Source organism: Magnolia sinica, chromosome 13 (assembly GCF_029962835.1).
Source record: "Magnolia sinica isolate HGM2019 chromosome 13, MsV1, whole genome shotgun sequence".
Taxonomy (NCBI): Eukaryota; Viridiplantae; Streptophyta; class Magnoliopsida; order Magnoliales; family Magnoliaceae; genus Magnolia; species Magnolia sinica.
Genome location: NC_080585.1, coordinates 38,435,934 through 38,508,022, shown reverse-complemented (window position 1 = coordinate 38,508,022; position 72,089 = coordinate 38,435,934). Strand labels below are relative to the sequence as shown.

The 72,089-nt window shown below is 40.6% G+C and overlaps 1 protein-coding gene across 2 annotated transcripts; it reads right to left on the bottom strand.

Annotated features, from left to right (window-relative positions):
• Nucleotides 1–33,360: 33,360 nt before the first annotated feature.
• LOC131223619 (xylan O-acetyltransferase 1) lies at nt 33,361–38,680 on the bottom strand. 2 transcript variants are annotated; one of them, XM_058219068.1, is made up of 6 exons: nt 38,605–38,680; nt 37,784–38,409; nt 37,523–37,694; nt 37,133–37,332; nt 36,880–37,038; nt 33,361–33,794 (listed from the first exon to the last, which is right to left on the bottom strand). In XM_058219068.1, the coding sequence occupies exons 2-6, from the start codon at nt 38,362–38,364 to the stop codon at nt 33,443–33,445; spliced, it is 1,464 nt and encodes a 487-aa protein (XP_058075051.1). In that variant the 5' UTR covers nt 38,365–38,409; nt 38,605–38,680; the 3' UTR covers nt 33,361–33,442. The 2 variants fall into 2 exon arrangements, with proteins under 2 accessions (XP_058075051.1, XP_058075050.1); XM_058219067.1 differs by lacking the exon at nt 38,605–38,680 and having other exon boundaries at nt 37,784–38,467.
• Nucleotides 38,681–72,089: the final 33,409 nt, after the last annotated feature.

Below are 72,089 nucleotides of genomic sequence, written 5' to 3'. Positions count from 1 at the left end.
AACAACGCATCTGTAACGTCTCGAAAAAATTCGTACAAAAACCCAAGTACCAACTCAAGCAGAAATCTATAAGGACCAAATCCTTTAGACATTAAACAAGAATTATCTAGTACTAAACTAAGTTACCTGTGAAATTAGCACTAATCACTTTAAATACAAACTGCAGGACCTAAATCGTGTAGAATAATTGGTGCTACATTACCCTGAAACTTAGAATCAATCTCAAAACCCAATTGCTCTCGGGAACACCAGTAAACTTCGTATCGGACCTGGACCATGCATTGAAAGTCCGAATACTATGAAACCATGCGGTTATGACCGGCTTGCTGGACTTGACAACCATCTCGGAAATCAAGTCCTAATAGTGTCTAGAAATGCACAACTTAAGCCTGGAGCGAAGTGTATGAGAAATGCGAATATCTTAAGGAGATGAACACAAACTTAAGTGAATTGAGTCGTTCACTTGCAGGCCGAATCTAAGGATTCAGACAGTCAGAATTTGAGCCAATTACACCCTTGGATCAGGAAAAATTTTCAACACATGTCAGTGAACTTGTGGCCCTGATCGAGTGCCGGTGACCATGGAACTGAAACTGGTCCTCCGCGGTCGATCTGTAAATCCGATTGGACCGAAAAATTAGCTTGACCCAGATCTAATATCAGGAAGCTTAAGTTCGACCGCACGCAGGAAAGGGGCTTCCAGAACAGCTCCGTTGGACCGAAACAACCAACTTTTGGCTATAACCTAAGTATACAATGGCCCTAGGGCCATTCCCATCAGTTCTGAGCCTATATAAGTACCTTAAACCCTCTCTCTCTCTCTCATTTCATACGAATTTACAACCCTAGGAAAGAGAAGATAGAGAAAAGAGAAGAAGAAAGTGAGGAGAAAGTGAGAGAGTGTTGGAGTTTGTTCCTGGAATTCTTCCCTGCCACTCCACACACTTAACCATCGCTACCGTGTTGCTATACCGGTGATCCTGATTCCGTTCTCGGGTAAGAAATCATAACCCTAACCTATTTTGGGATTTCAAATAGAGTAAAGGATGAAATAGCTAATCTATGTCATACTGTAGGTTGCAGTTGTGTCGTAGATGACGAGTTAGAGAACGAACTGAGTTCGTTATGAGTCTACCAGCGTAAGGTGCAGACTATAAACGTTTAGGTTATGATTTTGTAACATCTTAGAAAAATCCGTACAAGTACCCGAGTACCACCTCAGGTAGAAATCACCCAGGACCAAAACCTTTAGAAATTATGTTAATATTAGTAAGTGCTAAATTAGAATACTTGTGAAATTAGCACTAATCACTTTAAATATGATCTGCAAGATTCAAAACGTGTAGGATCATTGACGCTACATTACCCTGAAATCTAAAATCCATCTCTAAACCCGGTTGCTCTCGGGAGCACGCCGAAACTCTGTATTGGACCTGGACCGCACGTCGAAAGTCCGATTACCCCGAAACTATACGGATATGACTGCATTACTAGACTTGACAACCCCCTCGAAAATCAAGTCCTAATTATGTTTAGAAATGTACAACTTGAGCCCGGAGCGAAGTGTGTGAGAAAAGTAAAAATATTTAGATATAAAATCTGAATTTAAGTAATCTGAGTCGTGTTGCTTGCGGGTTAAATATAAGGATTCAGACCATCAGAATCTGACCTAAATACACCCTCAGATTAGGAGAAATGTCCCACACATGTCGGTGTACTTGTGATCCTGATCGAGTGACCGTGACCGTTGAATTAAAACTGGTCCGCCACGGCTGATCTACAAACCCAATCGTAACGAAAACTCAGCTTGACCTAGATCCATGGTCAGGGAGCTTAAGTCCGACCGTACGTGAAAAATGGGCCACCAGAAGTGCTCCGTTGGACTAGAACAGTCCGTATTTGGATATAACCTAAGTATACCTTGGCCTTGGGGCCATTCCCACCAAACCTGAGCCTATATAAGGACCTTAAACCCTCTCCCTCTCACCTCATACGAATTTGAGAAACCCTAGGAGAGAGAGAGAAGAGAAAAGAGAAGGGAAAAGAGAGAAAGTGAGAGTGAGAGTAGGAGATTCTTCGTGAGATCTGATCCCACTACTCCACAACTCAACCGTCATTCCTATATCGCTATACAGGCGATTCCAACTCCGTAATTAGGTAAGAAAACCTAACCCTAACTTGTCTTAGGGTTTTCGACTAGCGTAATAGATGAATTAGCTAACGTATTCCCTTTTATAAGTTATTGTGGTGCTGAAGATAAGACTTAACTTTTAAAACTGAGTTCGCTACGAGTCTACCGGCGAAAGGTGCAGACTATAAATATTTAAGTTATGGTTTTCAAGGCTTTCAATGTCAGTTAATGATTTATGACTGACTTGAATTGTTATCACATGCTTAGATACATTGTTCCCGCACTTTACATGTATATATGAACTATGTTGAATATTGTGTATTCTTGTGTTTGTTGAAATGTTTGTATATGTATGGATTCTGGATATGGATTTGCCATGATTAATTGTTGTAGACATATGGTTGAAGTATATGTGACAATTCCTTAGTGAAAGGATTTGCCCTAATACGTGTTATCACCAACATACGTCATATATGTTGAAATATGTAGTCTAAGTGTTTGTAGAAATGTCAGAATGAACAAGTGTGTAATAAATTGTACGTTATATGGGTGTTGAGAAGAGATTCTCAACTATCTTAATGATGTGTATGATTTCCTCCATGTAACTTACATTCTTTGTCTGTTTTACTTAGGGACTACATATGTGTAAATTCATGTTTAAGTTGAAATCCATCAAATGCTCATATGCTAGTATGATTGGAATTGTTGATCCATTACTGTTCTGATTATCTTGTATGATTATCTGTTATAATTGAATGTGTTTGGGACTACGGAATAGTCCAGGCAATCGGTAACAGGCACTGAATGGGTGGCTGAGGTTGTTTCGCCACATAGAACGTGATCGATGAATTCGAGTCGCACTTGGGATGTCGGCAGTGGTTAGGCCACACGGAATGCTTACGCACTTCATGTCGATCAACTCAACATGCGCTCATACTAGTCAAGCTCGTCAAGTAACCCGATTGACCCGATATATGTTCACCATGTATGGACGCTACTGATTGAATCTAAGGTACCAAAGTCACTAGTGAAAATCCTTTTAAACCTTGGTACCTTGATCCGCTAAGACTCATGAGTCAGGCATGGTAACATGGGACACCGTGGTCGAGCTGTCGGCTTACGCTGGGGTGACGAGCCTCCCCATAGTGACCAGTGAGCAACCCAGACTCGTGAGCCGAATACAGTGGTATGAGACACTGTATTCAAGCTGTCGGCCTACACTGATAAGGTGACGAACCCTTTGTAGTGACCTCGAGCGTACGCTAAGACTACATAGAGGCGACAAGCCCTTACGTAGCAATAGGAGTAAACTAGGCCTGCACTGATAAGGTGACGAGCCCTTTGCAGCGACCTAGAACCGTATCATCGTATGAGATTTACTAGGATTGACGACCCTAGATTATATCATTGTTTGGGAATTGATATAAGGGAGGTACCTTAGCTTTCCAATCCTACTGTATGAAAAGGACTAGTAAGAACTTAGTAATCACGTTCATGCACCGCACTGCATGTGCCATTTGGCGTTGGGCAGAGCACTGAGGAAGTGACTGACATGCGCGACCGTTAGATGAAGATCGCAGAGGGAGTGCAGGCGAGGGCATGCATCATTTATTCATACCATTCTTGCATTAATCAGAGTACTTAGGAATGTTTGATTGTATTATTTATCATTACTGCTTGACTGAATTGAGAACATGTTAACCTTTGCTTTATTGTTCCACTGAGTTCATCACTCACTCCCACATTTTAGGACGATGTTATACACACCAACCAGACTCTGTCTTAGCTGCAGATGGAGACCCGACTAATGAGGTGGAGGCGGACTTCGTAGACGATGAGGATGCCTTCTCATATATGCAGTATTTAGGCGGGTTTGCATAAATCGTTCTGATCGGTGGGGCTTTAGGTTTATACTTGTAGTGGACTATTACATTTTGATATTTTGTAATTTGAAACAATGCATGTAATTATTGACCTGGCAATGCATATATACTTTGGGGACCTATACTAAGTTATAACGCTATACATATTTGAGTAAGTCTTCCGCTTGCGTATTACAACTGTCCCTGGATTATGTATTGCTGATTTGGCTTAATCTTATTCATGTTTTATGCACTAATACAGACAACATTTAATCATCATTAAATATGTTGCATAAGTGATGCGTTGGAACTCAGGAATTGGACTTCTACTTGACCCCCAATTTTCAGGGCGTTATAGGTTTTCAAGGCTTTCAATGTCAGTCAATGATTTATGACTGACTTGAGTGCTATCACATATGCGTAGTTAGGATGTTTCAACATATTACACATATATGTAGCCTAGGCTATTTCGAATGCATTCTAAGTGTTTGTTAAAATGTTTGAATGAATATAGAATTGTGATTTGTGCTTGCTATGATTACTGATTGCTAACACATGATCGTTGTGTGTGTGGAAACTCCTATGTAGGAGGATTTGCTATAACATGTGTTTTAACTGGTTTATTACATGTATGTAATATGTGTAGACTAAGTGTTTGATAAAATACCTGAATGAGAAAATGTTAATTTAAATGCATGTAATGAGTATGTTGAGATAAGATTCTCAATCCCCTTAACTATGGTTATAGTATCCTTTATATAACTTATCTTACTACTATATGCTGTATGGATGAAATGTCTGTGTATGGTAATATGTGTAGTATGTGTTTGTTAAATTGTGCAAGTAGGATTTATATCTGATTTCAGTTGTCACATGCTGTTTTGGATTACTATATGTAAATGCTATTGTTTGGAACGTGACTGGAGCTACGATGTAGCCAAGGCAATCGGTAATTGTATGTGAATGGTGGTTAAACTGCTTAACCACGACAGAAACGCCTGATGAATTCGAGTCGTACGCTGCTTGTCGGCAGTGGTTAGGCCACGCGGAGTGCTTGTGCGCTCCCTGTCGATTAGCTCGATGTATGCTCGTACCAGTCAAGCTTGTCAAGCAACCTGGTTGACCCGATATATGTTCACCATGTATGGACGCTACTGTTTGAATCTAAGGTACTGACTTACCAATGTAAAACCTCATTTAACCTTTGGCGAGGAAGTGCATAGAGGAAGGGAAAGTGCATAGAGGAAGGGGTGCATGTCACGATCGTAAGATGTTGTCGCAAGAGGGAGTGCAGGTGAGGGCATGCATCATTACTACATACCATCCTTGCATTAATCAGAGTACTTAGGAGTATTTGTTTCATTGCTTTATCATTACTGCTTGACTAAATTGATAACATGTTAACCTTTGCTTTATAGCTCCACTGAGTTGATTACTCACTCCCACGTTCTGGGACGATGTTTTAAACACCAACTAGATGCTGTCTTAGATGTGAATTTTGACACGACGTATGAGGCCGAGCCAGACTTCTACGATGATGAGGAGGAGTTCTCATACATGCAGTTATCAGGCAGGTTTGTGTAGGCCTCTCTGACCGACGGGATTATAGGGATATATGATTAGTTGGACATTCACATTTTATTATTTGGTACTCTTTTGAATCAGATATGTATTTATTCAGTTCAGTAATGCTATCATACTCAGGAGGTTGGAAAACGCATCTATATGCTTTTTATATCTATCAGTCTTCTACTTGCAAAGTTTAACTGTCTCTGGAGTATGATTTGCTATTTGGTATAATCTCACTCATGTTTAAGGCGCTAATATAGACAACATTTAATCATCATATTCTATATTGCATAAGTGTTGTGTTAGAACTCGGGAGTTGGGCTCCAGCTCGACCCCCGATTTTCAAGGCATTACAAGTTGGTATCAGAGCATGATTTGGATTAAACTAGACCTGGGTTATAGTCACATGATGCACACTGACGTACTTTGACTTAGGAGGGAGCGTTGAAACGTAGAAACTAGCATAGGATTCCCAATTTTTCCAATTAGCGAAACCGACCGAGATTGACCATTAGATTCGGGCCCATAGGCCTCTATGATCATGTGTGAGGGCATCCATTCGTTCTTAGACCATCAATTGATAGATTTAGACCCTGAGTCAACCTATTCCACACTTAGTTAAACCGAAAAGTGAGACAGTAAGCGAAATGGAACCCGAAACAACTCAAATGGAGTTGGGGGCCTACACAGTGCAATACAGAGGGGACCCCGCACTTCTCCAGCACCCGGGGGGGGGGGAGGGGGGGCATCGCCCCTGGGGTGACCCATTGCTGGAAGGTCCAGGGACCGGCGATGGGATTGCCGGAATGGCGAGGCCTCTCCAATTGGGCGGACCGGGCCTGTCGGGCCGACGCAGGCCGGGTAGGCTGGCACGTGTGAGCTACTGTGTGGCCCCCCAAATTGAGTGGAAATATTTTTATTCATTCCATTTGTTTTCCCTCTTCATTTCCCACCCCTTCAAGTTTCCTTTCTCTTAAAAATCCCAAATTTTCCCTCTCAAATCACCCCTCCAGGCTCATTTTTTCCTTTTTTCTTGCACCGTCTGCACCATTCTCTCAAACCCATCTTCTACAGCTATTTATTTTCCTCATTTTTTTTCATTTGAGTGCACTAACCTTCTCTTGTGTCTCTAGAATCTCAAGTTCAACAACCCATTCTCTCCCTCCACAATATTTCACTCCCATGGCTCTTTTTGAGCTTGTAACGGCTATTTTCTCCATCTCCATGCTTCTTTCTCTCATGGGAAAGAAGAGGGCTCCTACGGATGAGGCCGGGCCTAGTCGCCCTACTCGTTCAAGGAGACCGAGAGGCGCCACCGCTAGTGCAAGCGTCGATCGAGAGATGAGGACAAAGCGGGACCTCAATCCCCAGGCTTCCCTCGAGAGAGCTTTACTAGCGGATCTGTCCCATGGAAGATTCCAGGGCCATAGGGTTCTTTTTGAAGCAAATGTGGACGAGAAGATCTTTGGGGAATATCTGTTGATGGACCGCCTGGTCGAGGCCGGGTGGGGTCCCATATTTGAGGGCAAGTCTCGTGCGAATGTGAAGACTGTCCGAGCCTTCTACGCCCACATTCGAGAGCCAACGCTGGAGCCTTTGCAGTTCAAAATTTCCATGGGAAGGTGAGATCTCACAATCAATACTGGCTTGATAGCCTAAGTTATGGGAATGCAGCTTGGCGAGGTCAATGCAAGTGAGAAGAATCTTCAAAGAGCACGTGAAAGGGATCACCGCACGTAATTCCTTTGTGGCCAACTGACCCACTGGAATCCAAACAATAGCCTCCTAGCATCCAATATGACTGATGACTTCCTCATACTCCATTATATCTTCACATACAACGTCTATCCTAGGTGGAGCAATTACAGCGAGTGCACACGCCTGATGGTAGACTTTTTATACCAAGCTGGGCAGGGAGAGAAGCTGTGCGTCCCTACGTATATGTTGCTACAAATAGTGTAGACTGCGCGCTCTTCCAGGATGTCCATTTAACTCCCATTCGGCTGACTTATATGCAAGCTTGCACGATAGTTCACCTGTAGACTTAGCGCAGAAGTCCCTGTGCCGATCCATTTCATCAACGACACCACTCTCAACAACATGGAGATTGGGCTACAACAACGTCAACCCTGACTCGACGCAAGTGAGGATGAAACGGAAAGTGAAGAGGAAGAGAGTGATGAAGAAGGTAGAGATGAAATAGAAGGAGAGCAGGGAGAGGAAGAAGAGGAGGCCCAAGACACTGATGAGGGCTCTTCTCCTGCTGCACAGAGCCGCGATAGCGATCGAGTGGCTATACAAGCCCGCTTGGCTCTACTTGAGGAGGGTCAGGCTGCCCTGCTACAAGAGGTCACTGTGACTTGAGCCAAGGTCGAAGAGACTCAAGCCTTCATGAGGCGAAAATTTAGCAAGGTGTTTCATGCTTTGAGGGCTATCCTATGCTGTGTACAGGATAAGAATGCACCTCTACCATCGCCAGATTCTAACAACTAATCATGCATGTAATCGTCTTTTATTTTGCTTTATTTGCTTGTTTCTATGTGTAGCCTCGATAGGCATAGTGGTGTGGTAGTTTGGTAGTATGTTTTAGTGTTTGAAGCCTTGGTTATATTAGCTCACATGCATCTTCTGTCATGATTCATGTAACGCTGTATCTCATGTATTGTGACAATTTTGGTAAATGAAATGCATGAAGTTTCTTTAAGCCGTGTGTTAATGCTGTGTAGTTGAGTTTGTGAGTATGCTGAATCTGACCTAGGTTACACCCTATGTTGTATATAGGGAATGCCACCTAAAGCCACAAGGAGTACGACACGTCTCACTCTTGACGATTCGATTGACGAGGCACCTCCCTTGAGCGATAGTCATTCAGACCCCATTTCAGGCTCGACTCACGATACTATGCAGGATTCTTAGCCGGCCACTGGCCCCACTAATGGGCCTACACTTGTTGCACCACTAGTTCCTGAGTGGAACCGTGCGTCCTCTTCGACGCGCATGTACCTCAGTCAGCTCCGCCTCTTGATAGGTTGTAGCAAATGATGCTGTTGATGCAGTAGCAGTAGGTAAAGCAACAACAGCAGTTTCTGGCTACTATGGTGGGGTCTTTGCATAGAGTATGGGTGTGGCTCCACCTGCATCACCTATGCACCCTGCTGGGAACGCGAGTGCCAGCGGCACCTTCGAGCGCTTCCAGTGCTTGCTGCCTCCCACTTTCACGGGTACTCACCCACCCGAGGAGGCTGAGATTGGCTTAATCGCATCTCTAAGATGCTGAAGCCGCTGCACTACACTGAGGCAGAGCAGGTGGAGTTTGTCACCTTTATGTTTGAGAAGGAGGCCAGCTTATGATGAGACAGCGTCCTCAGGACCATTGTTGTCGGATTTGTGTGGACGTGGGAGGCTTTTGAGATGCACTTCCACGAGAAATATTTCCCTCTTATGTACCAGCATGAGAAGGAGAGTGAGTTTCTTCACCTCCGACAGGGAGGGATGACAATGGCGGAATATGAGAATAGGTTTATGGAGTTGGCCAGGTATGTTCCGTTAATTTTAGCTAATGGGTCGATGTAGATGCGGTAGTTTTCTTAGGGCTTGTGGCCCGAAATACGCTCAAAGATGTGTTGCGCTAGCATACCTACTTATGCTGAGCTAGTGAACATGTATTTGCAGCGGAGCAGGATGAGGAAAGATTATCCCGCACTCGTGAGCCTATGGTTCCTAGGCCACGACCTGAGTTGCTGAGCAGGCCATTCCTCGGTAAGAGGCCCCGCACAGACTCGCCTCCCTGAATCGTGGTTCCACCATCCCCTATGAGGCGACCAGACTTGTGGTGCACGTATTGCAAGCATGCGGGCCATGCAGATGCTTATTACTTTATTAAGATGAGGGACAACAGCTTCTCGCCACCTCAGAGGATTAATCGCCAACCCCCACATGTTATCATAGCTTCACCTCTACGAATGGCGCCAGCTCACCCCTCCTTTCGACCGTCGGCACCTCGTTTTAGGCCGCCTCAACGGCCCATAGTACCTCAACCCAACCGTTCTCAACAGACTCGGGTACACATGCTTACAGCTGAAGCGCCTGAGGCAGACATGACATCGATGGCTTTTGAAGTCACGGCACAGATCCAAGGTACTCCAGTTTTCTTATTGGTAGACACTGGATCCACTATCTCTATCATTTCATGCACGGTAGTCAAGCGACTAGTGTTGGATACTACTCCTACGAAGGGAGTGAGAATCACTTCTGCTACAAGGACCTTTTCAGATGTTACCCAGATTTGTGAGGCTTACTCAGTAGATTTAGGTAGCAGGATGGTGCTCATTGACCTGATCGTCGCCCCACTATGGCACTACGACATTATCCTCGGTATGGATTGGCTCACCGAGATGAAGGCGGAGATTGATTGCGATACCCGAGTAGTGACAGCTTACGGACCTAAGGGCACAGTTTTTACTTTTTCAGTTCAGGTCAGTTGGCCCTGCCGTGTTGGTTGTTATGCTACCTTGTTAGAGCAGGTTGATGGCCTTACGTTATGAGATACGCCAGTAGTCCAGGAGTTTGAGGACATGATTAGGACGATTCCTGGACTGCCTCCTCAGCGCGAGATCGATTTTACGATTGATATTGTGCCTGGTGCGACACCCATCTCGTTACCTACGTATCGCATGCCTCCATGTGAGATGGAGGAATTGAGGAGACAGGTTGATAGCTTATTGAATGCGGGATTCATACGATTGAGTGTATCTCCTTGGGGAGCACCTGTGTTGTTTGTGAAGAAGAAAGACGGTTCACTGCGATTGTGTATTGATTATCGCAAGTTGAACCAAGTGACGGTGAAGAATAAGTATTCATTGCCCGGGATAGATGATTTGTTTAATCAGTTGAAGGGGGCATAGTATTTCTCAAAGATTGACTTACAGTCGGGGTATCATCAGTTGCATGTCAGGGAGGAAGACGTGTAGAAGACAACATTCAGGACCAACTTTGGGCACTATGAGTTCCTTGTGATGTCATTTGGACTTACAAACGTACCGACCGTATTCATGGACTTGATGAACAGGGTGTTTCAGCCGTATTTATTCTGATTCATTATCGTGTTTATAGATGACATCCTGATATATTCCAAGAGTCGGGGAGATCACGAGGAGCATTTACGAGTAGTCCTTGATACTCTCAGAAAGAACTAGTTGTTCGCTCAGTGCAAGAAGTGTGACTTTTGGAAGGAGGCAGTCAAGTTCCTGGGACACGTGGTGTCCAAGGAAGGGATATCTGTGGACCTCGCTAAGGTAGCCACAGTTCAGGACTGGGAGCAGCCCGGTTCGGTTACTAAGGTGAGGAGTTTTCTTGGTCTAACAGGTTATTATCGACAATTCATTCGGGACTTCTCCAAGATAGCCAGGCCTTTGTCTCAACTCACTAGGAAAGATCTCAAGTTCGAGTGGAATGAGAAGGCGGAAGCAGCTTTTCAAGAGCTGAAGGATAGGTTGACGTCCGCCCCTGTGCTAGTATTGTTAGAGAATGGGTCAAGTATACTATATACACCGACGCGTCTCGCGTTGGTCTGGGTTGTGTCCTTATGCAGAAGGACAGGGTGATTGCGTACGCCTCGAGACAGCTGAGGAAACACGACGAGAACTACCCTATACACGACCTGGAGTTAGTGGCTGTCATCTTTGTACTGAAGCTCTAGAGACATTACCTCTACGGAGATGATTTCGAGCTCTTTTACGACCACAAGAGCCTTAGGTACATATTCACTCAGAGGGACTTGAATATGAGGCAGTAACGATGGATGGAGACCTTGAAGGACTTCAAGTTTGAGGTCTCTTACCATCTGGAAAAGGCCAACCTTGTGGCAGATGCATTAAGCTGCAAGAAGGCGTTAGTATTTGCGGCTCCGCTGATGATGGCAGAGTAGGATATGGTAGAGTTTGTGTGAGATTTTGAGTAGAAATTCACGATGGAGGAGCCGTTTGAGAGCATCGCACATATTCGGGTACAACCACTCATTGATGACAGGATTATTGCGACTCAGGTAGACGACGAGCTATTGGCGAAGATGAGGGAGCATGTTAGTACAGATGATGGCTAAGAATGGAGAGTTGGCATGGATGGGGGTTTACGTTATCGTGGCCGCCTATGCGTCCCAAATCTTCCTGACTTAAGGAAGGAAGTTCTCGAAGCTGCTCACAATTCGAGGATGGCAATGCATCCTGGCAGTATGAAGATGTACTGCGACATGAAATGCTCATACTGGTGGGACAATATGAAGGCCCATATAGCAGAGTATGTATCACGTTATCTCACATGCCAGCAGGTCAAGGCCGAACATCGCCGACCTCCTGGATTACTTCAGCCCATGCCCATAGCTGAATGGAAATGAGATTTCATCTATAGATTTTATATCAGGGCTGTCGAAGATGAGGAAGGGACATGACTCCATCTGGGTGATCGTGGACCGGTTGACGAAATCGGCTCATTTTCTCCCTATCAAAGTTTTGAACTCAGCAGACAAGTTAGACAGGTTGTACATCAAGGAGATTGTACACCTACACAGAGTTCCTCTGGAGATCGTGTCAGACCGAGACACGCGATTCACATCTATCTTCTGGACTCGTATTCAGGAAGCAATGGGTGTGAAGTTGAGGATCAGTACCGCGTTCCACCCACAGACTGACGGGCGGACGGAACGGGTAAACCAGGTGTTGGAAGATATGCTGCAAGCTTATGTACTTGATTTCAAGGACAGTTGGGACGATTATCTTCCTTATGCAGAGTTCGCATATAATAATAATTTTCATGCGAGTATTGGCATAGCTCCCTATGAGGCCTTGTATGGACGTCCCTGTCGGGCACCACATTACTAGACAGAGGTTGGCGAGAAGAGCTTGATTGACCCAGAGTTAGTTCAGGCGACCTCAGAGAAGATTGACATTATTAGGCGTTGACTTCTGGTAGCATAGAGCAGACAGAAAAGTTACGCCGATACGAGGTGGCGACCGCTAGAGTTCGAGGTCAGGGACCACGTATTTTTAAAAGTTTTCCCGATGAAGGGAGTGCTTCGGTTTGGCAAGAAGGGGAAGCTCACACCTAGATTTATTGGTCCATTTCAGATCTTAGACCGAGTGGGCATGGTGGCCTACCGCCTTACTTTGCCCACACCACTTGTAAGCATGCACAACGTATTTCATGTATCCATGCTGAAGAAATATGTTCCTGATCCTTCCCACATTATCAAGTGGGAGCAGGTACAGTTAAGCGAGGACGCTATTTATATATTACGACCGATGTGTATCTTAGACAGGAAGGAGCAGGTGTTGCGCAGTAAGGTTATTCTGCTGGTGAAGGTATCATGGACGCATCATACTGTGGAAGAGGCTACTTGGGAGACAAAAGTCGAGGTTCGTAAGAACTACCCTCAGATTCTCGAGGAATACAAAAAGGTACTAATTTCGAGGAAATTTTTTTACTTTTAGGGGGGTAGATTGTAACATCTCGGAAAAATCCGTACAAAGACTCGAGTACCACCTCAGGTAGAAATTTATAAGGACCAAATCCTTTAGACATTAAACGAGAATTATCTAGTGCTAAACTAGGTTACTTATGAAATTAGCACTAATCACTTTAAATACGAACTGCAAGACCCAAACCGTGTAGAATCATTAGCGCTACATTACCCTGAAACTTAGAATCAATCCCAAAATCCAGTTGCTCTTGGGAACACCAGTAAACTTCATATGAGACCTGGACCGTGCGTTGAAAGTTCGAATACTATGAAACCATGTGGTTATGACCGGCTTGCTAGACTTGACAACCATCTCGAAAATCAAGTCCTAATAGTGTCTAAAAATGCACAACTTGAGCTCGAAGCGAAGTGTGTGAGAAACGTGAATATCTTTAGGAGATGAACACAAACTTAAGTGAATTGAGTTGTTCACTTACAGGCCAAATCTAAGGATTCAGACCGTCAAAATCTGACCCAATTACACCTAGGAAAAATTTTCAACACATGTCAGTGAACTTGTGGCCCTGATCGAGTGCTAGTGACCGTCGAACTAAAACTGGTCCTCCGCGATCGATCTGTAAATCCGATCGGATTGAAAACTTAGCCTGACCCAGATCCAATGTCAGGAAGCTTAAGTCCGACTGCACGCAGGAAAGGGGCTTCCAGAACAGCTCCGTTGGACCGAAACAACCAACTTTTGGCTATAACCTAAGTATACTATGGTCCTGGGGCCATTCCCATCAGTTTTGGGCCTATATAAGCACCTTAAACCCTCTCTCTCTCTTTCCATACGAATTTACAACCCTAGGAGAGAGAAGAGAGAGAAAAGAGAAGAAGAAAGTGAGGAGAAAGTGAGAGAGTGTTGGAGTTTGTTCCTGGGATTCTTCCCTGCCACTCCACGCGCTTAACCATTGCTACCGTGTCGCTATACCGGCAATCCTGATTCCGTTCTCGGGTAAGAAATCCTAACCCTAACCTATTTTAGGGTTTCAAATAGAGTAAAGGATGAATTAGCTAATCTATTTCATACTGTAGGTTACAGTTGTGCCATAGACGACGAGTTAGAGAACGAACTGAGTTCGTTATGAGTCTACCGGTGTAAGGTGTGGACTATAAACATTTAGGTTATAGTTTTTAAGGCTTTTAATGTCAGTCAATGATTTATGACTGACTTGAGTACTATCACATATGCGTAGTTAGGATGTTTCAATATATTACACATATATGTAGCCTAGGCTATTTCGAATGCATTCTAAGTGTTTGTTAAAATGTTTGAATGAATATGGAATTGTGATTTGTGCTTACTATGATTATTGATTGCTAACACATGATCGTTGTGCGTGTGGAAACTCCTATGTAGGAGGATTTGCTATAACATGTGTTTTAATTGGTTTATTACATGTATGTAATATGTGTAGACTAAGTGTTTGATAAAATGCCTGAATGAGAAAATGCTGGTTTAAATGTATGTAATGAGGGTGTTGAGATAGGATTCTCAATCCCCTTAACTATGGTTATAGTATCCTTTATATAACCTATCTTACTACTATGTGCTGTATGGATGAAATATCTGTGTATGGTAATATGTGTAGTATGTGTCTGTTAAATTGCGTAAGTAGGATTTATATCTGATTTCAGTTTTCACATGTTATTTTGGATTACTATATGCAAATGCTATTGTTTGGAATGTGACTGGGGCTATGATGTAGCCCAGGCAATCGGTAATTATCTGTGAATGGTAGTTGAGCTGCTTAACCATGACAGACATGCCCGATGAATCTAAGTCGTATGCTACTTGTCGGCAGTGGTTAGGCCACGCGGAGTGCTTGCGCACTCTATGTTGATCGGCTCGATGTATGCTCGTACCAGTCGAGCTTGTCAAGTAACCCGGTTGACCCGATGTATGTTCACCATGTATGGATGCTACTATTTGAATCTAAGGTACCGACTTACCAGTGCAAAACCCCGTTTAACCTGGGAACCTCGATCCACTAAGACTCATGAGCCGGGCATGGTGGTATGGGACACTGTGGTCGTGCTGTCGGCCTACACTGGGGCAACGAGCCTCCCCATAGTGTCCAGTGAGCAACCCAAACTCATAAGCCAAATACGGTGGTATGGGACACTGTATTCGAGCCGAATTAGGTGTCGAGCCATTCGTAGTGACCTCGAGTATACTCTGAGACTACGCTGAGGCGACGAGCCTTTCCGTAGCAAATAGAGTATAAGCTAGGCCTGCATTGTGGTGACGAGCCCTTTGTAGCGACCTGAAACCGCAACATCGTATGAGACTAACTAGGACTGACGACCCTAGATGGATCATTGTTTGAGAAATGATACAAGGGAGATACCTTAGCTTCCCAACTTGCTATATGAATAAATCTAATTAAGAACTTGGCTAACACGACCATGCATCGCATTGCATGGTGCTTTGGCGAGGAAGTGCACAAAGGAAGGTGTGCATGCCACGATCGTAAGATATTGTCGCAAGAGGGAGTGCAGGCGAGGGCATGCATCATTACTACATATCATCCTTGCATTAATTAGAGTACTTAGGAGTGTTTGTTTCATTACTTTATCATTACTGCTTGACTGAATTGATAACATGTTAACCTTTGCTTTATAGCTCCACTGAATTGATCACTCACTCCCACGTTCCGGGACGGTGTTTTAAACACCAACCAAACTTTGTCTTAGATGCAGATTCTGGCACAACATATGAGGCCGAGCCAAACTTCTACGACGATGAGGAGTTCTCATACATGCAGTTATTAGGCAGGTTTGCGTAAGTCGCTCTGACCGACGGGATTATAGGGATATATGATTAGTTGGACACTCATATTTTGTCATTTGGTACTCTTTTGAATCAGATATGTATTTATTTAGCTCAGTAATGCCATCATACTCGGGAGGTTGGAAAACGCATCTATGTGCTTTATATATCTATCAGTCTTTCGCTTGCAAAGTTTAACTGTCTCTGGAGTTTGATTTGTTGTTTGGTATAATCTCACTCATGTTTAAGGCACTAATATAGACAACATTTAATCATTATATTCTATGTTGCATAAGTGATGTGTTGGAACTCGGGAGTTGGGCTCCTACTCGACCCCTGATTTTCAGGGTGTTACAGCATCATACAGCGACACAGGCTACTCCGTATTCGTTAGTTTATGGTGTGGAAGTTGTCGTGCCGATCGAGATATATGTCGCTTCACTAAGGGTGGCGGTGAATTAATCAATTACAGATGACAAAAATGCAAAGATACAGCTGAAAGAATTGGATTTGCTTGATGAAAAAAGACTGGCAGCCCAACAACCCTTACAATTATATCAAGCCCAAGTTTTTGCTACTTTCAATAAAAAGGTTAAACACCGATCTTTTAGAAAAGAGGATTTGGTTTTGATGTTGAAAAGGCCGATAGTTGTCGCTTGGCGAACAGGGGGCAAGTTTGACCCTAAGTGGGACGAACTGTATGTGAGAACTGAAGTTTACTCTAATGGAGAGTACAAAATAACAGATCAAGACAGACGAGGCATCATTATACCGATCAATGCTCGCTTCCTTAAGAAATATTACTCCTGACAGTGGGAGAAAATTTTGATTTAGAAGATTATCAAGATAATTCTTCTATATCGAAAGAGGGTAATCACAGATGAAAGGATGAAATGATGAAATAGCCTTTAAAGGCACAGCCTTACATTTTATCTTCATGCGTAAAAGAGCTATGAAAGACAAAATCATGTACTCCCTCTCGTGTGAATGAATGAAAGGCGCAAGTTCTCAAGTAAAAGCTACTCAAATGTATCAGAAGCATTGATGATTGCCAAGCGTTGATGATTATCGCCAAACGTCGATAATTATTGCCAAATTCGCTAAACGTCGATGATTATCATCATCATCAATCGTTCATATGAGTTTATTTTATCAAAATTACTATCATCGTCAAGCTGATATACTATGTTAAACATAATACGAATGTTCTTAGGACATCATCAGCGATGGCGAAATATCAGTTATTGATTTACCAATTTTGGCAGCGAAATATCAAATTTGATGACAGCGATGGCAACTTACTTCTTAAGGCCGCTTGGCCAAGCCTTACATGGCCAACTACGCATAAGACCTATCGCTTTTGCCATTCGGGCAGCAATGAGAAGCTAGTGGCCCTAAAAAGTCCGTGAAGGCCATCATGTGCATACCTATGTGGGCAGCGGGCAGAGCCAGCGACTAAAAGCCCTAAAAGGCTAAAAAGTTGTAAAACGGCCAGTCACGTGTGAGACTAATGCCGTTTGTGAGCTCTCCGACAGCGTCATGGACGAGGACGAAAATACCCTCCCAGGAATGGGTCCGAACTCACAGATGAAGAAAACCTAGATCCCCGGTTTGATTTCGGTATTAACTCATGAGGAAGAATATAAACCTACTCATTGATGGACCGACGACCTTAGGTTTCGTACCTAAGGTAGCCTGATAAAGCCCCGCGAACTCTAGAGAGTTACTGTGGCCATCCCTGTGCGTAAATCCCACTCACGGCCGTGATTGCTCAACTACTCAAGAGTTTAAATTGTGTGTGGCTATCTAACTAAACTGAAATCTAGTACCGCCTATTAAAACATAAATCACACAGGGGAATCCCATACTGACAATCATAATATGTGGTGATTTAGATAATATTGCTCAGATGAGATGTCACATTGAGACTATTACATAGGTGAACATGCCCAAAATGATTCATGATGTAGAAATTGATGAAAGAGCAAAATAGCCTGAAATATCTCTAAGAAATTTTGTGAACTGTTTATATATCATGATACAAAAAGAATATTTACATGAAATATCTACAAATCTCTAGTAATGTTTAATATCTCTAAGTAATGCTGTAACTCTTCTTTCAACTGGGACTGTACCGCAGTAGTTGTGTGGTCGGCTGCAAAGATCATGCCGGCCTGGTCAGGAGCACCGATCAGTTCAGATTCTAAAGAAGAGGCAGCTTCCCCACTCCTCATCTGTTTAGTTTGTACAGTACCAATTAATTGATTATTTGTTTCAAGCTCTGCTTTGATCTGGCAGATAGTTGTGTCTTCTGCTTCCCACTGACTCTTGAGTAATAGAATCTCCTTCCCAAGAATGGAAATCTAATCACTAATGTTTGCCTTATTTCTGTTGGAAACCTTCAATTTCTCATGAAGAGATTGATTAACAGTATTATAGTTAGCAAGAATATCATCCGCCTGAGAGAGTTTCTCCTTAAGAAGCGCCAATTCCTTCTGACGATGTAAAATTTCAGGGGTAATGACCATATTCCGTGCTGCTTCTAAGTTCTCCGTGGAGTCATAAAATTGTGATAAGGAAGTATAAAGAGGCTGAACATCCACATGTGCCAGGTGAGCTGAATGTGCAAGAACTGCTAGAGCACTATCCAAAAAGGGCCATTGAGTTGGATCTTTAAAAGCACCGACAATGACAGAAATCGCAATTTTGAAAAGCCCCAACATAAGAGGTGACACCTTTTCTAGAGAGAACTTGTCAAAAGCCGCAGTTACTGAGTTAGATCCTTCAGATCCACTGGGAGTTGGCACTACTAAAACTAAACGATAAGAAGGGAATATAAGTTCAAACGAAAACGTATGTATATTCAATGATAGTATGAAATAAACAATATATATATATATATATATATATATATATATATATATACCTAGAATAGGAGCAGCAGCAGGGGCAACTGGAATAGAATGAGTTGTAGGAGCTATAGAGTTGGGGACTTCTGTAGTCACAATAGCATTGAAAGAAAGTTCTTGAGCTCCTACAGTGCTTGAGTCAAAGGTGCTTGGAGTAGGGACATCAATTAGATCAGAAAGAAACTCCAAACTTCGGGCCACTAGCTGAATAGGAGAAGGACGTGCAGTAGGGGACCTGTTAGTCTGAGTGGGGGCATCAGATGTTTGAGCGACTGATGGCAAAGTTTCTTCTGGACTGGGAAGAAGAAGCATGTTCCCCCATCATTGCCTGAATATCAGAAGGTTAAGCCTCTTCATCCCCTGAAGTTGATGTTCCACGAGCAGCCACCTCAGCAGCATCCACGATACAGGGAGAATACGAAGCATCAAAAGAAAGGAAGATGTTTCTACCAGGAGTACCACTATATTCTCCATAGTCAAGTTGCTCTTAATTATCCAGAGAAGTCTCTAGAATGGGATGGAAAGGTCAGGATGAGTGGTCGGAGCATTAGGAAGGGAAGACCTAACTTCAGCATCGCTCTCTTCTCCAACGTTTATCTCAGCATCAGTATCTGCATTTAGCAAAGCATCTCCTTCATCAGTGAGATTTGTGGGAGAAGATGTGTCTTCGCTTGCAGTGTTTGCAGAATTTCTGACGAGCTGTCTTCCTCCAACATGGTTTCTTTTCCTTTATAAATAGTCTTCACAGGAAGAAGACATGCACCTCGGGAAGGAGAAGGGATTGGTTGTGCCAAAACCACAGGAGACAGTGGCTTAGCACGAGAGCGGGTCATGGGGGAAGTAGCAATGACAATTCGACGTATAGCTGGAGAAGTTGTAGCAGTGGCACGACTGGTTGCGGTTTCCGTAAGATCCATGATAGGAACAATCATGGCAGCTGCATGTTCGATAGGTTGGGAAGTTGTAGGAGGGACAGGTTCTGTAATCAGAGGAATAATAGGAGCAAGACTTCCAGGTTGATTTTCCCCTATGGGAGTAGGGGTGGACAGAATACCCCCTGCAGTTTCAAATTCATTGTGAGGACTGGTCAATTTTTCTCTCCGATTTATTAGGTCCAAAAGGGAACCAAAAGCAATCCAGCCTTCAAGAGTGTTCGAGGGCTTTATCTCTTTGATAGGTTCTTCTATAGAAATTTTTTGATGAAGTTGTCCTGGGACGGCGGCTTGATCTTTCTCATAAAAGTATTCGATCCCTTCTTCCAGTCTGTAATTCCTCAAACATGGGGTAGGAACCCAGATAGGGCGATTAACTGAGAAGCAATTGCATACTAAATAGTAATGATGACTCAACCATCGCATCCAGGAATATGAAGCTGTTACTCTATGATTATACCCTGGGAGGACGAATCCGGACCAAAATTTCTAGTTAGGAGCTGCTTCCATATTAGAGCCCAGTTGTAAGGACCGACTCTGTAGCTCCTCATTGTTCTAGTGACTTCTTCGCTTAGTTGGGGCATAGCCTAATCATACCCAAACTGTCTGGCGAATCGATTCGGGCAATATGGTTCTTGCCAGAACTCTAGTCCTTCCGGTAATGAAAGGCTGCCAGAATGAATGCAGAGAAAGAAAGTCCTTTCAAGAGGGTCCAGGTCCTGGTTGTCTTTAACATCTCTGTCCTCGGCCTGATAATCTAAATAAAAAAGGTAAGAAGTCGATGGATTCCGTGTTATCAATTTTATTTACTATCCATTCATATCCTTTCCTTATCATTTTTTGCTTCAGAAAGTGCCACAAGGGCATATGGTCAGGATGGACATAAGCCTTCTCTAGATCATTGTATATCTAGAGGAAATAAATATCGAGCCATCCAAAGAAGTAATGCCATGGAGCGAAAGCAGATGAAACTCCTAGCGCCGGGCTTGAGCAATGCGCTGCGACGTGACCGAAAGCTCTATATAATGAACATAAAACAGGAAGGGCCAAGGAATATCCTTTTCTGCCTTCCACCATTGCACCTGCCGCTACAAATAGAGTTGGCCGAATAGAGTCTGAACTCTTTAAACTAGGAAGCACAACTAAACTTAACCAGTAAGCCAAGAAAGTGGCTAGTTCAGTTTCGGCAGTGAAGTTGGCCGGACCTCTTATTTTCTTGCGAGTGGCTTCTAATTCAGCACAATGGCTGCCAGGGAACCCAAAAAGAAAAAAGGGAGAAGACAAGTGAGTAATTTATGCTTATGATAAGTCTTGTTTGAAAGGGAAGGAAAAGGTTAAAGTACTTATACCAAGTATCAGGAAAAGTGCGCCAGCCACTGAAGGGGAGCAATCTTGTGGACATCAGCAAAATAAGATGTCTTACGGAAAAGTTCAATGGTTAATGCTGTAATTTAGGCACCCTGTTGGGTGCAACAAAGGCAAACTCTTTGTTTAAAGGAACGTATTCGTCAAGAAAGGACCCGGAGATAGGTAGACCTGCCATCCTATAAAGATCCCACAGGGTGATACTTCTCATACTGGAAGATGGAAAGAATTCGTAGTAGAAGACCAGTATTTTAGAAAACCTTTATATATCATCATGTATTTTTGAAAACATTCCGAAGTAGCTTCTATGACATGATAAATTCTGGCCACAGTAAGGACGTCTTTATGTTTCTCCAAAATCGCTTTGGTCCAAGCACTGTAGTAAGGACGAGCGGTCCAAAGACCTCGTGTTCTGAATTCATCTTTACCCCACAATGACTCACGATGACGGAAACGTTGTTGAATCATCTCGAAGAAATGAGTATAATATAGGGAGTGAGGGTTGTGACATGGTGTGAAAAAGAGCATGTACCTTATTTGTCCATTCTTTTGAGTTAAGCCTTTATCTATGACATAACCCTCGAGAATTTACGGCTCTTTTATTACCCAATTAGACACAAATAAGATCTTGTTCTGTGCCATGTAGTCTATTAGTTGGCTCTGGAGGATGGAGAGGTGGCGCTGAAGTTGCAGGGGCAAAGCGATAGTCTCATCTTTATACGGGTTGTGGAATTTAATTGCCTTGGTAGTTAGCTTGACTGATTCCCAAGCATTCTGGAAATGTCTTCGGCTATGTTCTCGAATCTTCTCCTGGAAAATTTTATTTTGGCTCTTTTCTCTTGCTTGTTTTGGGACTGATGGGGGAGGCGAAGCCTCTGTAGCAGAAGGGCGATTATCATCAGTGCGAAAGTTGGCTGTGCACTTCAACTAATCTTCCCAATCAGATTCTTGTCCCAAAAGGGGGGGACCCTCTATCTCTTTCATTATTATGCCCATGCGGATATGCTCAGACAAGTGTTGAATACAATTAACAAAGTTCACAATGATGGGAGCTAGCTCCTTGAAGAAAGAGTTGTAGTTCTCATTAGAGCGGGGCCTTTTTGGGTTGTGGGTCTCAGCGGATTGTGGGTCAGATGGCCCGGTGACATTTGGGGAAGCAAGCGGTCTCTTTGAGCTAGCCATTGGAGATCTGAACAGGAGTTGATAAAAAATCAAAGTTAGAAGAAAAGATTTATTAAGTTAGAAGTACAAGGAAAATGCTCAAGTCCAAGCTATTGCACGGAAAGTACTGTGTGGAAGCTGTTGCGCATAAAGTACTGTGCGGAAACTATTGCGTGCAAAGTACTGTGCAGAGGCTGTTGCGCGTAAAGTATTGTGCGGAAATTGTTGTGCGCGAACACAAGGGCATTGTGCACTACCTGTAAAGAGCAGAATTTTGACCAAGTACAAAAGGTTGTTGTGCATGGAAGGGTTTGTGCAGAGCAGTTGTTGTGCAGCGCACAATGAGGTTAGCGCATAAAGGGTAGAAACTTAACGCGAGAACAGTATGAAGCAGAAGAGAAAGGTGATAAAAAAGAAGACAAGTCTTGTATTTATAGGCGGGGGCTGGGCTATTGTGCGCTAATGGTTGTGCACAAATCGTTGTGCGAAATTCATTGTGTGCAGATCAGTCAGCGCACAAGAAAGAAAATAAGCGCATAATAAGGGAGATCAAAAAACAAAATAGTATTTGAAAAGGATTGATCCTACATATTTATTTTAGTAGGTATCAAAATAAAAATGTAGGATCAAGGGGGCATCTGTTGAGGTATAAAAAGTGAGGAAGACAGAAGAAGAAGCGTTGTGCACAAATAATATGTTCAAAAAGAGCTTTATGCGGAAAAAAGGAGCTTTGTGTGGAAAAACTCATCATTGTGCAAAAATAGACATTGTGCATAGATGCTTGGTGCACACAGCAAAGTCCTCACAAAGGAGGGGTGCACAACAAAGTCCGCACAAAGGAGGGGCGCATATCGAGGTCTGCACAAAGGGGAAGCGTGCACTAAGGTCCGCATAAAGGAGGAGCGCATAGTGCTTATGTGGTGTATTTACACGTGTGAGAGGGTTATAAATACCCCTTGACCCCTCTAAAGGGGTCATTAGCAGCCAATTGCGGAGAGAGAAGAAATTGCAGAAGAAGAAAGGTAGAGTCTGCTTCCATTGTGCGGAACAGGCATTGTGCGGTGCACAACACTGCTGGCGCACAACAAGGGATAGCGTATAATGGAAGCCAGCTCATAACAAAAGCCAGCGCACAATGGTATCTTCAAGCGCACAATGGTTTCCTCCAGCGCACAACGGCTTCTGTCAGCGCACAATGGCTTTTGACAGTGCACAATGACTCCTAGCACAGAGTTCAACATTATGTTTCAATGTTTTATACATTTATGCATAATTTGGGTGCTAAATACTGATTGTATATTATAATTCTTGAGTATTCTATTGGAATCAAAGGAGAAAAGGATGTAAAAAAAACTTGGAATAAATGAATAAAGTGATTGTCTTTCTTATTTTCTTATGGTAATCAATTCAATGAATGAAATTTCCCAAACAAAATGCATTTGTTTCTTGTTCGAAACACTTAACCATTTGATTTGGACTATGATGACCCACAATGAACCTTTAAGAGTTGAGTTCAATTTGCCCCGTATCCCCAATGACCTCTTAACCATCTAAATTTAGGCCAGGAAATTCAAATCGTATCTGCAGGGCCTAAAATCAATCTATCTTTCATTGGGACGGTAACATCCAATTTAAAGGTCCGCCACTTGATCACCACATTCAAACCATCATACTACCAATTCAACCATTGATTTTTCATCTAGGCAAACCCTTAAGACCTTTGGAAGAAATCTTCATCCTTAAATCAAGTGATCCATCTTTTAATTTTAAAGACTGACCATTGCACCTTACTAGAATCAATACAAACCTGAAAAGACCTAATTATGGGTATCTGATCTGGAAGCAATTCCACATGATGCTCTATTAGAACAATTGAACCATACTTTATCAGTTTCGAGACCCAAATCAACAACTCCACCGTTCATCGGGTCCACGACTTCATGAGGATTGATTTGACACTTAATTACACAACTTAGCCACCAGATTATGAAAACGACTGCTAAAATTTATCCATATTAGCTTAGGGAAGGTTAAAAGCGTCGATGATCAAATTGGGAAATGATCCGACCATTAATTGTGGGTGATAGTGAAACTCACAAAAATCAGGAATTATGGTCCACCCGAGCTTTGAATTGCCTCATCTTTGATTCAGGGTTGTGATGAAACCCTACAAACAAGTGGATGTTGTGGATTCACACAACATCACTGTGGACCACACTTCGAAGGTGAGCGAGTACACCATGTATGCACACCCACTATGCACTGAACAACAACTCCAGTTAAACCGAGGTTGACCCGAAATTTCCTTAAAAGGGGAGGATTTCTCTTGCTTTTAACGCCCAAACAGGATTTGAACGAATGCCATTAGCGGGCATGATATGTGGCCCACCATCATGGTTCGCTGCAGTAATCCAAATCGTCCATCGTGTTTAAGTGGCAAAACTAACCAAGAGCATAGCCACGAGAATTCATGCACACGTACAACAGTGGGCGCAAGAGGAGAGTATGCTCGATCGGTTGGTTTCCAAAAGTGGAAACTTCGCTTTCCCCTTAGCTAGCGATCTGAGAGTATCATCACTACCCTTCATTTGGAGTAATCCTAGCGGTGAGTTAAGAGTTCGAGCTATTTTGGGGCTTTCACAAGCTAAGGGAAGCTGCGGAAAAAGAAAAAAAATATTCCTGTTGGTGGTTGTTTCTATCTGTTGTGCCGAGTTGTAAACTCGAGTTAGGTCGAGTTTCGAGTTGGGTTGAGTTTCTGCCTAAATGTATTTAGCCTCTCTGTAATTTAGAATGAAAGAGAAAGAGAAAGAGGAAGAAGGAGAGCGAGAGAAGGGAGGGTGCGGGTGCGTCCGTGTTACACCATTTGTGCCGCACTGGGTTGACTCACTATCGAGTTTGGCTGAAGCCAAGTGTTGGACATAAATTGTAGAAAGAGAGATGAGGCAAAAGGAAATGGAGAGAAAAGGAAGAAGTAAGAGAGAAGAAAGAAGGCGAGTTGAAATGTCGAGTCGACTCAATGACACAACTCACCCAACGAGTTAGCACCTGGTCGAGCTCTGGTTGAGTTCCGAGTTTGATAATTTTCCAGTAGAGAGTCAAGGGAGGAAAGAAAGATAAAGAAAGAAAAAAAAAGAAGAGGAGAAGAAACCAAGGACGAATCGACTAGGCTGGTGGGTCCATGTGTTGAAGTTTGAGGTCAAATTAGGGTGTTGTTGATCTCAGCCAACTGGGTTAGTAGCAGAATGCCTACAGTTTGTTAGTTGCAGCTGTTACAACATGTTGTGTGAGCTTGGGTTTGAAATCGAGTTGTATTGGGCCATTCCGCATTGATACTACTCAGCATCTTTCTCCGAGTTTTGCTTCAAGAGAGTGCTGGGTTGGTCTTGTTGCAATCATGTTACATCAGAAATTCAGCATAATAGTCAGATTCGTGGTTGACTCAGTTTTTGGACTAAGTCGAGTTGATTTAGATTTGAGGTGAGTCAACTCAGTTTATTAAAATGTGAATCCTAGTTTAATGCAAATAAACCTTTAATCATTTTTTACTTGCAAGTTTTTTTATTTACACTTGAGTCTAACTAGGATTTTTTTTTTTTTGTTTTGAAGGTAAGCTTAGAATTTATTAATTCCAAGAGACAAAAGCCTAAAAATATATAGAGGAGCTATTAGCACCAAAGAAAATCAAGGCAAAGATTTCTCCTAAAATACTGAGTAAGAAATAAAAAGCAAAAGGCCCCACATCCTGGGGAGGAGAACAACACTAAAAAAGGCCGACATCTTAGGTTATGAAGAAGACCAAAATGTAACATTGTGAATTTTTGTTATTTTGGATTTCTAAAAACCCTTAAAAATTTTCATTATAATTAACTTATATTGTCCCTTACTGACCATTAACACTCGAGGTTATCCTATACGTGGGTGGTACTAATAAAGAACCGCACAAATTCAATTAATCAACTATAGGAAGCCAACTAATCCAGCTGATCACTTAAACACCGAGTTTAGCCACATGATTTGTTCACACGAGGCTCAAATCTAGCTGACATATTACTGACTAATCAAGGCAACTGAAACTAAATAAAGACTCACCTAAAGTCGAGACAACTAGGGGTCGGATCTTAATTAACAAACCAAACAGACCTAGTATCATTTTAGCCTAAGAACTGATAGTTTAAAGTGATTATAATTGAATCGTCGTTTTTACTTGTTACGAATAGGCCACACTATGAACTTACTTAATCCAAACTCTAATCATTGCGCACAAGAAATCTTGATACCCAATTAATTCCAAAAATGCTCTAATTATCCAAACAAGCTCTAAACCGCTCATTAGTGGGCCACTAAACCCGATGCTATAGAAATATGTTCATCTTAGTGGGCTTAACGTCCATCGCGGGTGGCAAATAAAGAAAGTATTCAGAATAGTTCAACTTGGGCCAGAGGCTAAGTGTTTGAAATATGTGAATGCCTTAGGCTGAAACCTGAAACTTAAATGAAATAGACATTCCACTCTTTCACGACGTTGTAACTTTTAGACCGTTGATTCATGACCAAAAGTCGGGGTACCAACTAAAGATATTTCTCCACACATATCCGTATAGCCACGACCCCAATTGATCATCGGTGACCATTAATCTAATTTATGGCCTTCACAATTAATCGACAGGTCCAATCATCAGATATTTGTGTCCAAATATAGATCTCCCATTTGGACACTTATCCCATATCTTAGATTGAACCATATAACTCCCAGCGAGTCCCATTGGTTGGAAACAACCCCCTCAAGGGTTAGTATGATGAATAAAGGGCCATTGGGGCCATTTGTGCAACATCTGGCACTATAAATGTCATTTTATTTCACAGCCCCTCTCCTCATACGAATTTGTCTTTGTCAAAGGAGAAAAAGAGAGAGACAAAGATAGAGAAGAAGAGTAAGAGTAGGAGTTGAGAGGTTTTGGTGCTTCCCTTCGTTGATTTCCTCCAATCAAAGCCCTAGCCTCGATCGTTTTCCTTCGCCAAATCCACTCTACTCGCGATTGGGAGGTAAGAAATAAATCTCACTTTCTAAGTTAGGTTTTTCTAGGATGAATTGCATGAATCTCACATAGTTCTTAGTGTTTGTATAAGAATTTGTGATTTTCCTCAAATCCCTAATCCTAAGAGTGCTTTGAGTCTAGCGAATCATTATAAAGGTGTGGATCATTATGCCAAGGTTTCCATTTATAGACCTTTGAGGGTCTCAGTTAATGATTTCTTGTGGTAAATGATTTGTAAATAGCTAGTATGTTCATATTTTGTATTTGATTGTAATATGAGTCATTGGTTGTCTATGTATGATCACATGTTTGATAAAATGCCTAAGTAATTAAATGTGTTATTCTAATGATGCTCACATGTTTGATTGAACTCTAGATTGAATGCGTTGATTTGTTGATGCCCACGTGTTTGATTAAATGCTCCAATGAATGTATTATTCTATTGAGGCTCACATGTTTGATGAAATATCTAAGTGTTTGCGTTGTTGAATTTATGATTCTTATGAAACATTGTAATGATAGTATGATAAGTTACTAGGTCTATAGTGATATTAGAATTGATTATGATGTTAGGTCAGTTGGTAAATTGCCCAAACCAAGGGGTGGCCCAAGTTAGGTTGGCCACCTTAGGCTTTTTCGATCGACCCGAGTTGAATACAAATGACCGATAATAGTTGGACTACATGGGATGCTTGCACCCAATGCGAGTTGCACCAGGATTCTCCCCAATCAATCAAATTAGTCCACTAGTCGACTGATCATGTATGTTCACAATGTATGACAATACCAAATTGAATCTAGGATACCCGTTCCCAATGGATGATCCATTTATAACAGTTAGTGCAATACGATCCCCCTAAGACTCATGAGCCGGGCATGGTGGTATGGAACACCATGTCCAAGGTGTCAGCCTATGCTGGAGTGATGAGCCCTGAGTGAGCACTAATAGAGGTAATAGACCATTATTCGAATGACCCCCATCAAATTACCCAGTCGATGGTTGCATGAAAGAATACCATTCGAATGACTTGAGCATGAATGAAATTGGGTAACGAGCCCTTTCCTTTATGGTGGTTTGATTTTGTGTGACAAGCCAGCACCTCAGAACTGAGTGATCAAATTCGGTGTTTGGGTGACAACTCATACCGAGTTGATCCTCATACATTTAGGTATCATCTCATACCTCTGAAATTGTTGATTGGTGAGATAAATGAGTGATACCTAAATTTAGATCAAGGAAAACTGGTAAGGAGCTTTTACATGCGGCAACGAGACACATGATCCAGATAAGGACTCGTTATATAACGTCGGTATCCTAGCTTCGTCAATATGCTAGATGCATTAAACTTAATAATTACTCGGCTAATATGATCATTCATTGCATCGCATTAGTTTAGAATGTGACGAAACAGGCATTGAAGTTGCATTTTGAGGAAGTGTTGTCATTTACGAACCACGTGGTCGGAGTCACATGTTGAGGGAGTGTCGAATGATGATAGCATGCATCATGTCATATCTTCATATGTGCATTAAAAGTATTTAGAAAATGTTTGATTTCTTGTTTTATCATTACCTGCATTGATTGGGTTGATAACATGTGTAACTTAAAACTAATGGAACCACTGAGTTAGCTAATCACTCATATCTAGGATGGTATTTTAAAATACCAACCAGACGTATCATTGATGCAGGTACTTGTGAGACCTCAGACATGTAGGCTTATATCAAGTTGTGTTAATGCCATTATGTTTTGGAGAATTAGGCGTAAACTGAAAGCTTTACACTTTAACCGTCTTGAGCATGTATATTGTAGATTGTGGCTTATATAATCTTATTTTGGGTGATCATCACTATTGGAATTGTACTTTTGACTCTTAGCCCTATGTTTCTAAATATTTTGTTATCTTTACCTCGCTTTGGATCCATTAAGTGAATTACGTTACTCTGATTATTTGTGTATGAAATGAATTTGAATTTGAATAAGGACACATGTGCATTTTATTAAGTTAACTCCTGAAAACTCGAGACCGAAGTCTTTGTACTACAAACAAATACCCAAAACACTGGAACAGAAGGGGAGCTCATGACAAAGCACCGATCACACCCAAAGTCAAGCAGAAAATGAGGATATGACAGCAATCTCAATGTTAAAATGAAGTTGAGCAACTGGTCCAAGATGATGCAATTTACCAAGGTTGGTTATAAGGCGACGATGACACCCCGAGGCAGTGCAAACAGAGAAACATAGGCTTGTGCTAATTTGGATCTAATTTGGATACACATCAGGGCTATTCTAGTTAGTGGGGTGAATTGATATTTTAATCCATTCCGTTTGACCTAACATGAGTCCATTTCAGTTTAATCTCTAGTTTGAATGTGGAAATTGGACTTTCCCCATTTCCTCCACATTTGGAATTATAATCATTTGAGTGCATCCAAATCTATTCTATCTTAACCTTCCATACGTGATATTTTAGGTTAAGTTGAGTTGAACTCATTGCCGAAAGCATCCTCATTCAGCAAGTTAGGTTTGGATAGATCTAATCTAGCCAAATTTTTTAGTTTCAACAAGTTGAAGAGGAGAGTTTGGGCCGAGTCGAATCAAGTTTATCTCGAGAAGTGATTTAATCCCTAAACCCTATCTTGTTGGAATTCAATTGGGACTAATCTAGACCATAGATAAACTGCCTTATTTTTGCATTAAAACCTAAGTAATTCAAACTCTAAGCTATGATCCTAACCATAGGTAGTTTGTAGAATGTTGATTTAACTATGCAATTTCATGATTCATGGTAGGGTTCGACTCTAAGAGCGCACGCATGCTTTCTAATAACCTAATAAGTGATTCGACTTATAAGATGATGATCATTCCCCTAGGGCTTTCCACTTTCATATTAGCTTAAGTAATAGTTTTCCTCTTAATTTTAACTAATAGTTGATATCTATATTTCATGATTACTTGTGTTATATATTTTCAAATTATATGCGTAACATCTATCTGGTACTTTTATGTGATACATGAATACCTTCTCATACTTTTAGATTGTCTAAGAACTTGAATTGATACATCAATTGGTGGAAAACTCTACTTATACATGTATATTCAGATTGGGATATAACTCGATTGATTGTGATTATAATGCATTCTCGATCTAATGGCCTTTTTTAGTAGGGGACTAAATGGATTTCTATTGTGAACTTACCATCTGATGGATTGTTTGTGGCTTTTGTGGATAATTCTTTTTTTATCGCATTTTTTGATGGACTAATTATCACCCAATGATTTATTTATCATATTTACATCGTTCATCCATTTGGTGACATCATTTTAGACCTTTATCTCAAAAATGAGTAATATCCAAGGATCAAGTGGACCACACCAATGAAGGAAGTGGGGACAATGTCGTAGAGCTCACTGTAATATTTACTTTCAATCCAATCTGTTCATAATTCATACGGACATGGATGAAGAGAAAAAAACAAATATAATCTTGATCTAAAATTTTTGTCATCTTAAAAGAGGTTGGTAGACGTTCAATCCCCCGAAGCTTTTTATACTTCAGACCACTCGATTTTTGGATCTGTTTTATTTTTCGGCTCAATCGCTACGGAGACCTCAACAAGTAGACGGAGAGTCTTCCGTAGTAAGGTGAGCTCCTCGAATCTTCACTTGGAAGCGGATGGGCTGGGGTACTGCGCACCAACAATATGGCTGGTCTACGGACGTCACCAAAGTTTTGTGGGTCCCGTCACGAAGTATGTGTTATATCCCAACCGTCATTTCATTTGTCTAGCTTATCCTAAGGCTTGAATCAAAAAATAATACAGTTCCAAAGATCAAGTAGACCACACTGTAAAAATCTGTGGGGGATTAAACGTCTACCATTGAAACCCTTTCGGGGGCCACGGAAGTTTTGGATCGATATGATATTTGTTTTTCCTCTTCATCCTCGTCTTTGCAACCTTATGAACAGATTGGACGGAAAATAAACACGATGGTGGGCCCTACGAATGTTTTAACGGTGAGAATCATTGTCTCCACTGCTATTTCTGGTGTGGTCCACTTAAGCATTGGATATGAATCAATTTTGGTATCATGCTCTAAAACAATCCCACAAAATGGATGAACGGTGTGAATATAATAAATACATCATTTTGAGGCCCATGTAACTTTGATCTCCTAAGAACCCTTGGTACAATTCCAAGCTCGAGGAGCTGCATCGCATCTCTTCGCACGATATCTACCCACACTAACCATATCGCTGGTGTGCGGTACACCAGCCAATTCCCCAATGCTTTTTACCGACGTACCCTGTCCATTTAATTTTTTAGACCATAATATGACACCCCCCCCCCCCCCCCCAAAAAAAAAAAAAGGCAAATCTAAATCTCAAGTTGAGCATAAAGGCATCCAAACCATTTATACGGTAATTCTCAGTGGGATGAAGTGAAATCACAAAAGACTTAACCTGATGCCACGTGAATGTTTCAACAGTAGTCATTGAATCCCCACTATTTCCTCTCGTATGGCCCACTTGAGTTTTAGATTTGCCTAATTTTTGGACTCATTTCCTGTCCTTGTCTCACAAAACCGATGGACGGGATGGATTTATCCCAAACATCACAGTGGGGAACACACAACATCCCAACATTGGAACTTCGTGCGATAGTATAGCCTACGATGTGGTGATCCATACCTTCGGTATCTTGTTCTCGCCTTAGATGCACTCTCACAAGTTTCCTTGGATAGGACAATATCAGCTTTTCGATTTTTTTACCCAGATAATAACAATTAAGAAATAAAAGCAGACCATGGCCCACTTGAGAGTGAAAGATACCTAATATTGCTTGCTGAGATGTTACAAATGCCAGCTTCTTTATTTGTACAAGTTTCGTGGAGTGCACTTTATTTCTCTCTAAACATTTCTCGGTCCAATTAACATTTATCACCCTTTCGCATACGATAACTAGCAACGTGGATTGTGAATTACCCTACTGGGATGTAGCGACATCGCAGGATTTAGTTGGCCCATAAACCTTTATTACTTCGAGTGTGCTTTACTTGTGGGGGCTAATCAAATCCTAACACGTCATGTCAATAGTCTCTTGTTACATATTAGTAAGGATAGTACTCTATTTGCACCCAATAACTAGATGGGATTATCTACAGCATCTTCAGAAAAAGTACATGGTAGCAGATACCTTGGTGAAATCTACCACTGACCAACTACCATCTCTTGTTTATCTTGTATATAATATTCATTATGAATGACAGTTGACTCTATTGCCAAATAATAATAAAGGGAGTGGATCACCTAACCATGCATATAAGTAAATAAGCAAGATAGAAAACGAAAAACTCTTTTTAGTGTTAGAAGATTTCTTTCTTATCGATTCTTTCTTATTATTCTCTGTCAAGAATCATTATACAATTTGATGAAGACGTATGAAACATCGCGGCAATTGCCATCAAAGAAAGAACGAAAATAATCACAATCTCTAGCAATCACAACCTTAAAGGATGAAATTTTGAAAGAAAGAAAAGAAAAGAAAAGAACAAAAAATAATATATCAAAAACCAAAATGAAAATTGTGAATGACTAGGGACTGTGATTTTCGCATTGGCGACGGCTCTGCTACGTCGTTTGTGATATGATGCGCGTGTAAAGGAATTCGTTCCATATGTCTGGTAGGCCTGGGAGACACCAATGGATGCAATCAGCGAAGTTGGCGGGGTCCGCCTTCTGCTTATCGTCGAGCATCTTGCCCTGGCGGATGGTGTAGACGGATGTGTGCGCGTCCTTGCGGTACTCAGAGAGTGTGGTGATGTTGAGGAAGTGGACCGGGACCTTCATCGACTGGGTCACATTGGCCGCCACGACGAAGACCCGCCGGTCCGTGCCCACCTCCAACCGAGACGACATGTTCAGCACCGGAGTGGTCTCCAATGCACACTTGATGCCGTTTGGATTGTTCCAATCCAGACTCCTACAGTGATAATGGCTCATGTTTAGTGTGCTACATTTAGGTTCATCAGTAAGTAAGAGGTGTGCACCAATGATATGGGTATCACTACTACTGTAATGAGCTCGAGGTTATATTAGCAGAAGAACAAAAAATAATATATCAAAAACCAAAATGAAAATTGTGAATGACTAGGGACTGTGATTTTCGCATTGGCGACGGCTCTGCTACGTCGTTTGTGATATGATGCGCGTGTAAAGGAATTCGTTCCATATGTCTGGTAGGCCTGGGAGACACCAATGGATGCAATCAGCGAAGTTGGCGGGGTCCGCCTTCTGCTTATCGTCGAGCATCTTGCCCTGGCGGATGGTGTAGACGGATGTGTGCGCGTCCTTGCGGTACTCAGAGAGTGTGGTGATGTTGAGGAAGTGGACCGGGACCTTCATCGACTGGGTCACATTGGCCGCCACGACGAAGACCCGCCGGTCCGTGCCCACCTCCAACCGAGACGACATGTTCAGCACCGGAGTGGTCTCCAATGCACACTTGATGCCGTTTGGATTGTTCCAATCCAGACTCCTACAGTGACAATGGCTCATGTTTAGTGTGCTACATTTAGGTTCATCAGTAAGTAAGAGTTGTGCACCAATGATATGGGTATCACTACTACTGTAATGAGCTCGAGGTTATATTAGCAGAAGTGGGGCCCACATGGTGTATTTATCACATCCAACCCGGTCATCGGATGCGCAACCTCGGGTTAGCTCCAGGGCATGCAAATCAGCTTGACCCAAAAGTCAAGTGGGCCACAACACAGGGAACAAAGTGCGAGAGGACTCTCACCCTTGATTCTCACCAGGGCCACACCTGAGTTGCAGGTATATATATATATATATATATATATATATATATATATATATATATAGACACACACACACACTCTCTGGCAGAGTGTGATATGCGAGCAGCTAAAAATCACTTAGAAATTGCATTAGTGGTCCCATTATATTAGTCTACCTTTAACAAACAAGTGTACAAGAATCAAGGGTTAGGATTGATCAAATAATCAAATTATAGGACTATTATTTAGCAACAGTAGGACCCACAGTTTATTTAGTTTGGTTTTGAGTTAATGTATGCCACGTGTATAATCTTTTTAAATAAATAAAAGAATGCTATAGCTCGAAATCACCGCATGTATGTAAACAACAAACACGTGTGAGAGATTGGAGCTGCCTGTAGTCATTCTCCACCTGGGTGGATGCCACTTGTCAAAAATAGACTAGTTAGGTGGATCACAGGTGTACAGAATAAATGAACGGTTAAGCAAGCGTGTTTTTTTAATCTGCTAAAGGTGCGTTTGGTTGCACCAGATATCATGATATTTTGCACTTTAATCATGAAATATCATGACATTTCACGATAACTGGTGCAACCAAACGCACACTAAAATAGGTTGACCCATGATCCAAATTCAACATGCACTCGTAGCCAAACCGATCATAAGATCAGCCATTTTCGAGACATGGAATCTACAGCCAAGGAGTGGGTTGAGGGCGGCTCTAATCTCTCGCACGTGTCCATCACCTCTACGTGTGAGGAGAGTGCAGTCATCATTCAAAGCAAGAAAGCACGTCGTATTGAAATGATGGGTGTGGGGACTACTACTTTGATTGGATGTTTAAAGAGATGAATGTCGCACAAAAGATGGAGCGGATTAGGTGCGGCCCCGGCCTCACCAAAGACGGTGCGGCCTTAACGTGGGGCCCACCTTGATCTACGTATTCTATATCCATTCCGTCCATCCGTTTTAAAAAATTATTTTAGAGTGTGATCCCAAAATAAAGAGGATCCAAATCTCAAGGGAACCATGCTATAGAAAAGGCAGTGATTGAATGTCCTACCATTAAAAATTTCCTAGGCCCATTATAATATTTTGATAATGTTTATTTTTCATTCAACCTGTTGATAAGATCACATGAATCTAGATGAAGGAAGGAAGAAAGAAAGACAAATAAATATCAGCTTCATCCAAACCTTTTATGGCCCATAAATAGTCAGTCACCACTGTTTCATATGTTATGGTCCACTTGGGAATTAGATTTGCTTCCTTTTTAGGATCATGAAATAAAATATTCTGAAAAAACGGATGAACGGCGAAGATATAGAATAAATACATCAACGTGGCTCCCACTGCATGGATTGCACCATCTTGGGTGAGGCCGGGGCCTCACCTAATCCGCTCCCTATAAAAGATGGAGGTGGGGTGGCCATTGATTTTTATTAAAGTTTGTTTTACCAAAAGCCGGATGGGTGTAACCACTCCCACTAAATCCTCAGTCTAAGCAACTTCAACAACCCTTTGATCTTCGGTCAGGTGGGTCCCACATGTGGGGACTTGGGACTGCTGCTTCTTACATTGGTAGGCCCCACTAATTTTCTTTCATTTTCTGTGATTTTTTATAATTTTGAAAGTGGGGGGAGGCGTAAAATCCATGCAAAGTGCCACTGAAGCAAACGAGTGGGTGATCCACCATAAAGAAGTTCTATTTTTAGTCGGTGGTTTGGATCTGATTTCATATTGTCCATCAGAAATGCTCATATGATCTTAGAGCACTATAAGTTATAGTGCTCCTCCTTTCATAGGTTCACTTGGACAGTCCAACCGATCAATCTGAACCGTTCATTAAGTCCAAAAATAGCACTGATCAGATGATCAATTCATGCTTGAATTGGCATTTTTGTCTTAGCCATCATTTTTTCCAAGCCTTGGATGGGATGGCTAGCTTGATCAAATTGTTGACTTGGGCTATTTTGTTTAAATGATATTGACCGTCCATAATAAAATCCATTGATCAGATGGTTAGTATTGATCAAAACATGTGATGTATGCAAGGTACCCCGTGAAAAAATGGGTTGGACCTAATGAACAGTTTGGATCAATGAAGTGGACTGTGTAAGTATCCCAATGCAGCTAGGAGCACTATAACTTATGGTGCTATGAGAGGAGTGGAGCGTATCTCGTTGTCTATTATCATTAATGCGTGGTATTGGTTTCCTCGAGGAATTCGTGTTTTATCCTTCTTTTTTCTAATTTGTGGCTGAGAAAGCAATGAAAACATGGGCCAAACAGGGGAACGGTGGAAAATGATTTAAATATTAAAAAAAAAAAATTCAAGAATAAGAGCATTTTAGATATTACTAGACAATTAGAAATGGTACGTATGATATCATGGAAATTCATGGATATAACAAACTTAAAAAAGGATGCAAATAAAGGGTTAGACTCATATTATAATTAGTTCACCACCATTTAAAAGTGGCATAGTTGTACGGAATCCAGACGGTCCAATTATGGATGGACAATGACCAAAAAGTTAATACGTGAAGATGATGATAGGCCGCACTTGGAATTTTTGACCACTCACTATTTTAGCTTTAACCATCCAATTTGATAGCAATCAATTCAGTGGTTAGGATTTCTTAATCAACGTGATTTCACGATTCATCTACAGTGTGTTAAACAATTTTGACGGATAAGTGCCCACATTTTAATTAGGACCACCTTTTTCAAAATGGTATCCTATCATAAAAAGAAGTTGATATAGAAATATAAAGAAATTATTTGAAAAAATTAAGTCTAATGAGGGATTAGTTAATTTACTTGATATGGAGAGGAGATGCGCTGATGAAGAAGGTCATTGTATGGTTTGGATTGATATTTCGGTCTACCCATTTAGCCCATGTCCTTAGAACTCTATTATATGCAATGGGCCGCTCGATCTCATCGTAATCCGTCGCCCCATCATCAAACGATCCACGCCTTTTCTCAACCAAAAAATTAAAAAAATTGAAAACATTAGCACTATAATAAAATTAAAATGACAATTGATAATCAAAAGCTCTTTTATACTTACAACACTTTCATCTTGGGAGTGTTCATCCACCATATGTAAGTATTAAAGATCAAGAAATCTACTCCCTTCCAATTCTTGCCATGCTTCTTGATCGACTCCGGCATGATAATCCGATCGAGAATGCTATGCATCGTTGGATCATCGGAGTTGGATTCGACGAGAAATGGGGCCCAGTAAAACTCCACAGTAGCATTATATTCCTTCACATGTACAAGAAAAAATGGTAAAATTGTCCAATTTTCACTATTCAATGATAGAGTGTAAATGGGCTAAAATTCTTTTCATTATTCAATGGTGGGCCATGATCATAAGTGTTTTAACGGTCATGATGAAAAGAATTTTATCTCATTTTGCAATGCATCATTTGAGATTCTGGGCTAGTTTTCTCACCTCAACTCGGAAGACAGAAAGAGAGCCGTTCTTGTTCAAGCTCTTCTTGCCAGGAGGGACGACGGATTGCACGAGACAGACCATCGACTCCCATTGATTCCGGTTCAAAGAATCTCCAACGAACATCAGCCGCTTGTTTCTGAGCTTCTTCAGCAACAACCTTGCATTGAACCTTAACAAAGAAAGAGAAAAAAAAAACCCTAATTATTCAAACTCGAATGCAAGAAAGAACAATTCATAGTTAGATTTTAGATTTCTTACTTAGGCAACGAACAGTCACGAGGTTGCCATTTCCAGTACTGATAGAGAGAGTCTTTCCGACCGTTACGAATGCAAGTAACTTGAGCTGTGAGGAACTCACAATCATCCTCTTTGTAGATAGGGTGAGATACATTGTCAAAAACCCAATCTCCTGTAAAGAGATCACAATCTTTCGGTGGTATTTCGATGTTGGTTTCATCCACATCATCATCTTCATCATCATCATGGGTTTCTTCGATAACGTCTTTAAAGATAGGATGTTGGATTTCCTGATCTTCGCCTTCTTTCACAACCATTACTGTACGCTCTGAAAGTTCTTGGGTTTCTTTTGTTTCGTCTTGGGTTCTTGAATCTGCGAGGATTGGGTTGTTTTCTTGAATGTCGTTTGTGTTGGAGGTGTGTTGTTGTCGGCTGTCTGGAGGAGGATTGTTGGGGCGAGTTGCGAATGGGAATTCGGCCATGGATTTGACGTCTTCGTTGTACATGAAGCCGGCGAAGAGGAATATGGAGAAGACGACGACGAAGATGGAGAGGTTGTTGTTCTTACGCGAGGCGGTGCCGGTGCCGGTGGTGTGCTTCATGGCAACAGATTCTAAGGTGGGGAGAGATGATTTACGACGTGGGGGCTGCATTGAGAGAAGCATACAGAAGTTTGGAAGGGAAAGGGGGATTGTAGAGGAAAATTACAAGTTTGGAAGGGAAAGGGGGATTGTAGAGGAAAATTATAAGGGTTAGGTTCATGTGTTTGGTGGGGGGAGGTTTTCTTGAGAGAGAGAGAGAGAGAGAGAGAGAGAGAGAGAGAGAGAGAGAGAGATGGTTACCTTTTCTTTATCCAATCTGCTGTAACTACTTCGCCAATCTAGATGTTGAAGAAACAGAGAGAGAGAGAGAGAGAGAGAGAGAGAGAGAGAGAGAGTAGAAGGTAAGCTTTCTCTAAATGGGACCGGAATCCTCCGTAAGTCCAGTTGTACTCAGCAGGTACAACACCCAAGCTTTGTGGGGTCCACCGTGTTTGGGTGTACATCGAGTACGCCCATCAGGTGAGTCTCTCAACCTTTGGTTGTGGGAATTCAGTCATCTAAATCTACAGCTCCATTAGGTGGACCACAAGGTTTGGAACAGTGAAGTCGGGATGCTGACCATACTTTTACGTGGGAGGCCTATTAGGGACCGGATTAGGTGCAGCCCTTAACGTGGGGCCCTTATTGTGGGCTACATTGATGTATTTATTCTATATCCACGCCGTCCATCCGTTTTTCCAGATCATTTTAGGGTATTATCCCAAAAATGAAGTACCCAAGCCTCAGGTGGACCCTGATATAAGGAAACAGTGATGATTGAATGTCCCATCATTAAAAACTTCCGGCCTACCGTAATGTTTATTTTCCATCCAACCTCATGATAAGATCATACAGAACCTGGATGAAATAAAAAAATAAATATCAGTTTGATCCAAAACTTTTGTGGCTCATTAATGGTCAATCACCACTGTTTACTATGGTATGGTCCACCGTAGAATTAGATCTGGTTCATTTCTGGGCTGATATTCTAAAATGATATGGTAAAACGGATGGACGGCATGGATATAGAATATATACATTAAGGTAGGCCAACTGTAAGGGCCGCATATGATACTCCTCCGTATGTTAAATCCAACCATGAATCGTGCGAGCCACGTAAGAATAAAAAGAAATTTTAAACATTAGTCTGACCCACGAGCCAATATGACGGTTGGTACTGCGCCACCTGTCCCGAGCTCAGCATAGGCTGGGGCTCTAATGGGCCACCTTGTTCTGCACCGTCTATCCATTATACCAAGTGAGCCAAAAAATGAGGCAGATCCAAAGCTCAAGTGAATACCCCACCACATGAAACAGTAAGAATTGAACGCTTACCATTAAAAACTTATTGGACCATAGAAGTTTTGGGTGAAACCCATATTTGTATTTTCCCTTTACCGAGGGTTATGTGATTTTCAGGATAAACTAGCAGTGGCCCCATAGGAAATTTTCGAAGGTAAAACGTTCAATTTCTCCTATCCCTTTGGTGTGTTCACTTGAGCTTTAGATCCGTTTCATTTTTTAGGCTTATTTCCCTAAAATGAGCTGAGAAAATAGATAAAACACATACATCTGGGTGGGGCCATAGGTTGACACCATGTCTGGTGTTTGGGTTACCAGCCAAACCAAGTCCCATTTTGCTATATCATTTTAGGGCATAAACCTCAAAATGAGGCTATCCAAAGCATAAGTGCACCCCCCCATAGGAAGCAGCTGTTGCCATGACCTTCCATTGGGTCATTATGCTTCATAAGCAACTTTTGGAGAGTAAACTCTGGCTCGGGTGACCATAATAATGCCGCCCCCAGCCATCCATGAGGTCACTTAACATGTTCCAGAATTACTATAGGCATATAGGTGACGACAAGGCCACTATCCAGCCTATATATCAATAAGCCCATGCAGTGAATAGGGCTCCAAAGTCGTTAAGATTGAAAGTGCAAAAATTGTATATGATCATCATTAATGTCTTTACAAATTTGAACATATTTTATGATATTTCCTAAGATTTTTCCAAACAACAATAAAGGAAAACCAATGCCAAGTAAAATTTTGATTACCAATTGTTATGTGAGGGTAATATAAAGATTTCATCTTCCTTAACGGTAAAATTATATGTTTTATCATTTACTAAAGCAAATCCATGATGATATGCGTCCTCCAACTGTACAGATCATGCCACAAATATATTTGCCATCCAAATTGCTATAATTTACAAGAAAACTAGGATGACCTTTATAAATAGGGACCCACCCCTCTCATTTCCAAGAACAAGAGAATTGGCTCTCGAGGGAGAGAGATGTGACATCTATATAGTGATTGGCTCTACAGGAAGAGTAAGATGAGAGTATGTCCCATCTACTCAAGCATTTTAATTCAATCCAAATTAGTATCTAAGTCATCTCTATCGTTCTTGATTAACCGAGCAAGGTCAGGATTTGAGATCTATAATAATTTTTTCCTAGGAGTGTCCTAGTTCTCATTTCCTTCTCCCATATCTCCACATATACAAGTGGCAATCTAATAGTTCATTTTATTTCATTTTTGTTCATATTTTGCACATCTATTCTCATACACCCCTTGCTTATAGTTTAAGCAACTCCTAATTATATGCTTTACACATTGTCGAGCTATCAAATATTGGTGTATTAGAAGTTGAGTCTTGCTTGAACCATTTTTTGTCTCTTTAATCATTGGCATATTGCATGCATTTGCTTGTTTCTTTCTAGTGGTTACTAACTTAAACTCATCTTAGGTTGAAACATTGCGATCTCTTTAGGGGGGTGATTTGAGTGTGTAGTAATATATTAGTTGTTAATAATTTATGTAAATTATTGCATCATTTGTAGATTGCATTTGCTTTTATTTCCTTCCCTTTCTTTGTAGTTATTCTGTCTGTCAAACCCATTCTAAGTTTAGACATTGTGATCTCATTAGTGGTGGTTTGGGAGATTAGTGACTTACTAGTTAGTTTTTTATATTGTTTGTAACTGACTAGTCCATTAGCATAAGGCTTTTTGGAACATCAAAAATCTTAAAAAATTTATAAATCCTATAAAGTAAAGATTGTTCGCAACTACAAGAAGTTGATGGTGCCTAACCCCTTTTCTCATCGTCACTGAGGTTTTTACCTAAAATCTTCAATCACAGACCTCACTCAGGAGTCATCTTAAGTTGGCGAGTCTTCGATTCTCTAACCTAATTTGATTCTATAGGTCTAACCGACCATGGATTTGAGCCTTCCATTGGCTAATGGTGACTCTAAGTCATTTAAACACATTATTGTGAGTCATCTTATCCAAAAAATCATTTTAAGTTGAGGGGTCTTCGATTCTCCAATCCAAGACGATTCTACGGGCCTAGCTAGCTGTCAAATGTAGGCCGGCTAATGGCAACTCCAAGCCATTCAAATATACCATTTTGAGTCCACGTCACACCTATCAAAAGCCAAGTCACAACAACCACAAGAGAAGCGGCGTTTATCGTGGCGTATAACCCTACTACCTGAGGCCAATGTCCGCCCCATCCAACCTACTCACAAGGTGGCATAGACTTAGATGAAGGGAAAACACAAATTTTAGCTTGATCTAAAACTTTGGTTATCCCCAAGAAGTTTTCAAACGTAGGCATTTCAAACTCTAATGTGTGGCCCGCTTAAGCCTGGGATCTGCCTCATTTTTAAGCTTATACCCCAAAATGATATGGTAAAATAGATGGACATTGTGGATAAAACCCATACATCATGGTGGCCCTTAAGAGCTCTACCCGTGTCAAGCTTGGGATATGCAGGCTAGTACCCAATCCGCATCCTAATTTTAGGGGACATGGATTGCCTCTTGCCCCAATCAAGATAGACTTAGTCCTAAGAAGGGCTCTATAGGGCCCATCGATGATGTATGTAATGGTTTATCTATGATGTCATCCATTTTTTTCATATTATTTTCAGATGTGACAAAAAACTGAGGCAAATCCAAAGTTCAAGTGGACCACATAGTGGGGATTGAACACCCACCATTACAAACTTCTTGAGAGCCACTAAAGTTTTAATCAAGTTGATATTTGTGTTTTCCTTTCATCCACATCTATGTAGCTTTATGAACATGTTGGATGGCAAATTATAATCATCATGGTGGACCCTAGGAAGGTTTCAATGATGGGCTTCATTATCCCAGCTACTTCTGTGGTGTGGTCCACTTTAGCCTAGATCCACCTTGTTTTTTGACTTGTATCTTAAAATAATATTCTATCAAAATGAATGGATAGTGCAGATAAAATACATATATCACAGTGAGATCCACAAAACCCCTACTAAGACTCATTAAGTCCATCCAGGGAGGGTTAGGAGCAATCTGCGTCCAATTTTACATTACTATCTTCATTGTGGCCCATCGGATTTTTATGTTGTGCTGATTTTTTTAGGTGTATGATCAAAATGATGGCCCTCACTTGTGTTAAACTTGGTTATCGAGGATGGCCAAGGGAATAATCACTAATTGCCTATACTAATGGAAGTGGATTGCATGCGAGTTGACCATTTTTGTTGTGGGAAGCTATGTGCGGCCCACAATGATGTTTTTAAGAAATCCATGGCTACGTGGGACCTGCCATAAACCGTTGTAAGTGTCTAATCAAAGGATAAATGGCTTGTTGCAAAACCATCATTATTGATGGGGTTATCTTCCTCGTTTCATCAAGAAACCCACTAAATTGTTTTGGGGCCCATTGGCTAATCAATGCCACTCTTTTAGTAGGCCAGTAACCCGAAAATTTATCCCTTGTGGCTGATCAAAACCATGCACATGGATTTTCATTAAGCCATTGAGTTCATTGTCGAGTGTAAGTAATCATGTGATTAGTTTGCATTCGATCCTCTAGAGGTTGATTAATAGGGCCTATAAATGGTTATCGTTTAGGGCATTCCATTGCAAAAAATAGAAAGTTAAAGAGAGAGAGAGAGAGAGAGAGAGAGAGAGAGAGAGAGAGAGAGAGAACTATTTGGTGAATGTCGCACTACAACCGAGTCACTACCTGAGTTGTGACGATGAGTGGGGTTGTTGGAGTAAGATAAGATGAGTCTGGCTAAGTTAGGCGCCGAGTCCAGTCCCTATTTGTCATTTGAAGAGAAAGAAGGGTAGAGAAGAGATGGTCCAAATCAAAAAAAGAGGGAGTTCGTGAGTGTGCCACACTAAGTCCACACTACCAAGTCTGGTTGGGGTGCTAAGTCTAGACAGAGTCTAGCTAATGCTCTACAAAGTTTCAGGAAGAAGGGAGGAAGGAAGGAAGAAAGAGAAGAAAAGAAAAGCAAGAAGAAGAAGGATGAATAAAGAACTGAGAGAGTAAGGCAAGAACGTTTTGTCTATAGACTTAGATTCTGGTCGAGCCGAGTTGACTCAGCTTCTGCAGAGTTCAGCTCCGGGTTTGGATTCCCTTAGTGCATTCTCAGTCCAGCAACCCAGTTTTTATATATTAATTAGGTTGGGTCTAGTTACTGGTTGTAACATCTCGGGTTTGGGTATGCACAGTTTTAAACTCGTGTTCTTGGATGAACTTTTTGCCCAATGTGGATTTTGAATAGACTACTTTTGTACAAACTTGTTATGATAAGTTTTAATTATTGTATCATAATAAGCTATTAGTTGTAGAAGTCACCATTAACATCTTACTTGTTGAAGTCTCATAAACTAAGCATGGTGGTATGTGTCACCATGCTCGAGTTGTTGGTTTATGTTGGGTGATAAGCCCCCGTAGTGACATTTAAGCTTCCTCAAAATGGTTGTTTGTAAATTGGACTATTAATGGTTGGATTAATCATGCATTTCATGATATTCAAGCGATATTAGGTGGCTAATTTAGATGTTGTGGTAGTATGTGCCCTTTCTTGAGGTATTTTCTCTGAGTTTCAGACCACTATTGATCGACCCAATTTGTGTGAGCTAGCCACTTGAGCCTATACCTGTTGTACTTTTGCTGGTGTCTAGGCACTCGAGATTGCATGTGGATTTTGCCCCATTTGGTGGGTTTTTGCTCTAATCACCAGCTAGATGAGCATCCCTAAGCTGATGTGCATGTGCATGCATTCACTCATTTAAATGAAAACAATAACATGTATTATTTAAAATGATGTATACATGTCTTATGAATTTGCCTTATAGTTATAATGATTATTATGATTGGTTGTTGTAGATTTTTCATAAAAACTATTCTTAATTGTTATTATGGTACGGTAAATTTTGGGGGTATACCTCACAAGGATAGTTATTAACGACATCAAATCATATTCAGTGGTGCAGGAGATGTAAATGATGCGAAGGTTAGTACTCATGTGGAGTATTATAGGTTGAATGATCTTGCAACTCTAGATTTTTAATTTCATTTATATTGATTTTGCATTTTCCTGTATTTATAAGTCTTGAGACATTGGTTTGTATAAGCCTTATGGGCAATCACTTGTATATCTTGTGTATATATTTATATTTTTTCTTTATACTTGATTTGCCTATCTTCCATTGCAATATTCATTTAAAAAAAAAAAAAATTATATAGTGAAATGTGGGTTATCTTTAAAGATTAACACTCATAATTTTCGAAAATGAGTACTAAACTCGGATTACGAAATCCGGGACATTACACCACAAAAGTTTTATATTAGGCTAATATTTTTATTTTTTAAGTTTATCCTGATGGGAATAACCTTATGAATGGTTTGGATGACATATACCCATCGAGGTAGACCCAAAAGGTTTCAACAGTAGGCATGCCTCTCCCTACTTTTTTCATATTGTATGGCCCACTTAACCTTTAGATCTATCTTAATTTTGGGCTCATGTCCTATTGTCAGGAGACACAGCGGATGAATGGGATGTCTTTCTCACAAACACTAAAGCGAGCCTAGACTTGTTTGGCATTGTGGATTTGAAATACCTTGGATTAGAAATTTCCTGGATTGAGAATCCTCCGATTGTGTTTGACACTTTGGATTTTGAATCTCCTTTAATCCAAGAGTAGCTATGCATAGTATATTTATACGGGTTTGAATTTAATTACTAAATCAACCTTAATATTCTTAATTAGTGTCATATGCAATGTTTGACACAATAATTATAATAAGCCTGTTGAAATATATAGTTTGGCTTAAAATGATGAAATTCCAAGTCTTGGATGGGCCACAAGCATAGGATCACAATCGAGCAACTAGCCCATAATTTTTAATTATTGATTTACACGGACAATATTTGGATTGCATGTATTATCCTATTGGAGTAATTTTAGTGATGCAATGATAATTTGATTGTTTTGGGATGTCATCATTAGGCCATGTGACTAATTCGATACTTTAAATTTTCAATACTTTAGAGCTTAATTTTAAGTTTATTAGACAACACTTAAATATTTTATGAATTAGTTGATGATGAATGGGATAAATGTACATTTAAAATGAAAAGATAAACAAATAAGATATTTTGGATGTTGAAAATTTTCCTAGTCTACATTAATTGCTACGTTGCTGTGAGAGACGTATGTTTAAAATAACTCTTGGCCACAATGTTTATATAAGGTTATTACAATTGTCATCATTTACTTTCTATATACAACCTAATTATCTATATTTTTATACATGGAATGGATTGCTCCCATGATTTGGTGACTGATTAAGTCAACCTTCCTTAATACAAAACAATTAGTTTGATATTATAAAATAAATAGGCTCTGATATAAAGTAATCACTCTTCAAGGATGACTGTGATATTCAATATTTGGAGTTGAATATAATCCATTAAAAAAAAAATCAATGTTCTACGTTCATCTATACATAATAATTTTCATAACCAATCGTTCAAAAACACTTTCTATGTTGGTTGAAGTAGTATGTCATCCAGAAGATCAGCGATCAAGATCATCATTTGATCTCAGAATGATGACCCAGTGAGGCGACATATACTGGGTATTCAGTATTCTATGTCGCGACGTAAGCGAAATGAAGACGCGAGGAGTTCGGACGTGGATTAGGTACTACCCCGCCTGTCCCGAGTTCGGAACAGGCTGGGGCTCTGAGGACCCACCGTGATGTATGAGTCTATCAACACCGTCCATCCATTTTCCATGTCATTTTAGGACATAATCCTTTTAATGAGGTAGTTAGAAGACTCAAGTTGACCACACCACAGAAAGCAGCGGTGATAATGACTCCCACCGTTGAAACCTTCCTAGGGTCCACCGTGATGTTTATTTTCCATCCAAACGGTTCATAACGTCACATAGACGTGGATGAAGGCAAAAAACAAATATCAGATTGATCCAAAACTTCTGCGGCTCCCAAGAATTTTTAATGGTGTCCGTTTAATCCCTACTTTGTGTCACACTTGAGCCATGGATCTACCTCATTTTTCGGACCATATCTTAAAATGGTATGTAAAAAAATGAATGGACGGTGTTGATACTCATAAATCACCGTGGGTCCCTCAGTGCCTCAGCCTTTTCTGAGTTCGAGACAGGCGGGTGTAGCACCTAATCCGCGTCCGAGGAGTTCGTCTTGATTCTGTCGCGATTCACAATATCCAGTGTGCGTCGCCCCATTTTTTGTCTGCATTCTAAGGTGGCCTGATGATTTAAACCATACGATTCTCGATTCTCACGCAAATAAAAAAGAAGAAGAAGAAGAAGAAGAAGTAATTTTTCTATAATTAATCTATCTTGATCATCATGACGGTTGATTTAAGAAGTTTTAATGTGGACCATTGATCTTTTAATGTTCTATGTTTATCTACACAGTGAGGGTCAGAATAGTTCATTCATTGTATTTTTCTTCATGTAAATCTAAAAAAAATCATTCAATCTTATGAACGGTTCTGATCATCGGATAATAACATCACGTGGGCCCCAAAGGGTTGACACATGCTGGCCATCTGAGTCGCGACATAGGCAAGATGAACCCGTAAGGAAGGAAGTGTAGCTGTCAGAGTAGTTGCGTCATGGAGCAATCTCGTCCTCGCAGTTTCCCATTGTAGACCGTATGTACGGACCGTATATCTTGTGGGCCCCGCCATTTCTAGCCCCGTGCTACAAAGATTACTACCATAGGAATACTGCCAGCACTGTTGATGGAGTTTACCAATAGAATCTGGACCGTTGCTTCGTTTCCATTTACCATTTGGGTGTTCCCTGCCCTTGTTGCACCCGTGGGCCATCAACAGTAGGGCCCACCATATTGACTGTTCGGATCAGAACGTACAACTACATGTACCTTGTAGTGCACAGATCTCGGTACTGGTCGGTGATGGAAAAGCTACGTGGCCCCACCATGATTTATTTGTTCTACCCACGCCGTCCATCCATTTTTCTAGATCATTTTAAGTCACGAGCAAAAAAATGAGAAAGATTTAATAGCCATATGGACCACACCACAGGAAACAGTGTTGATTGAACGCCCATCATTAAAAATCTCCTAGGGTCTACTGTAATTTTTATTTTCCATCCAACCTGTTAGTTATATTAAAAAGACCCGGATGAAGGTTAAACACAAACAACAGCTTGATCCAAAACTTTCGGGGCCTCCGATAAGTTTTTAATGGCTGACATTTAATCGCCACTGCTTCCTGTTTTGTGGTCTATCTGAGATTTGGATCTACCTCTTTTTTTTTTGGTAATGATCTCAAATGATCTGGAAAAATGGATGGACGGCATGGATAAAAATTATGGGACTGCCGAATCCGAGTGCAGTGTATATTCTACCTTTTTTGTTTTTTCGTACCATAAGGTAAACAAGAGTAGTGTGATAGTCCGGAGAGCGTGATGGTTGATACTCAGCCACTCAGAAACTGTACACATGTCACATTTCAACTTAAATTAAACCGTCAAAATTTTGTTACTCACTGTAGATAGGTCATGATCCTAAAATCAGAATATCCTACGTTGGTTTGCTTTACATTTTCTCCCCCTGAATTTTCTCCGTGGCTCTTTTTTACTTCAACCGTCCATTGAGTGTCCTCTAATCAGCTATTTAGACCAACATATCAGTGTAGTTTTTGGTCTAACATCAGTATAAATTTCGGACCACAATTTGGACCGTTCAGTTTAAGTTATTTCCCAAGGTTTTTAAGCCTGCGTATCAACTATCACACACTGCCACAGTATCAAAGCTTCACTCTTACAAAAGAAAAAATTACAAAAGAAAGGTTGCTGCACCCCATCGGCCCAGTCATGATGGTCACGTCCCTTGACCAGATAATCGGTGGGGCCCACCATACTCTAAGAAAATTACACCGAGGGAATAATAATAAATGATTTCTTTTATCCGTTAAACGTGGCCTGATGTCTTTGTTCTTAACCCAACGTTAATCAGATGGATTAAGACCGTCCAACCTACGAAGTATTTATACAGGAAACCGTCGGCCAGCAGCCGCCTGAGAATGTACGAGGTAGCTTACAGGATGTGCTAACATGGCACACGTGTGCACGATCCACACCGTTCATCAGGTGGGGGGCAACCTAAACCTGCGCTGTCCAAAATTTATTGACTTATTCGGTTAGAAAGAACAACGAACGGCCTAAATTCATTGTACCCAGGTGGTGAAGGTGTCCCTCCTGGATTAGACTGTTGTGATGGTTAACCACATTTTAATAGTGGTGGTGACTCGTCACCTGTATAGAGGGCATAGTTGAGGGGAAATCGAGACAGTTGGCGTAATTACATTGGATGAATCTTGGCTGTGTATTGTCCACGCTGTACACACATGCATTTTAGGCTATGAGCCCCAAAATAAAGTTGATACAAAGCTCAAGTGGAACACACAGTGGGGATTGAACACCCACCGTTAAAATCTTTTTCAGACCGGCGGCAGAAATATATATATATATATATATGTGTGTGTGTGGGAAAATGTTCTATGCAGTCGAGCTCAATGGAAGTTGCCATGAGGTCGAACTGTATGGGCCCCACTGTGATGCCCGTCGAACATCTACCCCTTCAGTCCGATGCACCATTCCATGGTGGGCCTAAGGCTTAAAAATCAAGTCAATCCGTGACTTGTGTGGGCCACACCACATACAAAAGTTGAGAGGAGTTACCCTCCATTAAAACATTAATAATCATTTGTTCGGCCCACTGAGAACTGTTTTACAAATCTAGACCATCCATTATGTGTGTCCCACTTGGATGAGGGGTTAAACCAATTTCAGACACATACAAATTTCAGGTGGGCCCCACCAAATGCTTTGATATGTTTTAGCCATGTCTTCACATGATTTTAGATAGTATGGCCCACCTGAGTTCAGCATATGGCTGATTTTTGGGATATCCCATAATTTAAAGGAGACCCATCAAATGCATGGTGTTGATGTTCGACACGCATCACGGTGGGGCCCACATAGCTCGACCTCATCGGAAGTTCGCACGAGGTTGACCACATAGAAGATATCCCTGAAATCAGCCTATATGGAATTCAGGTGGGCCATATCATCTAAAATTTTGTGAAGACATACCTAAAACATATAAAAACACTTAGTGGGGCCCACCTAAAATTTGGATATGGGTCTAACTTCTCATCCAAGTGGGACACACATAATAGATGGCCTGGAACACACACACACCCTAATCGCGGTATATGTGACCTTATGAATAAGTTGAATGGTAAATAAACACGAGGTGGGACTTGGGAAGGTTTCAATGGATTCCTGTGTTGTGATCCACTTTGGCCTTGGATTTGCCTCATTTTTATGCTCAAATCCTAAAATGATATGGAAAACGGATGGACAGAATAGATGAAACCCATACATCTTGATGGGCCTCATAGAGCTCCTACCTGAACAGAGTCCGTCCAAGCTAGGGAAGGACGCAATCCGCTTCCACTTCAACCTTAAAAAATATTGACTATTGATATGGACTAATCCTTAGTGTGGCCATTGATTAAAAGGTCATGATGTTTTGATCAAGAAGATTTTTCAATGCAACCACTATCGCCCATGCATCTCATCAGATGCACAGTTTGGATTGATGGTCCCAACGTATCGCAAATTTTATGTAAATCTATGTATATGCAAAATTTGTTTCCAATTTTGTCTAGGATTCTTCCCATAATCATAAATATAGGTGGAAATTCGAATTAGGGTATTTAATTGCCTTTTCAATTTATTCTTAAAGTTTTAAAGGTGTAGCTTAGATTGATTCTAGACTTGTCCCAATGAAGTATTGTCTAAACTCTTGCAATTTATTCTTTCATATTGATTATATATCCCTTTGTACTACGGTTTGTTTCCAAAAGAATTATTTCACGCTAAATTTAGTATGTTTGCATTGTACTTGGTTGATACGATTGAATTACTTTACTTGATTCATCTCTACTGCTTCCCCGGCCCCAAACATGGATGACCTAAAAATGACTGCACAGCTGCGAGCGTACATTTCTTGATGTGCCTTGTCATAAGAAATAAATAAATAAATAAATGGTTAGCCCTAGCAATGATTGTGTGTTTTATTTTGTGACAGGCTGTTGGAATTATGTATACATAAGTACTATTTGGCTGCCTACCAAACTATTTCATGTGGGGACCACTTTCACAGCGGTTATGATGTATGCGTCTCAACGTTGACGCCATGGCCCTCTTCCCAACTTACCACCATGAGGAAGAAAATAAATAAATGATTTTGATTCCCTTTTTGTCCCACGTGTGAGGAACCATCACAACCGTTACCATCTCACGCCATTTTTGCGGCCAACATGCTGCATGTGTAATAGATCCAGTCCGTGCGAAAGGTGGGCCAGGCTGTGAAGATCATCTGGCAGGAAAATCATTATCATCCAATCGTCATATGAGTAATTCCATTGAAGTCCATGGAGGGACGATGATCTAACTGGTCTGTGGACCACCTGATGACGGAATTGGATGGATTTTCGCACTTATTGACTCTCGTGACTGCCGCTTATTTTTTGAACGGTTAGGATATATTACACATGTGCACCTTGGCGGGAAAATAAATGGACTAAGCACAGAACTATTAGTACACTGTTATTTTTCTGGGAAGTTTTTAGTAGAGAAAAAGGGCAAGTTATTTCATACTCTGGCTGTGTATGACTCTTAATACTCAGGCACATAGAAATGGTAGACATGGCATATATTAAGTCACATTGTCCTACTACGTTGGGAAATCCACTGTTATTAAGTTACAGGCGAAAAATCAGATTGGTTATAGCGGTCGTGATGTCTACTAGTGCGAGGTTTTCGGCCAAAAATAGTAAGTGTCTATTTAACTTCACCAAACCGTTCTCCTAATTATTCTAAGCTCTTTTCATTTTGGGTGCCTCCTAAAGCTGACGGATGAAGAGTTATAATCAAACTAAAACTAATTATTTATAATAAAAATGAAATTAAAACAAGGAAACGACCGTCGATCCAGGGGTATTTTGCAATTCTGGGCTGCGCAACCTGGCATAGTAGGGTTGGTTGGCTAAAGTATTTCGTTCTACCCCAAAATCATATATTTTACGTCAGAGAACTAATTCCGGATTGCAAGATATGCCCGATCTAAGGTCCGATGGTTCGGATCACCATTGTCGACCGGGCCTTTTTTGATCCATCTTGGCCATGAAACTGTCCGCGACCCGCTTTACATCAGTCCCATGTGCACCTTGGCGGGAAAATAAATGGACTAAGCACAGAACTATTAGTACACTGTTATTTTTCTGGGAAGTTTTTAGTAGAGAAAAAAGGCAAGTTATTTGATACTCTGGCTGTGTATGACTCTTAATACTCAGGCACATAGAAATGGTAGACATGGCATATATTAAGTCACATTGTCCTACTACGTTGGGAAATCCACTGTTATTAAGTTACAGGCGAAAAATCAGATTGGTTAAACAATCATGGCCTCTGATCTTTGGACGTTTGTTTCTTGAACTAAGTCAATGGGATATTTTCATTTTACACTGTCTAATAAATGTTCACCAATCTGATAGTAAGATAATCAAGTAATAGGCCTTTCTGTTTTTTCTAACTTCCTACGTATCATCCCTCACACTCTCCAGAGTATCAAAGTTTTTCTCTACAAATTTACTTTTAAAAAATGAGGAAAAGGTTGCTAACTCGCAGGAATTCCCGAAGTTTGTAGTTCTCAGGATCTCCGGCCCACTTTGGACCCCGTCCTAGATAATCAGAAACGTTCATTCAGTGAGATCCACCATCGATGGACCATGGGTTAAAGATCTCATGCTCTGAGCAATTTTTACTCTGAACAATTTAGAAGGCCACACGGAGGGTTATGATGAAGCATTCAATCAAATTTATCCATTTGGATGGTTAGGATTGTTTGATTGGTGTGACTGTTAAATGTGGTCACAGAACAAGCTCAACACCAAGCAAGAGAAATACAACGACGGTCCACATTTGACCGGAAAAGGTTATATAATTGGTTGCTCAGGTCATCCGAATGGGCAGAAATTTTGGGTAAATCATCAATCTACGGTGGGACTCAACAGGCCAACGGTCTAGATTATCAATCCATGGGTCCCACTTGTCAGAATTAAAAATCTGCACACCATGGGATAGATGAAGCCTCACGTATTATATGATTCCTCTTCTGGGTCCTACCTGAACTACTCAATGGGTCCCACTCTCCCACTATAGAATCTTCCCTCTCCATTTTGGGTTTATTATTCCTTTTTACGTTTTGTTTATTTGTCATTTCCCTTCAACGGCATTTGATGCCCGGGCCTTTGATATTTCATTTTCTCCAACTACTACATGGATTGGTGGGAATCACATCACCCTTGGAAGATTTGAACGGATGGATTTAAAAGGTAAAATACTAGACATTTGGGGCCCACAAACCAACTACAATGGTTTGGTGGTCCGGTTTGGTAGCCCACCGTGGGACCCACTTCAAATGCTTGCATTAGTTCCATTGATGCATAGGGTAGCAAGAGGATGAGTCAAATCGGCCCAATGGTCAACTGGCTCCTACCGCTTTCTAAGGTGGGTTTGGCCCAAGCTAAATGGGTGGGCTGGACTTAGGTTGAACCCTACCTAACCCACCTAAATATCTTATCAATGGGTTGGGTCAGATGACCTGACCTGGCCGAAAACCCATAGCAAATAATAGGGGATACCTAGAGCTGTGCATGAACGGACTTAGCTCGGTTAACTCGCTTGACTCGGCTCGAAAAAGCTTGATTTGACTCAGTTTGAAACTGAGTTCAAGTCGAGCCGAGTTGATTTTTGAAGCTTAAAATAATTTCAAACTGAGTTAGAGCTTGTCCAAGCTTAAATTGACTTGGATCGAACTCGGATCGAATCAGTTTCGTGACTCGGTTATTTGGATATTGACTTTGGTCACCAAGTATTTGATGAAATGACTCAACGAAATATTGTTTCGGGTGCATACATTCTTCGTAGGATTGGCTAGTGGCGAGGAAGGTATGATACGAAACAAATCACTAAAAAACAAAAAAAAACTTTACATAATAAAACTATCTATTGAGTATTTGGTGAAATGCCTATAAAATGTTGCTGTTGTTTTGTATATTGTGAGAAATTGAAAGTGCGCTCTATGTGTTTGAGAAAATGTCGCACAGCTCGAATTGGCCCGAGTTGCTAACCGAACCGAGTCGAGCTGGCTGGTCAAGCTCGAGGACCGAGCTGAGCCTAGTCCGAGCTGGGTCAGCTATTGGCCGAACCGAGTTGAAATGTGCCAAGCTCGACTCGTGTACAACTCTAGGGATACCTATAGACATAGGCATACCTTTACCTCATATTCGATTCTTAAACTCAAAAGTGGTTGTCTTAGCTCAAGTAGTTGGCTAAGGTTGGTTTGATGGAGCCCAGTTGTACACAAATAAAGTTAGCTTGGTTAACTGGCTCAACTCGATTCGGCTTGAACTATGTTCAAGTTGAGTTGAGCTGATTTTTTGGGCTAGAAATTTTTTTGAGCCGAGTCCGAGTTAAATTGAGCTTAACTCGACTTAGCTCAGAACTTGACTCAATTTGAATTTATTTGACTCAGATTGAGTTCAATATATATATATATATATATATATATATATATATATTAAAAACCTAAACTCGAGTGGCGAGTTTAACTCGACTTAACTCAGAACTTGACTCAGTTTGAATTGATTCGATTTGAATTGGTTCATTTAATATAAATATTATTTTGTAAATATATATATATATATATATATATATAAAATATTAAAATTAAAAACCTTAAAACATAATCTTGAACTCAGCATGTAGGCTTGAACTTAAACTTGCTTGGAAGGCCCATGCTACTGACCAATTAGCTGGCCAATTAGGCTTAAAACTTGTTCCAAGCCGAGTTTGAGTTGGGATAGCCTATTGGCCGAGCCAACCTGAGCCAAGCTCGACTCCGTTCGGCCCGCATACATCTATAATTATAATTAAGTGGGACGTGCCAAGTTGGGCTTGGACTTAACAAAATTTTAGTCGGTTGGGTTGGGCCATGGTGTAATGAGTGGCGGGTCAGGTTCAAGCTGGAATTCCTGGCCCACTTAGTAAATGGACCGACGTTTGACTGACATTGACCTGACCCAAATCGACCCATTGCCACTAGTGCTCCCTCAGCCTACTGTAACTTTCACCCCTAGCTTCATGTGTGAGAAAAGTAAAGGCCAAGGAATGCACATGGTTATGATGCATTCCACCACCCTTGTATTTTGGGACTCGTATTGTTTGACCATACATGTGAGGATGGTTGGTGCTATTGCTTTGTTTCTAAGGTAAGGTATAGGAAATGGCCACTGAAGTTGGTGGGCCATCCGTTGGTTATCGGACAGTTACTCTCAAGGATCAAAATAGAAGCAGAAAATAGACAATCTCTTTTCTACTTTGGTGTTGTTGGTGACTTTTAAGACATTGATTTAATGGCAAACGGGTATTGACTTATGATGGTAGCTAGTTCCACCCGCAGGACACATACACAGGTGGGCACACGTGCAAATATGAAACACGTGTTTGGGATCTGATCTTTCCATAAGGTTGGAAATAATGCCTATAAATTCTTAAAAAATAAAAATAAAAATGGACAGTTTCACTATTCATGTGGGCCACAACATACAAAGTAAATTCATGGTTAAAAAATTTCAGCTGTGGGCCACCTGAGATGTAAAATGACTTAATTTTATAATAGAATATCTAAATAATGTAGATGACCTGATGGAAAGTTCAGATCTCACACAGTGCCTGCATGTGGACGTGTATAGCTGCTATAGGTCTGTGGAATTATTAAACCTGTTGATTTATTTGTAGCTGCTGTACATGGATAATGTAAATGGAGCATAGCCCAGAAATGGATGGCTATAATGAAATTAGTTGATGGTTCAGATTCATGAAGACAAATATCCACAAGTTGGAGGTTAGGATCATCCAATCAATCTGATTGTGTGGCTATGCCCGATTTGAAGTGGTCCATGAGATTTGGACAGTTTAACTGGAGGTCCATAAATGCGACATACCCTGTGCATGCACATGTATAGTCACAATCGCTGAGGTTTGGAATGTTTTTTCTGGAAACCTAGGTGGGGCCCACCGTGAAGTCTGTGAGAAATCCACCCCGTCCATCCGTTTTAGTACAATGTACTAAAATGAGCTGGATCCAACACCCAAGTGGGCTGAATAAGTGAGGATTGAACTTCCACAGTTGAAATATTCATGGGGCCACGGAAGTTTCGAATCAGGGTAATATTTATTTTTTTAGTTCATCCCCTCAGGAATGAAGTTATGAACGGTATGGATTGCATTTAAACATAACTGTTGATCCAAGGGAGGTTTCAACGGTAGGAATTTCCCTACCCACATTTTAATTTAGTGAGGCTCATTTGAGTCTTGGATACTGCTCAATGTTTGTCTGAAGTTCTAAAATGAGCTCACAAAATGGATGGACGGGTTAGATTTCTCACAAACTTTATGGTCGGCCCCACCTAGGTTTCCAGCGCAGTAACTTCCTGCCAACGGGAAATCCACGCCCGTTTTTTCTCCAATCCCGAAGTGAGGGAACTCGGAAACGGATGGACTACTCCCCCTGCCACCAGCCCCGGTCGGTGCTATGTGGGCCCCACAATGATGTATGTGCTTCATCCATGACGTTCATCCATTTTTACAGATCTTTTTATGGCTTGATCCCGAAAATTAGGAGATATAAATCTTAGGTGGACCACACCACAGGAAAACAATAGTGATTGGATATCTACCATTAAAATCCTCCTAAGGCCCACTGTACTGTTTATTTGACATCCAATCTGTTGGTTAGGTCATACAGACCTAGATGAAGGGGAAAAACAAAGATAAGCTTGATCCAAAACTTTTATTGCCCCCAAAAAGTTTTTAATGGTCAACGCTCATTCAACACTGTTTCCTGTAATGTGGTTCACTTGAGATTGGAATATACCTAATTTTTGGTCTCATACGCTGAAATGATCTATAAAAATAGTTGGACGGCATGGATGAAACACATACATCATGATGGGGCCCACATAGCACCGACCATCAGCCATTGGCTGGTGGCAGGAGTAGCCAATCCGTTTCCAGTGAACTCGGACGCTGATTACCTGCGATATCCCGTCGCAGGAAGTTCCTGCACTCACAAGCTAGGTACGGCCCACTGTGATGGTTGTTAGAAATCCATCCGTCCATCTACTTTTTCGGATCATCTTAAGATATGATCACAAAAATAAGGTATATTCAAAACTCAAGTAGGCCTCATGACAGGAAACAGTGAGGATTCAATGTCCACCATTGAAACATTTGTGGACCACAGAAGTTTTGGATCAGGCTAATATTTTTGTTTTTTTTCAGTTCAGTATAGTAAGAATGACCTTATTGACGGTTTAGATAGCATATAAATATCATAGTGGACCCATGGAAATTTCAACGGTAGGCATTTTTCTGCTCACTTTTTCCTGCCGTGTGGTCCGCTCGAGTTTTGGGTTTGCCTTATTTAAACAGATGGATGTGGTTGATTTCTACGGTGGCCCCACCCGTCCATCCATTTGGAGAGATCATCTTAGGGTGTGAGCTAAAGAATGAGTGGGCCGAAAAAAGATTCATATGGCAAATCTACTCCGTTCATATGTTTTGAAAGACCACAATAGTACAAGATTCTTAAAATTAGATAGATGGAAAAATCAGGTGGGCCACACCGAACGAAACAGTGGGAATAGAAATGACTCCGTTGAAACCTTCCTGAAGCTGACCATGATGTTTATGTGCCATCCAAACCATTCATAGGATTATTACTACTCAGATAAACTGTAGGAAAAAATTATCATCCTGATACAAGACTTATATCACCCACCGGGCGTTCAATCCCCACTGTTTGGTGTGCTATGGCACAAATGAGTTTTGGATCTGCCTGATTTTTTTAATACTGACCTATTGTGGTCTTGCCAGATAGATGGTATGGATTTATCACCCACATTTCTGTGGGACCCTCACAGCCCCGGGTACAGGAATTTCTCAGTACAGGCAGTCCACTTTCATCCTAATGCGAATTGGGGACCATCTCCACCCACTTTCATCCGAATAATACTTGGGTACTACCTCCACTGACTCAGCCAGTGACGGACTGTCAGAGGCTCGGTGGGGTCCACTGTGATATATATGTTTTATTTTTGTTGTCCATTTATTTTGATAGATTATCTTGGGACCATGAGTCCGAAAAAGAAGGCAGATCATAATGCTCGAGTGGACTGACGTTAAGTAGCAGGAATTGAACTTTTAGTGTTGAAAACTCTCCAAGGTTCACCGCGTTATTTATAAACTTAGAAGAAAGGAAAACATATATACTAGCCGGATTCAAAACTCTGTAACCGTAAGAAGTTTTCAATGGTAGGCTTTCAATCCCCGCTGCTTCCTGCAGTGTGGTCTACTTGAGCCCTCGTTTCAACACTGAGGTCTTGGTATCAATTCCCTAGTAGGGGTGACTAACAGTGAAGTATGAACTGACAATGGTGTACTAACAAGCTACTTCCAAGCTAGCAAAAATAAAAATAAAAGAGGCTTCAACCTATCTCCTTTTTTGTAGTGTGATTTACTTGAACCTTTAATTTGTCTCTTTTTTCGGATGACACCTTAAAATACCTATCAAAATAGATGGACGGTGCTTATAGAACATATACATCACAGTAGGTTCTCTTTACTTAGGTTCTAATGGGGGTAGTACACAATCCACGTCCAAGCTATCCGTGTCCAGTCAACATTGACAGGATCGCCTTCGGAGGGACTGACTTTTCTGTGACCCAGAACCAGCACTGTGGGTGAGAACTTGACCGTAGGTCCACTTTGATTAATGTAATGTATATCTATGCTATCTTTTTGTTAGTCTCTTTAATTTTAGGCCGTGGCCCCAAATTAAAGCAGATCGAAATTTCTCGTGGACAATGCCACACGAAATAATGGTCATTAATAGCCCATCATTAAAAACTTCCAAAAAAGTCTTATGTGACATTTATTTGCCATCTGACCTATTGATAAGTTCATATATATACACCTGTCAGGTGGGGTCACCATAATCTTTGTGAGAAATTTATTTTATTCATCTGTTTTGATAGATCATGTTATAATATGAACTAAAAAAAATGAGACCGTAACTCAAGTGAGCTGGAAAATAGGAAAAAGTGTGTAAGTAGAAACTTTCGTGGGTCCGCTATAATGTTTAGATGCCATCTATACCCTTCATATGAAGGTAATTCATATTGGGATGAATTGAAAACTCATAAAATTTATTCTCTTATTGTGGTGTGGCTTCCTTTAGTTCTCCATCTGCCTCATTTTTGGGCCTATGTTAGAACATGATCTAACCAAAAAGATGAATCGGGTGGATTTCTCACAAAATCACAATAAGCCCACCTAGCTTCATGCTCAGCAAGTTCCTGCCAAAGCCTTTTCCAGGTAATCCGTATGCAGTGAACACATGACACATCATCCCCACTTACATGAAAAGGGTTTTAAAAAAAAAAAAAAAAAAAAAACTTTGATGCTCTGGCAGTGTGTGATGGAGATACACAGTCAGCTAGGAATTATTCAGGAATGACTTGTACAGGATACAAATAATTCAAACTAAACCATGTATAAATTATGGGCCCCAGTTTAAAAGAACCAAAACTTACTCTTATTCATATATTGAAATATTAGATGGTTGGAACTCAATGAAAGATATAAAATAACAAAAATAAAGCCCCACAAATGTTGACCAAACTAGTGATTAAGATTGTTAAAACGGTGGAGCAGAGGATTGTGAGGTTCATCATCTGTTGTTTGTATGTCATCTTACTCTCACATCAGTGTACCTCATTACTATGATCAGATAAATAAAAATAAAGGTGATCCATTCAAGTCTTAATAGCATAGTTATTTTATGGTTATAGCCTTTTTTCAAGGTTTTGGCCAAGGGAAACGGATTGGCTACTCCCCTTGCCACCAGCGTGATGGCTGATGGTCGGTGTCCTGTGGGACCCACCATCATATATGTGTTTCATCCATTTTTAAAGATACTTTTAGGGCTACCACACCACAGGAAAACAAAAGTGATTGGATATCCACCATTAAAATCCTCCTAAGGCCCACTGTACTGTTTATTTGACATCAATCTATTGATTAGGTCATAAAGACCCAAATGAAGGTAAAAAAAACAAAGATCAGCTTGATACAAAACTTTATGGCCCCAAAAAGGTTTTAATGGTTGATGTTCATTCAACACTGTTTCCTGTAATGTGGTCCACTTGATATTGGGATATATCTTATTTTTGGTAATATATCATAAAATGATCTAGAAAAATAGACGGACGGAATGGATGAAACACATACATTATGGTGGGGCCAACAGAGCACCGACCACCGGCCATTGGCTGGTGGTGGCAGGGGGAGTAGCCAGTCCGTCACCGTCGCCGAGCACATGCTCAGCCCATCTTTGGCCACGTCATTTCACCACGGAGGCAGGTGGTGAGCTCCTCGCCTTCCAATCTGCATCCTTTCCAACAAGTGGTGGAGAAAAAAGTATCTTTCGATGAACACATATGGCAACGTGTCACGTTTATTATTACATCTGAGCCGGTGAAAAGGTAAGTCCCACCTTGAAGATCGTTAGGCATGAAATGATACTGACCCTTTTATTTATCTGGTGGGCCGCACGTAGATATGTTGTCAGTCTTTTTCTCAGGGGTCTGCATTTCATTTCCTCTCTCCATCTGCATTTCAGGTGTCAAGTTCTTTTCATTGGCAATGCTAAATGATCTCATTTTGCACAAGTTATACAATAATACACTCGTTTCCATTTTCTCACACGAGGAAAGGACTAGCACATGTAGAAAGGAGGTGCATGAGGCATGGGCATGCATGAGTAGATGACGTGCTTCAGGTTTTTGACTTATATGCCCGTGGAATTATCAAACCTCTTATATGCCCAGAAGGACATCAAATGGATAATCGTAACTGTTTGATTGGCGGCCATCAAATGGATGGCTATAATGAAAATTAGTCGATGGTCCGGATTCATAAAGACAAATATCCACAAGTTGGAGGTTATATAGGATCATCCAATCAATCGGATTGTGTGGCTATGCCCGATCTGAAGTGGACAGTTTAACTGGAGCTTCATATATATATATATATATATATATATATATATATATATATATATATATATATGGGAAATGGTTCTATGCCATTGAGCTCATGGGAACTTCCAATGAGGTCGAGCTGTATCGGCCCCACCATGATGCGTGTCGAACATCAACACCGTGCATTTGATGGGTCCCCTTTAAATTATGGGATATCTCAAAAATCAGCCATACACGGAACTCATGTGGGCCATACCATCTAAAATCATATGAAGACATGCCTAAAACATATAAAAGCACTTGGTGGGGCCCACCTGAAATTTGGATGCATCTGAAACTTGGTTTGACCCCTCATCCAAGTGGGACACACATAATGGATGGGTTGGATTTGTGAATGACATCTCGGTGGGCCCAAAAAATGATTATGAATATTTTAATAGGAGGATAATTCCTCTCAACTTTTGTATGTGGTGTGGCCCACAGAAGTCATGGATTGACTTGATTTTTAAGCTCAAGGCCCACCATGGAATGGTGCATCTGACTGATGGGGTAGATTTTCGACACGCATCACGGTGGGGCCCACAGAGATCAACCTCATGGGAAGTTCCCATGAACTCGACCGCATAGACCTATATATATATATATATATATATATATATATATATATATATATATATATATATATATATATATATATATGCATGCAGCAGACGCTGCTGCTTGTACACGCAACCAACGAGGGTAGGAATGTTATTTATTTATTTATTTGTGAAGTGAGTGAATAGGACGTGGATTGCCTTGTGACAGGTTGTCATAATGTAATGTCCTGAATTTTCGCCAACCTTAAATTAAAAAATTATAAGTATTACTATTGAGACTTAAAATAAATATAGATGAATATACATTTGTACATTCGAAAATTTTAAAAACTTACACATGAGAAACCAATCTCTAATTATCAGACCTTGACAAAGCTTTGAACAAAATCTTTAGCGATAAATCAAACTATACAAATTTTATTAGATATTCTTAGGAACCTATCGAATACACTCGATCATCTAAATTTTAGATTTAGCCTTGAGATTTGTTCATCTAGGGCCTTGATCTAGACGACCCACTACCGATTAATCTAAATAATCACAAATTAATGAAGATCAACCTAAATCTAAGATAACTAATGATTTAAATCTTAACCATCTCACACCCTTAAACCAAATTGATATAGTCACTCTTTTAGCCTAAAATTAATGCTTTAGTATAATTAGGACTAAATCACCATTTTCGTTAATTACAAATAAGTCACACTATGAGCTTAACTAATCAAAGTCCTAACTATCGTGCGCAAAAAATCTCACCGCTTAATTTATTTAAGAAATTTCATGATTATCCAAACAAGCTCTACACTACTCGTTAGTAGATCACTAAACATGAAACTATAGAAAGATGTTCATCTTAGCGAACTTGATGTCCATCGTGAGATATTGAGCCGAGACTGCGTATCAAATTGTTCAACTTGAGCTTACAAGGTGAGTGCATGAGTTATACGAATGTTCTTAGAAATTATCAAGAACTTAAGTTAATTGTACATATTCGATCTTTACTAAAGTTGTAGCTTTCAAACTGTTAGATCACGATATAATTAAGGGTAATAGTTTAAATTAATATCTCACAAATATCCGTATAGCTGCCACCTCGATCGATGATTGGTGATTATTGAACCAACTTTTGATTATAGTCGTCTATCGTCGTGTCCGAACTATGGGGTGATCAAAGTCTTACATACATTATCATTAGGGACAACTAACCTATTATATAAATTGACTCGTACACCTCCCAGTGGGCCCCAATAGTTAGAAACAACATCTTATAGAGTTGATATATTAAATACATGGCCATTATGGCCATTTGGACTACTTCTGGTACTATAAATACCCATCAATTTCACACCCCTTCTCTCCATATGAATTTTTTCTAGCCAGCAAAAGAAAACAAGAAAGAGAAAGAGAGAAAGAGAAGAAGAGTGAGAGCTAAAAAAGGGAGAGATTAGTGCTTTCTTCACCTAGTCCCTTCAATGAAAACTCTAGCTGTTACCAAATCCTCCGTCAATCCCTTTTCGTCGACGATCGGAGATAAGTAATGAACTATACTTTTTTATTTAAGTTTCTTAAGGTTAGATTATGTGAATCTCACATATTTATTTGGTTTGATTTAAGAAACCAGTGTTTTCCTCCAAAAACCCTAACCCTAAGCACTATTAGATCGCATGAAACCTTTCTAAGGCATGGAATATCCTTATACATCTTCATTTTATCAACCATTGATAATGATAGATAATTATTTTTCGTTATTGTTAGGATTTTATATGCTATTAGTGCTTGGATTACTTTATTAGTATAACCATAATGTTATGTGTTGTCGGTAGATAACTTGTTTGATGAAATGTTTGATTAATATGAAATTTCTACTAGGAGAACTTATTTATGCCATTTAATAAGTGTTGTTGTTACATGTTCGTTCGTACTGATATACATTGGATTGTACTGATTAGTACATGTGTTCATTGATATACCTGAGTGTGGTATAAATTTATGTTGTTAATATACGTTGGATTGTACCGATATTATTTGGAGCGTGTTACTTCGCACATGTGTTTACTTGATATACTCTGTTGTGGTATTTAGTTGTGTTATGACTATGTTTATGTATTTGATATTCTAAATTGTTGTTATGATGGATCGAGCCTTGTAAATCGCGTAGGTAAGTGGATAACCCGCTATGGGTTGGCTATCCCAGACTGATATACAATCGACCAAGGTTGAACCCGGACGACTGATAGTAGTTGGAGTTACACGCGGTGCTTTGCACCTAATGCCGGTTTTGTCGGGGGTCCTCCATTGTCGATCGATCAGTCCAATACATAGTTCGATCATTCTTATGTTTAGTGGTTATATAACATTCAAAGGGATCTGCAATACTATTGTTACCCATGATTAAACTTATTTATAATTGTTAGTGCGTTACAATCCTACAAAGACTCGTATGCTGGGTATGGTGGTATGAAAAATCGTGTTTAAGCTATCAGCTTATTCTGGGGCGACATGCCTGCTACACTGGCAAAATAGTATGCGTCGAATTCCTGTTGTGTTGGTAAAATATTAAGTGACGAGCCTCCTCGTAGTAACCATTGATTTCTAATGAAGGCCACGAGCCTACTGTATTATTAATGAATTTGATGTCGTGCCTTTGTCACATTTATGTTTGGTGACTACTCTTACATTATTTGCGATCATCCCTAGACGATGAGCCCTTACTGTTGTTTAATTGTATAAGTTAGACTTTTGGGTGACAAACTCATAACATGATCAATAGATATCGATGAGGGCCGCCACGAGCCACATGATATGTTTAACGACTTTTAATAGAATGGAGGTATCCTGGCTTCACCAACCTACTGTTTGAAATGGAAATAGTAATTACTTTGCTAATTATGCATATCATGACAAATATTGTTGGGTTGTACTACGGACCAACCATTGCCTATATCATTATGGTAAACATTGTTGGGTTGTGCTCAACCATTGCACGTATTATTATAGTAAACATGTTTGAGTTATGTTACGGGCCAACTATTGTACATATCATCATGCTATTCATGCATTTGAATAGTTAACTTAGAAATTGCTTGTTTTGTTATATTATTATTACATACGCTTGATTGTGTTGATAACATGTATAATATAAAAATGGTATCACTAAGTTACTTACTCACTCCCACCTGAGATAATGTTTTAAAATACTAACCAAATGATATTGTTAATGCAAATACCACCGAAATCTTAGACGAGCAGGCTTAGGCTGACTTGCACCATTGTTGTGATATTTTAAAGTGTTGGATGAAAACAGAATACTTTATGTTTTTTTTTAAATCTATTTTTGACATATATATTGTGGCTTGTGTAGTTTCTATTTGGGTGGACACCACTTTTGGAATTGTACATTTTGAATATTAACTATATTTTTATGAGTTTAGTTATCTCTGCCTAACTTTTGATGTCACTGATTTAAAGCTTCTCTGATTATTGATTATAAGTGACTATTAACCGAATTGTGCGGGCACATGAGAACTCACTCACGTGCTGACTATTAACCGAATTGCATGGGCACATGGGAACTCACTCACGCGCAATTTTAATAGGTTCATACCTGGAAACTTGGGATTGGAGTCTCCGTACTTGGGTGCTAAAATTCGGAGCGTGACATACATGAAGTTGTTGCACTCATAAGCTAGGTGGGGCCCACTATGATGTTTGTGAGAAATCCACCACATCCATTGGTTTTTCTATGTTATGTCAGGACATGATACCAAAAATAAGGTAGATTTAAAACTCAAGTGGGCCGCATGACAGGAAATAATGAGGATTGAATGTCTACCATTGAAACATTCATTGGGCCATGAAAGTTTTGGTTTAGGCTAATAATTTTGTATTTTTAGTTCATCCCAGTAGGAATGACCTTATGAACAGTTTGAATAGTGTGTAAACATCAGGTGGACCTAGAAGGTTTGAACGTTAGGCATTTTCCTACCCGCTTTTTTCTAATGTAACGTCCTCTTGAGTTTTGGATTTGCCTCATTTTTGGGCTTATGTTATAATATGTACGGAAAAAAAGGGCAGCCTGGGTGGATTTCTCACAAACATTATGATAAGCTCCACGTAGCTTTTCAATGTAGGAACCTCTAGCTACATGCTGGCTCTCTTGAGATTTGGATTTGCCTTATTTTTAGGCTTATGTCATACTATGATATGGAAAAATGGACGGACATAATGGATTTCTCACAAACATTATAGTGGGCCCCAAGTAGCTTCTGAGTATAGAAACTTCTAGCTACATGCTAGCCCAAGCTATCTGGAGTAGATTAGGTGTTACCCGGGTAATATGATAGTGGGTATTACCCCGACCATATGGGGTCCACCTTGATAAATGTGTTGTATATCCACGCTAGAGCTGGGCAATTCTGACCGATCTAGTGGATCCGACCTGATCTAACTCGATCCGACGGCCTGGATCAGTGCAGATCGAGTAGGGCAGTCCAGATCCGAAAGCTTTTCAGGTCGAGTTTGGATCTATACCTACCCGAACCGATCCGATTCGAAATCCGATCCGATTGGCTTCGATCTGATCCGATCCGGAGTGGATAAACCACATGCATTTTCATGATGGGCCCTAACAGAGTTTACTCAGTACGATAAAAGAGAGCTAGAAGCGGATTTACTGGTGTACCACACACCAGTTATATAGCTGTTGTAGGTACGTGTCGTGTGTGAAGACGAGTACTGGAACGGTTCAAAGGAGATCAAAGTTATATGGGCCCCACAGTAATGTATTTATTACATTTACACCGTTCATATATTTTTAGAAGTCATTATAGAGCATTATCTAAAAAATGAATAATATCCAAAGATCATCTGGACCACACCACAAATAGCAGTAGAGAATAATTTTCACCAATAACCAATTCTTGTGGTCCACTTGATAGTTAGATCTATCTTATTTTTGGTCTCAAGCCTTGAGATGAGCTCGCCAAATGGATATACGGTTTGGATATAACACATACCCCATGATCAGACCTACAGAACTTGCTAATGTCAATACAACAAGTCCGCAATGCACTGTGCACAGCTGCACTTGCGTGAAAAGCACGTCACTGCACTTTCGTGCAGTACACGTTAACACTAGAATATGTCTGATAAAAGCGCAGATACGGTAAATGGACAGTTCTTTCAGAGCCATGTGGGGCCCACCTTGATGTATATGTTTTATCTAAGCCGTTCATCCATTTTGACATATCATTTTAGGCCTTGAGCACAAAAAGGGGATATATTGAAGGCTGAAGTGGACCACACCATATGAAACAGTTGGATTAAATTCATACGATCCGAATCATACCCAACCCGATCCGACTCGGTTTCCTTGACTGAGTCGGACTCGGTTCGGGTCAGGCCAACCATGCATCGGATTGGTCCGAGTCAGGTGATCCGAACTTGGTCCGAATCGGATCGAGTTCGGGTCAGGCTATTGAGATTTTGAATCGGATCGAGTTGGACCTAATCTGATCTGATCCGGATTGATGCCCAGTTCTAATCCACGCTATCCATCCGTTTGTTTAGATCATTGTACGATGTAATTCAAAAAATTAAGCTGATGCAAATCTCAAGTAGACCACACCACTGAAACAGTGGTGAATGACCATTAAAAACTTTTTGTAGGCTATAAAAGTTTTGGATAAAGCTGATCTTTGTAGTTCCCTTTCATCAAGTTTTGTGAGAAATCAACCTTGTCCATCCGTTTTGCTAGATTATATTATGACATAGGTCCAAAGTTGATGTAGAGCGGGTTGTGGACAGTTTCATGGCCAAGATGGATCAAAAAAGGCCCGGTTAGAAGCGGAAGTGATCCGGACCGTCAGAACTCAAAACCAACGTATCTCGCAAACCGGAGTGAGCTATTGGACGTACCATATATGATTTTGGTGTAGGACTAGCTACTTTAGCCACCCAACCCGCTATGTGGAGTTGCACACACGGAATTTGTGAAATACCATCAGATCGACGGTCGAAATCCCATTTTATTTTTATTTTTATTATTTATAGTAAGTTTTAGTTTAAGTATAGTTCTTCATCCCTTGGGCTCTAGGAGTTGTGCCCAACATGAAAAGTGCTTAGAATAATTAGGAGAATATCATGGTTCGGCCAAGTAGGACACTTACTATTTTTGGCCAAAAATCATACACACTAGTAGACATCACGACCGTCTATAACTAGTAAGTCGCGATTTCTAAGAGTTTTAGTCGTAAATTGATTCTGAAACTTCTCCCATGACTTGATATACCTATTTAAAGGGTTTTGAACTCATTTATTTTATTCATCAATCAAATTACAAATTTTTATAGAATTTATTTTCTATTTTCCTTATTGTTTTTCTCCTAGATTCGAGAAGTCTCTATGAGTACAGATAAGCTCCCTGGATTTAGAGTAGTTATCCCTGAGGAAGACAGTGATCGGCCTCATCATATTCATCCTTGCATCAAAATTTGAGGTAGATTCAAACCTCATGATAGGAAGATATGAAAAAGTAGAAAATGACTACTGTCAAAACCTTTGCCATCTATATTGTTCATTCAGTAGGAAAACACAAAACCATTAGCCTGATCCAAAATTTCTCTGGACCACAAATGTTTTTAGGCTAAATATTCAATCCTCAGTGTTTTCTAATCATGCGGCCTACTAGAGTTGTAGGTCTGCCCTATTTTTGGGCCGGTGGATTTTTCGCAAACATCACAGTAGGCCCCACCTAGCTTCGTGTCAACTTTTGCCGGCAACCAGCACCAGTGAACGACACAACAGTCGGGCTGCCGAAAGGAAAAACAGAAGAGGAATACTTTGATACTCTGGCAGACTGTGATGGATGAAACACAGACAGCTAGAAGTTACTGAAGAGTTGCTTACAAGGTATGCAAATGATTCAAACTAAACCATACAAATTATAGGCTCTAGTTTAGATGATCCAAAACGTAGACTTATTCAAATATTGAGATATAAGATGGTTGGAAATTTGTTTAAAGCTTATTAGTAATAAAAATGAACCAATGATCTTATTTAAAAACACAAGTGTTGACCAATTAGCCGTTACGATTATTCGAACAACTTGATTTTTAAAAGAACTGGCTTTATGGAGGTTGAAATGGCCAAATAGTCGAGTAGTAGAACTGAGGACTGTGAGGTCCATGTGTGGTTTGTATAGCATCTAAGGCATGGCCTCGGTGGATCCATGACCATGGGGCCCACCTTGATGCATATGACTTACATCCATGCCATCCATCCATTTTGACAGCTCAATTTAGGTCATGATACCAAAAATGAAGTAGATCCAATTCTCATGTGGACTACATCCGAGGAAACAGTGGTAATTGACCATTGAAAACTTGTGGGCCACAAAAGTTTTGGATCAAGATGATATTTTTGAGGGACCCTCGTCCAGGTCTCTGTGACTTTATTAACAGGTTGGATGTCAAGTATACATCCCGATGACATTCAAGAAGTGTTTAATGGTAGGTATTCAATCACAACAGTTTCCTTTAGTGTGGTCCATGTAAGATTTTGAACTATTTCATTTTTTCGATCATGAACTAAAATGAGCTGTCAAAAAAAAATAGATGGCATGGATGTAAGTCACATACATCAATGTCAGCCCCACAGGGATCCTCGGACCTTGGTGGATTTGAGGATCCACCAAATCCACGCCTGTCATCTAATTCTTACATCAGACAGTGTACCTCACTACGATATCAGATAAAAAATAAAAAATAAAGACGATCCATGCATTGGTGGGCCACAGCCACAAAACAATTACACCGTTAAAAAAATAAAAATTCAAGTGCGGGCCACCTGATGTTGGATTCACATGATTCTTAGTTTATCTAATCACCCTGCTTAGGCGTACCTATTGAAGGGGTCAGATGTCATGTAGAAGCCACGTGGGTCATAACGCACTATTTTAGGAAAAAAAAATAAATCAAAAAAGGTAAGCGTCGGTCATTTCATCTTTTGAAAAGAACGTATGCTAATTGGGTGTGGTTGAATGACACGGCGAGATTTGTTTGGTGGGCCATCTGCTGTCAAAGATGGGCCCTTTTCAAGGTTTACTCAGCCCATCTCTACATGGGCCCACCAAAAAATCTAGCCATGTCAGGTGGGTGGTGAGTTACTCGGAAACGGATTGGCTGCTCACCCTGCCACCAGCCCTGTGGCTGGTGTTCGGTGCTCTGTGGGCTATGTATGTATGTATGACATAGAAAATGGTATCACTAAGTTACCTACTCACTCCCACATGGGACGGTGCTTTAAAATACCAACCAGACAATATTATTGATGTAGGTACCATCGAAATATTAGACGGGTAGGCTTATACCAACTTGCTCCATCGTTGTGATGTTTTGAAGTGTTGGATGAAAAAAGAATACTTTACGTTTATTTATTTATTTTTGATATATATATTGTAGCTTGTGTAGTTTTTATTTGGGCGGATACTACTTTTAGAATTGTACATTTTGAATATTAGCTATATATTTATGAGTTTAGTAATCTTTACCTGACTTTTGATACTACTGATTTGCACGGGCACATGGGAACTCACTCACGCGCAATTTTACTAGGTTCACACCCAAAAACTCGGGATTGGAGTTTCAGTACTCAGGTGCCAAATTTCTGGGCATGACATACAGGAAGTTCCTGAACTCATAAGCTAGGTGGGGCCTACTATGATGTTTGTAAGAAATCCACCATATCCATCTATTTTTCCATATCATGTGAAGACATGATTCCAAAAATAAGGCAGATTCAAAACTCAAGTGGGCTGCATGACAAGAAATAATGAAGATTGAACATTTACCATTGAAACATTTATTGAGCCACGAAAGTTTTGGATCAAGCTAATATTTTTGTGTTTTTAGTTCATCCAAGTAGGAATGACGTTATGAATGGCTTGGATGGCCTGTAAATATTAGGTGGACCTAGGGAGGTTTCAAAGTTAGGCATTTCCTTACCTATTTTATTCTATCGTGACACACTCTTGAGTTTTGGATTTGCCTCATTTATGGGCTCATGTCATAATATGAGTGGGAAAAAAGGACTGACCGGGTGGATTTATCACAAACATTATGATAGGCTCCATGTAGCTCTTGAGTGTAGAACTTTCAGCTACATGCTGGCTCTCTTGAGTTTTGGATCTACCTCATAATTTTTAAGCTAATGTTATAGATGAGGAAAAGTGGACCGACAGAGTGGATTTCTCATAAACATTATGGTGGGGCCCCATGTAGCTTCTGAGCGCAGAAACTTCTGGCTACATGCTAACCTGAGCTATCTGGATTACATTAGGTGTCACCCGAGTAATATGATAATGGATTTTATTCATCAATCAAATTACAAAGTTTTATAGAATTTATTTTCTATTTTCCTTATTTTTTTTCTCCTAGATTCGAGAAGTCTTTATGAGTACAGATAAGCTCCCTGGATTTAGAGTAGTTATCCTTGAGGAAGAGAGTGATCGACCTCATCATATTCATCCTTGCGTCAAAATTTGAGGTAGATTCAAACCTCATGACAGGAAGATATGAAAAAGTGGAAAATGACTACTGTCAAAACCTTTGCCATCTATATTGTCCATTCAGTAGGAAAACACAAAACCATTAGCCTGATCCAAAATTTCTCTGGCCCACAAATGTTTTTAGGCTATATATTCAATCCTCAGTGTTTTCTAATCATGCGGCCTACTAGAGTTGTAGGTCTGCCCTAATTTTGGGCCGGTGGATTTTTCGCAAACATCACAGTAGGCCCCACCTAGCTTCGTGTCAACTTGTGCAGGCAATCAGCACCAGTGAACGACACATCAGTCGGGCTGCCGAAAGGAAAAACAGGAGGAATACTTTGATACTGTGGCAGAGTGTGATGGATGATACACAGACAGCTAGAAGTTACTGAAGAATTGCTTACATGGTATGCAAATGATTCAAACTAAACCATACAAATTATAGGCTCTAGTTTAGATGATCCAAAACTTAGTCTCATTCACATATTGAAATATTATATGGTTGGAAATTTATTGAAAGCTTATTAGAAATAAATATGCAGCAATGGTCTTATTTAAAAAAACGAGTGTTGACCAATTAACCGTTACGATTGTTCAAACAACTTGATATTTAAAAGAACTGGCTCTATGGAGGTTGAAATGGCCAAATAGTCGAGCAGTAGAACTGAGGACTGTGAGGTCCATGTGTGGTTTGTATAGCATCTAAGGCATGGCCTCGGTGGATCCATGACTATGGGGCCCACCTTGATGCATATGACTTATATCCATGCCATCCATCCATTTTGACAGCTCATTTTAGGTCATGATACCAAAAATGAAGTAGATCCAATTCTCATTTGAACTACATCCCCGGAAACAAAACAGTGGTAACTGATCAGTGAAAACTTGTGGGCCACAAAAGTTTTGGATCAAGATGATATTTTTGAGGGACCTTCATCCAGGTCTCTGTGACTTTATTAACAGGTTAGATGTCAAGTATACATCTTGATGACATTCAAGAAGTGTTTAATGGTAGGTATTCAATCACAACAGTTTCCT

What these genes read in the sequence shown, in the direction of transcription:
- LOC131223619 (XM_058219067.1), bottom strand. Translation starts at nt 38,427, where the DNA reads ATGCTTCTCTCAATGCAGCCCCCACGTCGTAAATCATCTCTCCCCACC. An exon ending in TTTCTGTCTTCCGAGTTGAG is followed by an intron (nt 37,333 to 37,522) that starts GTGAGAAAACTA and finishes GTACATGTGAAG; the next exon opens with GAATATAATGCTACTGTGGA. An exon ending in ACTCCCAAGATGAAAGTGTT is followed by an intron (nt 37,039 to 37,132) that starts GTAAGTATAAAA and finishes GGTTGAGAAAAG; the next exon opens with GCGTGGATCGTTTGATGATG.